This window comes from Lygodium microphyllum, chromosome 8 (genome assembly GCF_053477565.2).
Source record: "Lygodium microphyllum isolate KBCC chromosome 8, Lygodium_microphyllum_v1.1.10, whole genome shotgun sequence".
Taxonomy (NCBI): Eukaryota; Viridiplantae; Streptophyta; class Polypodiopsida; order Schizaeales; family Lygodiaceae; genus Lygodium; species Lygodium microphyllum.
The window spans coordinates 161856147-161928235 of record NC_141142.1 but is presented as its reverse complement, the minus strand read 5'-3'; the positions used below and the strand labels follow the sequence as shown (position 1 = coordinate 161928235).

At 42.8% G+C, this 72089-nt stretch overlaps 1 protein-coding gene and 2 long non-coding RNA genes across 3 annotated transcripts; all 3 read right to left on the bottom strand.

Annotated features, from left to right (window-relative positions):
• Positions 1 to 26603: 26603 nt before the first annotated feature.
• Positions 26604 to 27026, bottom strand: LOC148033084 (uncharacterized). The gene is made up of 3 exons (XR_015691775.1): positions 26883 to 27026; positions 26720 to 26799; positions 26604 to 26630 (listed from the first exon to the last, which is right to left on the bottom strand). It is a non-coding gene; the product is annotated as an uncharacterized LOC148033084 (long non-coding RNA).
• A 13389-nt stretch (positions 27027 to 40415) lies between these two features.
• On the bottom strand, positions 40416 to 40838 carry LOC148033083 (uncharacterized). Its single transcript, XR_015691774.1, has 3 exons — positions 40695 to 40838; positions 40532 to 40611; positions 40416 to 40442 (listed from the first exon to the last, which is right to left on the bottom strand). It is a non-coding gene; the product is annotated as an uncharacterized LOC148033083 (long non-coding RNA).
• A 1481-nt stretch (positions 40839 to 42319) lies between these two features.
• Positions 42320 to 42958, bottom strand: LOC148033082 (uncharacterized). Its single transcript, XM_087684233.1, has 2 exons — positions 42773 to 42958; positions 42320 to 42685 (listed from the first exon to the last, which is right to left on the bottom strand). Exons 1-2 carry the CDS (start codon positions 42956 to 42958, stop codon positions 42320 to 42322), a joined length of 552 nt encoding a protein of 183 aa, XP_087540359.1.
• Positions 42959 to 72089: the final 29131 nt, after the last annotated feature.

Genomic DNA, 72089 nt, shown 5'->3' with positions numbered 1-72089 from the left:
TTTATAAAAGATTCAAATTGAGCAAGTATTTAAAAAAGTAAGTTCTTGAATTGTATATTCATAAACATATAAATAGTTTGGAGGCATATCATACCTTTCTTATTGAAGAGTTTCCACAAAGCATATGGAAATAACATATACAAATACATGGCAACTTGCTATATTGAGCATGCCTTTAAAAATGCAAGGTGAATTGCCATATTAAGCCTACCTTACAAAGTGCATGGAAAGTTGTCATATAAATCTAACTCCCATATGGAATTGAAAAATCTCATATATATAATGACTTGGGATAGTTGTATCTTAAACATACCCAAATCAGTAATATCTACATCTATGGAATCTTGCAATACTTCAACCAATAATATTGTTGTAACTCCTTTGGTTGAACCCATCATTTTTATAAGTCCCTCTAGTCTCTCAACTTGCTCCTGTCACATTCTCCTAGAAATGTAAGCTTGCATATTGTATTGTGACCAACAAGTGATATGTTGATTTCATTACAAGCATACCCATGGGTGATAAATAATGAAACTTGATGTCAATAAACCATCGATTTTGTGTTTTTCCAATATACAAAAATAATGTCATAACATGATTTGCATAGAATTGACAAATTTTTAGTATGTAGACAATGATGCAAAACTAATCAAATATGCTTCAAGAAAATATCAATAAGATATCTATAGACTCCCAAAGCTCATAGCTATTGCAATTTTTGGAAAATATTTAATTAAGTGTAAATAAAATTTTACATAAAGCTCCAAAGGAAAATACTAAATAATAAACACACTAACAAGTGCATGAATTACTTGTAGTTTTTGGCAGATCTTGAAAAAAGGCTTCCATATCCACATTTTTCCAATCTTAATAAGCCTTTGACAAGGAAAACCACATTTTTTCAATCATAGTAAGTGTTAATAGGGTAGGAGACTTTTAATTAGCACATTTCATGGAAAAATAAATGAGGAGACTAGAAGAACATTTTGTTGGTTCTCCCTAGAAGTTTCTTCTTGAGAGCTACAACAAAAGGCCCTCTAGCTCTTCATTTATAGAGATTGGAAGTCTTCTCTAATCAACTTTCTGTTACAACTATATATATCATCTCTCACTTGACTTGGGTCTCACCTATATATACTAACTCTACATCAATATGAATCATTCTTTGGGAGCATGTCTTGTGTATCTCTCTCGTACTCTCTCTCTCTCTCTCAACATGGTATCAAAGCTATGGATGCGTAGCAACAACAAGGAAGATAAGTTGTTTCATTGTTTATACTTGATTGAATTCTTTGCACAAGTGATGATTTGATACATGAACTTGTTCAAATTAGAAGTATTAGTTAATTATGTCTTTAAAAACAAAACCAGGTCCAACTGCGTAGCTCTCGTCGTGCTCTCGAATCCTGTCAAAACTGCTTTTCAATCGGAGTTCTGGATCAAAAGTTATGACAGTTCAGGATTCAAGACAACAATTCTGCTCGAATCTGCGATTCTTTATTTAAAACTGTATTTCTAATTACAGTTCGTTAATCTCCAATTATAGTTTATTAATCTCTCGTCTTCGTTAATGATGTTGATTACGACAAGCAAACATCTTGCTATTTTTAGCGATGTTTTATTATTGTTCACGTTCTTTGCTCGACCGAAATAGCGCTTTTCTTATATGCGTCATCTCGTCTTGCACATTACGCCTCTCTATTTCGGGATTTCTTTTTAGTCACTCAATACTTTTCGTCGTTCTTACGCGCATATCCCGATTTTGATTGTCATGCGTCTCAACTACGCTCGTCTTGATCATGGTTTGCAGATTCTGCGATCTCATCTTATTTGTTTTCTCTCGACATACAGGCATGGCCAATTGCGTAATTGTTAACGGATATCCATCTGGCCAACATTCGGTTCCCTTCTTCCAAGGACAAGGCTTTCCTGGGTGGAAAGCAAAGATGATGCTAATTCTTGAAGGTGACGAATTATTTGATATTGTATTGGGCGACCTGTCTTGCCCAGTTCAACCTATTGATGTGATGAATAACAATTCTGTGATTACTGATGGTCCATTATTTGAACAATGGAAAATTGATCATACTGATTGGATTCGTCGTGACAAAGCGGCTCGTCGTTATATATTGTCTGCACTTCCTGACTCACTTATGTTGGATGTCTTTCATCTGGAAACCTCTCATGCAATTTGGGAGTATCTTATCTCAACGTTTGAGAAGAAATCGGTCACCGAAATTTTATATCTCCAAACTTGTTTGAAGAATCTTCAATTTAAGGCTGGTACCTCTATGCACTCTCATATCGAGGCTTTTAAAGACATTATCAATCAGCTTGGTGCTGCCGGTGCTCCTGTTGCTAAAAATCAGATTGTTACTCAACTTCTTCATACCATTAAAGATCCTTTATATGACAATATCATCACTATTTTGTCTAACAAGGATGATATCCACTTTGACAAAGCATGTATATCTCTTATTGAATATTCTCAACGTCATGAGCATCATTTGGAAAAATCTGATGCTGTTTTGGTCACTCGGGAACAAAGGGATTTTGATGCTGCTTTTGTTGCTCGCAAGCGTCATGCTTCACGTTTCGCAGTGGCTTCACAATTATCATTCTCTTCCTGTCAAGAAGTTTGTTTACCTTGCGGATGATACGACTTGTCAAGTCAAAGGAGTGGGCGATTTATATCTGGGGACTGTTTCATCCACTAGAATATTAAGAGGAGTTCTTCATGTTCCAGATTTGCAAAGAAGTCTTCTTTCTGTTGCTCGTCTAGTTGATCTTGGTTTGTTTGTTGGCTTTGATCATAATCAATGTCGTATAGAGAAAGACGGGCATACTATAGCAGTGGCTCCTCGACATGGTAATCTATTTGAGCTATCATTGAATGATACAGTTGTAAATGTTGTTACTGCCCCTGGAGATGCAGATTGCAAATTATGGCATCAACGATTTGCACACTCCGATTTTGCCAAAATTCTTGATCTTCATCGTCACGGTCTTGTGCAAGGTATGGATCTTAAATCTCATCCACGTATGGGAATATGTGAGTACTGTGCACTTGGAAAACACCATCTTTCTCCTTTCCACACTTCTACTTCATCACATTCCTGTGCTCTCTTGGATTTGGTTCATACCGATATTTGCGGTCCTTTTCCTGCCTCAAAGTCTCAATATCGATATTTTATAACTTTCATTGATGATTTCTCACGGTACACACATGTCTATCTTCTTCGACATAAGTCTGAGGCTTTATCTATATTTAAACAATACAAGATAAGTGTGGAGCTTCAAACAGGATTCTCTATAAAGACGCTTCGCAGTGACAATGGCGGTGAATATGTATCCAATCTATTTGATGACTTTTGTAAGGATCAAGGTATTCATCATGAGTTTATAGTTCCTTATTCTCCTCAGAAAAATGGTGTTGCTGAGCGCAAAAATCGCACGATTCTTAATGCTATACGTTGCATGCTTATACACTCTGGTTTGTCTCGAAAGTTTTGGACTGAAGCACTTCTAACAGCTGTTTTTATTCAAAATCATCTTCCAACTACTGCACCTGCTGGTAAAATTCCTATAACAATTTGGACAGGGAAGACACCTTCAGTCTCTCACTTTCGCACATTTGGCTGCATTGCTTATATTCATGTGCCCAAGGACACTCGACATAAGTTGGATTCTCCAGGTTTGAAGGTTATTTTTCTTGGTTATTCAGATCATTCCAAAGGTTACAAATTTTATGATCCTTCTTCTCAAAAGGTTATCATTAGTCGTGATGCTATATTTGATGAGAAGACTATGGGTGGCACATGGTCGTCAGATGTTTCAGATGATACACAATCTTTGCTTAGTGCATTTCCTTACTTGCTTTGTGATTCTACTAATTCTGATGATCATAAACCTCCTTCACCTCCAAAGAAGATTGATGAAAATTTGGAGATCTATGTTGATCTTCCTATTGAGATAGAGCATGGATTCTATTCTATTGAATATGATGTCTTTGATGATGCTATGTCTGTCCAAGAGGATCCAATATCATATATGGAAGCTATCAATTCGTCTCAAAGGGATCAATGGCAAGAAGCTATGCAAGCTGAGTACGATTCTTTAATCTCCAAAGGTACATGGATTCTTACTGAACTCCCCCCAAATCGTGTTCCTATCAAATGTAAATGGGTTTATAAAACCAAGACCAAAGCTGATGGCTCGTTTGATAAGTTCAAAGCATGACTTGTTGCAAAAGGTTACTCACAGATTGCAGGAGTAGATTATCAAGAAACATTTTCTCCCGTTGTGCGCTCCACAACTGTTCGTATGATTTTGGCTTTTGCAACACTATTTGATCTAGAAATTCACCAAATGGATGTTAAAACGGCTTTTCTCAATGGAGATCTTGAAGAAGAAATCTATATGGAGCAACCTGAAGGTTTTATGATTGCAGGAAAGGAGCATCTTGTATGTCAGCTTCATCGTGTATTATATGGATTGAAGCAAGCCTCTCGTGCTTGGTATATTAAGATTGATCAGTTCCTCACATCTAAAGGTTTTGTTGCATGTTTTGCTGACCCAAATCTTTACATCAAAAGGGAGGACAAATATTTTATTATTCTTGCTCTATATGTTGATGATACTATTCTTGTGTCAAATAATATTGCTTTCTTGGATGCTATGAAGAAGCTTTTATCGACTGCATTTGAAATGGTGGATCTTGGTGAGATACATTCTTGTTTGGGTATTCAAGTTCAACGACACCGACAACAAGGCATTCTTCTTCTTCGCCAGACAAAGTTTATTAATGATATTGTTAAGAAGTTTGGGTTGACAAATGCGCACTCTACTAACACTCCCATTCTTTCAAGCTCTACCAAGGGTACATCTACAACACGCAATGAAGAATCAGTCATTCATCAACCTTTTGCTAATATTGTTGGTTGTCTTCAATTTATTGGTTTAAACACAAGACCAGATATTTTATTTGCAGCTAACTTTTTGGGACAGTATCTTTCTTCCCCTTCCACTATTCATTGGAGTGCTGCAAAACGTATTCTTAAGTACCTCAAGGGTACTAAGGAATTTGGTCTTATTTATCGTCGTCGAGAGGATTCTTCTTTATCTTCTTCAACTTCTCTTGACCTTATTGGATATACAGACGCTGATTGGGAAAGTTCACACTTATCCATGGATCTACAAGTGGGAATTGTTTCTTTGTAAATGGATGTTTGGTTTCTTGGTCCAGCAAGAAACAACGATGTGTTGCGGTTTCTACAACTGAAGCCAAATATGTTGCTGCATCATTAGCAGCTCGCGAGCTAGTTTGGCTTTGACAACTACTTGCAGATTTGGGACATCCTTCATCATCTAGTACACCTCTTCGATGTGATAACCAAAGTGCTATTAGTCTTACGAAAGACTATATACAACATACTAAATCAAAGCATATTGCTATTCATTATCATTATGTTCGACATGAAGTCAAGAAAGGTTCCATTATGGTGGAGCATTGTCCCAGTGATCAAATGGTTGCAGACATCTTCACAAAAGCTCTTAGTGAAGCTCGCTTTAGCTCATTAAGACATGAACTTGGTATTGTTCCAAGTTCTTGTCTCACTGATTGAGGCATGTGTCATTGTATTCAAGAAAACTTTATAGTAAATCATTTTTGTATCGTAGGTATGTGTAGGGGCTCGGGTTTTTCCCTTGTTCTCCCCAAGGGTTTTTTCACTCGCAGCCAGAGACCTTTGTTTGAGTGGGGATGTTACAACTATATATATCATCTCTCACTTGACTTGGGTCTCACCTATATATACTAACTCTACATCAATATGAATCATTCTTTGGGAGCATGTCTTGTGTATCTCTCTCGTACTCTCTCTCTCTCTCTCAACACTTTCTATGTTGTTTCGAATTTATTCTACCCTTCTATCTTATCATTTTGTGCCCCTAGCTCAAAATCAATACATGTAACATTCTCTAACATGAATTATTTATCTATTGAGAAGAAAAATACAAAAATAGTTAAGTACACATGAATTATAATACAAGTCAAAAACATATATTCTCAACATACAAAATCCCTAGACATCACAATTGCACCTATAGCATCTTTAAAAAATGACATCATGTACACACTATTGACCCTTCATACAAAATAAAGGTTTGTTTGGTTACATTATCTAGATTTCAACATGCTCTATTTGTTTATTTGAGCATTTTAATAAAGCTTTAATCTCACTATTTACAAAATTGTTAAAACATGCATCCAAAAACTAAACATTCATAGCCTCAAACACCACTTCATCTTCTTGCTACCAATCATTAGGAACTCATTGAGTGTCACACGTTAGGGAATTGAAGCCATGCGAGCTGCAATTATAGTAGCAGAATTTGCAATGAGTTCAAGGCAATTTATCATAGTAGGATTTGGCCACATCTTCAATCATTTGAAGCTCAAATGCCTTGAAAATGGGTATGGCAAGTTTCTTTAGCAAGCATTGAAGTCTATTACATTGTCTAAGAGCCATAATCTTTAGGTTTCAAGTTGAAACAAATAGAACAACAACATTATTCATAGACCTACTCACCTTTTTCTTCAATTTGTGGATTAATATCTTGGCAATGATCAATGGAGGCTTTTATGTTTAACATTGTAGGATATTTGATGGCATTAGCTACCCTATGTAATCATCTTGGAATATTGAGGAATGTTGAAAAGGAAGTCTACATCAGTGTTGATCACTCATTTTACATGCGTTCCATTGAAATCAAAGCTTTAACTCATCAATGAATATCTGTTGCGATAACCTTCAAATTCTTGATTCGTCTACCCATCCAATTGTTGAGTCATATTTCATTTTCTTGGAGATTCAAGAATTCAAAATTTTCATTCTTGAAAGACAGCTTCTTCATTTGAATGCTTGATTCATACAAATTAGTTGTCAAAAGGGATTTTCTTAACCTCTTACACTACAACAAAAAGGCTCCATAGACGCGCTTGTAGACGCAATATTTGAATTGTGGAAAAAAATGTCGGGCACGTTTATTAACGCGTCTACAAAATCGCATCTAAAAGCGCGCTTATGATCAGAGTTACACGCACATATAGACGCGCCTATAGACGCGCGTATAAACGCGCTACGTAAATATATAATCATATTTATAAAAAAGTGGATATATTCATATTGTGCATCTATACACGCGTGTATCTACGTGTTTACTCTGAAAGTTTTTTACGAGAATAGACGCGCATTAATCTTGCAATTTAGACGCGCAAAACAGAGGTATGAAAAAAAAAACCCGAGAGCTCTCTTGTTTTTTTTCCCCCCATCAACATCAAATTGTATGCTTAGGGAAAATAGAGAAAGATTATTTCGAAGATTGGATACTGAAAACAAAACAATGTATGTAGCACACGAAATTTCATATATATAGATGAAACGTTTTTACATTATGAGTTCTAGTGCTTGTGACGTCATGGTCGCAAGCACTAGCTGAAAGTAATACATATCAAAAATGAAAATTACAAGCCAAGGGGAGGCATGCATGCATGGGGCTCCTCTATATCTCCTCAGAAGAGGCATCATCATCGCTACCACCACCGCTGCCTATGCCGCTGCCGTTGCCACCACCGCTAGTGCTAGTCCCCCCTTCGCTATCCTCAACTGCATCAGGGTTCGCCTACACAAAGGATTAAGGTATATAAATACCATTACAAACAATAAATTAGAGTTATCTATACTTTTCATGTAAAAAATAAAACATACCTCTTTTGGTGGTGGAATCCTCATGGCGCGATTATATTGCTCCTCCGTGATGAGTCCCTCCTCGTAGAAATGCTGCCAAGTGGACGCCCGGTTATGACCTCGATGGTAGCCTACCTCTCTAGGAGTAGGCATCCTACCAACGATATGATACTACAAAACAATTTGAACATACAACGTATTAAAACACACTACATAATGAAGTGAAACAAATTACAAAATTTAATTTTAAAAAAGAAATCAAATAATACTTACAAACTCAGCCTCCCATGACTCCCTGCCACTCGATCCATAATGTGACGATCCCATGGTTGCCATCTGGATACGTCGCGCCTCTGCATGCTGGCGACTTGTCATTTTCTCCGTTGCTCTCTTCTTGGCCTCTTTCCACTCCTTGCGGTGGCAATTGGGTGGTTAGCCATATCCCGGGCACCGCTGCTCTTGTCTCTGCAATGACTCCTTGGCGTGTGTCATAAGGTGAGACCTCTTGTTATAAAGCGTGTCTCTCACCTTTGACCGTCCCCAATCATCTGAGAATCGTGAATTCTCGGGATTAGGGTACCTTTTATGTACTGCCCGCAGCACCTCTTGCCACAAACCATTTTTTTGGTGCTTGAAGGGAATCATGCAATCTTTGTATGTGGCATGCACGATACTCCTCAAGTAGGCTATCACTTCCCTCCCGTCAAAGTCATGCAAGATACCACCAACATCAGTGATAGAGTAGTACATTTGTGGAGGCTCACCTCTCTCATTTTCTGGTGAGGGTGATCGAGAGCCACCACCTAGGCAACCCCCACAAAGCCCTCGACCTCCTCGTCCTCCCGCACCACTCTCCCTCCTCCCTCGACGTGCACTACCCTCTACCTCACTCGATACACGTGCTTCTGCAAATGTATGTGCTTCGGCCTATCCATGTACCTCAGCTGATCCCTGTGTAGGCAAAGATGTGATAAGTGTCCCAGACATCATACTGAAAACCTCATCTGCAGTGGGAGGGCAACCAAGATAATTGGTCATCACCCCCATGAATTGCTCCTTGTTGAATGGGGTGCTAGAGGATCCAGGATTCCACATCTACACAAGAAAAATCATATTACCCTGTGTAGATAAAACATATTACATATAGCGTCTATATATGCGTCTCTGTGCGCGTCTATACCTGCGTCTCTGTGGGCGTCTGTCAGCGCATGTATCATCGTGTGTACACTGCAGAGCACACGCGCCAGTACACGCACTCTAAGACGCGCCCTCAGAGAAACATTTTTTGCGTCTATATCTGTGTCTACACTGAGATGTAGATGCGCTATCAGACGCACTCGGTCGGCTAATTTTAGGCCGACAACCGCCATTGATGATTTACAAAATGCAATACATAATGGAATCAGAAATCCTAAATACACAGACAGAGCAGAGAGAGGAAGAGAGAAACAAAGACAGAGAGAGAGAAAGAGAGAGAGAGAGACTCACCTTGGGTGTTTGGTGTGGCGGGTGGTGGCGCTTCTTCCTCTCCTTGGTAAGTTACCCTCCCTTGATGCTTGCTTGCTTGCTTGATGCTTCTTCTTGTTCTCCTCTCTCTTGTTCTCTCTTTCTTCCTCTCCTTGGCTTTCCTTTTTCCCTTCTTGTGTGTGTGAAATGAAAGAAGAGGTGAGTCATGAGGAGGTGAGGCATGAAGAGACTACATGTCGGCTAAACTCAAGCTTCAGAACCGCAAAAAACACAGGAAAGGAAAGGCGTAGTTTGAAAAGAAATGATTTAAGTATGATTTGAATTTTGATGTGTGCGTCTATTTTTGCGTGTATATGCGCGTCTACTGTTCAGGTAGACGTGAGTATAGATGCAAAAATAGACACGGAATGAGAGAGGGAGAGGGAGAAGGAGAGGGGGAGAGAAGAAAACATAATAGGGAAATGAGAGAGAGAGAGGGAGGGAGAAGAAATGAGAGAAGGAGAGGAAGAGAGCCAAAGGAAATGAGAGAGGAAGAGGAGAGAGAAAAAAAGAGAAACGAGGAGAGAGAAAAAGAGATAAGATGTTAAACATAATAGGCAAATAGAGCAAGAGAGGGTATGGCCCCTTCACGACATCCACATCTGTGCACAACATCAACCACGACTGGCCCCTGTAGCATGAGGCCTCCTGTGTGCCCTACTGCAAAACACAAACCAGATCAAGACAATTGTTGCATGCACGCAATCGCTTCCTTGCGGAAGTACTTTCATGAGTGGTTTCAAGTTATATCTAGCAGAACAAGCTCTTTACAAAGGTCAATCCAAATCAAAGGCTCTTCCTCAAGGCCTTTCAATTGAGTCTCTCATCGTCGACTACCTCAAGAAAGTATCACAATTTATATTGCATTACTTGAGGGACATGTATGGTGGGCAATTGATGATGAAGGATATTCAATGGTGTCTTTCCGCGCCAGCAATATGGGCAGAAGCTGCCAAGTAAAAGATGAGGAAATGTGCTCAAGAAGCTGGTATGGTCAAGGGAGTGTTAAGCAGAACATGCTCAGAGGATGCTAGCCCTCATCTATTAAGAGTAGTTCTGGAGCCAGAGGCTGCATCTTTGCATTGTCTCCAAAATGCTAGATTCCTATCCATCAGAGAAGGAGAAAAGTTTGTTGTGGTTGACGTGGGCGGAGCCACTATTGATTTACTGGTGGGTGAGGATTTGCAAAAATCTGAGGCTGATGCTGCAGCGTTAGATGTGACCTTATTGTGGCTTCAAAACTAATGAATGATCTGCATTTTAATAATTATCCTTGGACCTAATGCCAGTCCAGTTGTCCAGATTTCTTTAGTATATTTAGGGTAAAGGAGCCAATAAAGTGATACTTAACATTAATAAGGCAATAGCTCACTTGTGAAATGGTCTTGGTCCAAGTTGCTTATATTGTTAGCCCATACCAGTACCCAAAAAGTGTCACCTGATTGATAGCTGTCTTTTTACAGACTCCTCTACCCTGTAGTGTTTTGACTTTCCATTGTAAGCCTTGTGTATTCCAACCTCCCTCCTTGTGTATTCCAACCTCCCATGCCAATGAGAGAGGGAGAGGAGAGAGAAAAAGGAATGAGAGAAAGGAGAGAGAAAAAGAAACGAGAGAGGGCAAGAAAGGGAGAGGAATGAGAGGGAGAGGAGAGAGAAAATGAAATGAGAAAGGGAGAGGAGAGAGAAAAAGGAATGAGAGAGAGGAGAGAGAAAAAGAGAGAGGGAGGGAGAGGAATGAGAGGGAGAGGAGAGAGAAAAGGAAATGAGAGAGAGAGAGGAGAGAGAAAAAGAGAGAGCGATGAGATAATTTTCTTATTGATTCAATGTGTATTCCTAATTCTATGGTTTTTATCATGCGCACACGTGCATACTCAAGAATCAATAGTCAATTTTAAAGCTAAATTGAATTTTCCATAATAAAAAGGAAGTATCTTTTATCATCTTCAAGTATGTAGAGAAATTACGAGATACATATTGCAATGCTTGCTACTAATTGTAAGGTTTCTGTCGCTTGCCGCTAGTCACTTATATCAGGCTTGTCAACTAGAAGAACTGCCATTCATTAGAGAGCAATGAAAAAGTAATTATTAACTCTCTTTTTTTAATTCAATGATTCAATGTGTATTCTTAATTCTATGGTTTTTATCATGCGCACATGTGCATGCTCAAGAATCAATTTCAGGTGGTTAAATAATTATTAACTTTGGTTTTTTAATTATGTGAATTGCTAATTTTAGGTGGTTAAATAATTGTGTGTTTGTTGGCGCATCTATATTAGCGTCTATTTGCGCGGATATGTAGACGCAAAATTCGTATCTATTTACATGCACGTTTACACGCACTTATAGACGCTGTGATAGACGTGCCCGACTTTGCGCGTCTAACATGCGCATCTATGCCTCGTTTCTGTTGTAGTGTTACTAGGTGCTTATTGATTTGAAAATTCTCATTACTAGTCCATTTTTCTTTGCTCCTATTTTTTTTTGTTGTAAGAAATTAAAGAGATATTATCCATTGTAAGAGAGATAAGAGATAAATCAATTAGTCATTGACTATCCCCATAAATCCCTCCTATACCTAAGCATTATTCCATTCAATTTTACACCTATTGGGTTTCGTGAAAGATTGAAAAGGCTATTTCTAGCACATGCATCTCATAATTGTTTGATTAGCCTAGTATGATCCTTGCCATGTACAATACCAACGAGGAAAAAAGATGCTTGGTAACACATCTAGACAAAAGAGAGGTGATCCTTCCTTCGTTGTTTATGACCCTAAATGGGTGGACAATTTGGGTCTAGGAGATACTTCTCCAACCTTGGGTGATCTTGAGCCCACAAACTTAATTGCATGTGCAGGGATACCATTTTGTTGGCTAATTTTGAGGTTGATATAGTTAGCACTACTACAATAGATCAACTACTCACAAGGAACACTAGCATAAATAGGGTACAAGAGCAAGTTATTATAGGTTGGGGTTAATTATAGGTGTTACAAAAGCCTTGCAATGATATTACAGTAATAATTTGGTATTTGTAGGTTATTGTCGCTTCCCACATGCACCTAAATTCTTCCCTGCATCTCGCTTAGTGACACGATATGTTATTGAAAATTACAAGGTGTTTATAAGTTGAAATATGACTAAAACAATGGTTTGTCCTGTTTTAGGATGGGTTTGAAAATTTGAATCTAGAGTAGGATACAATCGCTCTAATATAAATAAGAGGTTATGGATAGAGGGAAACATCATTGTAATTTGGAGCAAAAAATATCTTTGTTCAAGTATTAGAATCAAAAGTTATTGGCAAATTACTGACTATAGGACACTCTGATAGCACAAACAATTCACAATGGCCTAGAATAAAAAGAAAGATCCAATATTGGATACCATTCAAGAGGAGTTAAGGGCATATTGCAATGATTGTAAAATTTCTTAAGAGCCTATGAATCAAGAACATGATGAAGTAGTAGAGATGAGTGCAACTAATGGTCACAATGCTCATGATAGTAATCACGTTGAAGAGGCCATCATAGTACATGCATCTCACAATTCTAATAACTACCAAAAGTTATCCAACAGAATTAGAGGCATGAAGGATAGAATAAAATAAATAAACATGTGTTTAGACCTTAAACTTAACAATCTTATCACCTTACTTAGTGAGAACATGGTTCCCACAATAGCCCCTAGCATACAAAGTTCTCCTATTCTTGAAAATACCATCTCTAGGATTGGAAATCTAAAAAAATGGTGCAAATTTTGAGGTTGGAGAGCCCTTAAAATAAAGAGAATATAATCTATGTTTTCAATCCAAGTATTTAAAAAAAAAAGATTAATTCCAAGGTACATGATCAATTTGAAGAAATGCATGTGAGTCGAAGACAAGAAGAAGACTACCATGGGTGTGATCCCTTTTATAAATCTTTCTATAGACCACCCCCCCAAGAGAGTAGAGGTTAATCATCTGTCCCACATGAAGAATGACTTCAGGAAAGAAGATTTTCACATGGCCAATCAAGTGGTGTGCATCATTCATTTTGGTAGCAACATTCCTTTGGTGACCATCATACAAATGGAGGCCTGAATTCATATGGACATAAGCAATTCTATGTCAATAATCATTCTTTTGGTCAATCCCAAGTTCAAGGAAACCCAAATAATCATTTTGGATAGCCACCAATGCCACCTAATGATTTTTGATAGCCTCAAGTGTATAGTAATAGGAACAACTCTTTTGAGTAGCATCCCATTATTAAAGGATCTTGGAATCATGATGTGCATAGACCATCATCTTTTGGAATGCATAAAAATGGATGAGTAATCATGAATGTGTATTAACATCATTATGATAAAGAGTACCATGAAAAGATAACTACCCCTTTTTTAAGGGTCACTACAACAGAAACGAGGCATAAATGCGCATGTTAGACGCGCAAAGTCGAGCGCGTCTATCATTGCGTCTATGTGTGCATGTAAAAGAGTGTGTAAATAGACACGAATTTTGAGTCTATATATTCGCGCAAATAGACGCCAATATAGACGCACCACCAAACGCGTAATTATTTAACCAGCTAAAATTGGAATTAATATAATTAAAAAGTAAAAGTTAATAATTATTTAACCACTTGAAATTGATTCTTGACCATGCATGTGTGCGCATGATAAAAACCATAGAATTAAGAATACACATTGAATCATTGAATAAAAAAACCAGAGATAATAATTATTTTTTCATGGCAATTCCTCCAGTTGACAAGCTTGATATAAGTAATTAGCGGCAAGCGATAGAAACCTTATTATACAATTAGTAGCAAGCATTACAATATGTATGTCGTAATTTCTCTACTTGAAGATGATAAAAAATACTTCCTTTTTATTATGGAAATTTCAATTTAGCTTTAAACTTGACTATTGATTCTTGAGTATGCACGTGTGTGCATGATAAAAACCATAGAATTAAGAATACACATTGAATCATTAAGCAAATTAAGTATGTTACAATGAATGATCCATCTCATCTTCAATGAGATCAGCCCTTGCTAAACTATCTACTTCTAGGTCTATGTTACCAAGAGGTAACGAAACAAATAAGTCTATCCCACTATCAGATGTGTTGCTATATTGCTCAATAACTTCATCAATATCATCGACAATCACATTATTCTCTTCTTCTGCATTTCCTTGAACATCCTCGTGAGGTTCATCTTGTACTATATCACGCATATAATCCATTATGGTGTCATCATGCACATCATCATTAATTGTTGGATTATCATCTGCTATCTCCATGTCGATAATATTACCATATATTGGTTTTGAACGATTAGATATGGGAATGACATACCACCATCGGTTATTGTTTACCATTGGATGATACACAACCTGTATTTGAAAAACAAAAGTAAGAAACTTAAATACTTATGATATTGTGTATATGTATCATATGTATACATATTAAAAAATTAGCTTTTGCATATATACATGCTCGCATTGTTAAAGTAGTACTAATGTGTCATTCTTGTTTTGGTAAAATTTTGTAGAGTCAATGATTACAAAACCACTTGGATGACGTCTGATTGTGCAATGCTCACCATTTGTTACTACTTCTTTAAACCACTTCACATCTAGTACGTATATAAAGAATCGTCTGAAGTCAAGCTTCAGAATATCTTGGATCAAGCCACAATAACCTTCCATGGTACCATTGGCATCCTCGTAGTGAGCAAGGACACCACAATCTTGGGTATTTCTCTTTTCATCTGTGGGAGCTTTCACTCAACCGCCAAGACCCACGGACCGCTTATTGTTCAAGCGTTCCAAGCCAAGCACTAATGGCTACCTCACACATAGCCGACGCGCCATCCATATCTACGGGTGTAGTGAGCTTACCTCCGTGCCGTTCGAGTTACCTCCTCTCCCGCACACTCCGGTAGCTCCACGATCCAAGTGCAAGCTTCAAGCAAGCTCAATTCTCCCGCTCCAAGCTCCAAGCTGCATTGCCGCGAGCAAGACAAGAGAAGAGAAGAGAAGAGAAGAAGAGAGGAGAAGATGGAGAGCTTCTCCTCCTCAGTCCCTCACCCTCACACACTCACTCCCTCACACTCTCCCACTCCCTCTCTCAAACACAAGCTCAAGCAAGCAAGAACAAGAATAAGAAAAAGAAGATGAGAGCTACTTTTGGCCACACACAAGAATGAGCTTCTCATTCACTTTTCAACTTTATATACAAAACCCTAAATCCCTTTTGGGCGGTCATCCCCTTTTCCCCTTTTTACATGGCGGGCCATAGCCTAGGCCCTTTTTCCCATTGTCCTTCTATCTTCCTAGCTTCCTTTCCACCGCCTATCTACATTTACAAATTGCACGGGTGAGAGCCCGGCGCTCTTTTACAAGATTTCAGGGTGTGCCTTTTTATTTTAAAATGCGCCTTTCCCCTTTTGCCTTTGCCTTGGACTTTTAAGGTTGCCCTTGCACTTTTGGCCTTTTCTCCTTTTCTTTCTTTAGTCGGGCAACCTTTTTTCCACCTTTGCCCTGCGTCTTTTCCACTTCTTTTTGCTTTCTTCGTGTTGGGGTTAACATTACCCCCCTCCTAGACGAGTGCCAGTCCCATGGCACTCACTATCGTAGGTAGCAGGCTGTAGTATGCACCGAAGATGTGGGTGACAAGGACGCCTGTGGTTTCCATGGAGGAGTGTTGGTGGTGGTGTGGCAGAAGGTCCTGGGGGCCTGTTGGTGGCCAAGGTGGCTGGTGGAAGGTTGTTGGAGTTGGTGGTAGGGCTATGCTGTGTTGGGGATTGCATTGATGGCGAGCACAAGTGTTGGTTTGTTGGGGATTCTGCACATGACGATTCTTTGCGGGCTTGTTGGATGGTAAGGGACAAGTATCACAGTTAAGTGTTGATGAAGAGCAAACAACACCTTATACCTACAATTGGAAAACCTCACCTGTGATCTCTCCTTAAGGGGTAGTGCTAGGCTTCTCATCGTGCACAAGACATATTTTGATTAGTTTGGGAGACAGGTCGAACTCGAAGCAAGCTTAGGGTATTGTCCTGCACTTGAGGACCCAAACTGTGGATATACTTCGATGCAAATATAATGTGAGTGCTCGTGCATACTTAGATATTACATAGTTAGAAGGCCGTGGGCTAGTTTCTCATAACAATTCGTGGATGAAGCAAAGTTGTCCATGTGGAGAAGGAGTACGCGTGAAGGCATATGAGACATCCTTTGCATGGTGACTGCACGATGTAGCATAATGGAATACAAGGACACCGCACTTTCAGTAGCTGGAAACTATTGGACTTGCTTGATGAGTACGGTGTACTTTTCATGGCCAATCGTGCGGTGCTTATCACCACTAATTGCAATGGTACTAAGGCAAAGTGCAAAAGAAAATTGTGCAAGTGGGTCAGGGTGACAGGTCTAACCCTAGGCGAGACAAGCTCCTCAGGTATGTCCTGCCCTTGATGGGCCTTGAACAATTGTGAGTGATTGTAAGGGGCTAAGGGACTAGGAATGAAGTCGGTCGACTAAGGTTACCAGACGTACCTAATTTGAGGACCCCTAGGTGCTGTGCTGTGATCTGGGTGCTTCTTATTTTTCCATTCATTTCTTTTCCTTTTCTTTTCTTTTCTTTTCATTTCTTTTTCTTTTTTTTTTTCTTTTTCTTTCTTTCTTTCTTTCTTTCTTTCTTTCTTTCTCTTTTTTTTTTTTTTGCCTGAGTACAACCATTATAATATGTTGAGGCTATCAGCCTTTCAATGGGTTGGAAAATGTCAAGCTTCGAAGGCTCCGAAAATGAATAGTACAATGATGATGGTGCCCTAGCCTTGTTGTTAGAGAAGCAGTTGGCGAAAGGGGGAGATACACTTGAGCTATTACAACCCTCCTTGCGGCACATGCGATATGGGTACAATTGAGGTAACGGCTGTCGTGAGCCAACTATAGAGCTTGACCCAGAAAGGGGGCGTGGCCCAGGAATCTTTTGTGGGCCATGCAATGTGGGCGGTTGGCAAGGGTGCTTTCGGCAGCGTGGCTTTGCCGCGGCTCGTTGTGGGGTTGTGGGTGTTGCGGTGATTTGGGCATTGAACATTTTTGCACAAGGACCTATATTATCCTGCATCCACTTATCGCTTCATGAGAGCATATGCATTGTGTATGCCGCAACTATAATAAACCAGTGCAATGCAAGGAGACATCACTTATTTGAATTCTATGGTGTTGACTAGACATTTATCACCTGCGCTTGATTAGCTTTTTCTTTTGCTAAAGGCATAGCATATATTAAACGCAGATATGATAAGTTCATACAAGTCAGGAACATGTCAACACTTAACAAGTCGGGAACACTTAACCATTTAAAAACCAAAAGTCCTGGTCAGTTATCATTTGATAGGCCCCTTATGCATTATGGGCTACTCGATTTGTACGAGGCAGGGCGAGTCTGGGTGGCCGGGTGATTGGGGCTCTGCTGGTGTGGGACTCCCGTGGGGGTGAGCAGGGAACATGTCGGCCGGGACATGAATGGTGTAATCCCGGCCCGCTACTGTCTCCAGAATATCTTTAAATAGTTCATTAAATTATTCTCTTTCCCGAGCTGCCCTTTCTGCCTTTGAGCATCTGGGGCCCGAGCGGGAGCTGGGAGTGCGTACCACTAGTGCTGCGACCTGTTGCGGGTTTCGAGTCTCGACTTTCTTGACTCGAGGATTCTTCGGCCTTCGCCCTGGGCAATGTCGCTTAGGGCCTCGCTTCTTGGCATACCTCTTGATGGTGGGCACGTAGCGCTCCAATGGAGGGGCGCGTGCCACATGCTCCCTTCTCTTGCGAAGAGCATCTTTGCAAGCCAAATCTCCATGATTCTCCATGCGTTCTGCTAAAAAAGGAAACCTGCAAGGTGCGAACCAAGGGTTAGACCTTGATACAGGATACAATTGTTCGCATGGAAGGGATTTTAGTGTGGTTTATCAAGTGCATATGACAAGAAGGGGAGGGGTGAGGCATGCGGTGTTTGTTGTAGGGGAATGGTCCCCATGCTGATGTTCGCGTTGCCTCCAGTCATTAGCGGATATTAGTTTATGCTAAGTCACGTGGACTGGTTGTCGTGGAGTGGGACAGGGTACATCCTCTGGAGAATAGACCAAAAGGGGAAGAAGGTGTATAGGAAGGGACTACACCCTGTCTACACCATCAAAGTTGTTGGTCAAGGCCTCCTATGGCGGCAATATGGGTTGCAATCCCTTCACTTGGAGGTGGGGCTGGTCACACGACTTTTAAAAGTGTGATGTGAGGAGGACCTGAGAAGCTTAGCCTTTCCAACCCGACTCTTCTCCCTGCACTTGACTATCATTGCTTGTGTGTGTTGATATTGTTTATACATGGTGACACAAAAATCAGTGTTTATTTATATACATATCTATGAATCCATGTCACTTCACGAGGATAAGAACCAAGTGTAGAACTCGGGGTTGTACCCGAGCATGGCACACGCATCTAGTATTCGTGGCAGCTGACTTAATACTGATAGATACTTTGCCACGTTGAGTAGCAATATGGAACGTTTACCGAGTCTACTGGCAATATGTAACTCCTCCTCAGTGAGGACCTTATCAATCAAAGGACCCTGTAGCCTAGTCCCAGCTAAGCCCGTACCCCGAATGTCAATGAGCACTCGAAGGGAAGTTGGTGCCATGTGGGTTGGGTCCCTTTGGGATTGCCATTTGGCCAATCGCTCCTTAGAGACTGTCATGATCTAAGCCCCTAGTTCGGCCATTACAACGCGGCTTTTGCACCAACGCTGCTCAAATTGACTTTGGCCTGCTGAGAGTCGCTTTAGTAGCTCTATGTCTACGAGATTCGGTCGACAGAGCACTTCATTGAACGTGATGGTTAAGCGCAGTTCATCGGCCTCCTCGTCTGGGATGAGTCGCATGTGTTCATGCAGGAGCCTGTCGTAGTGCCCGTTAAGATGTTCTTGTTCTTCCCATGATAGAGGAAAGGACAAGTAATCTCCAAGTTGCTCCTTGGGGATTGTGCCCATGTCCGCAAGGACGTAGACACGCGCGACCACTTTGAGCTTAGCCTCCAACTCAATTAAGCATTCTCAGACACTTCTATGTTCAACGAGGGCTTACTCGGTTGCTATCTCATGTAAAGTTCTAAGAGTTTCCTTAGGCTTTAGCATGGCTGGGGGCTCAGGCCTAGATGAGCAAGATTGGTCAACGCTAAGATTTCTTATGCTCTTGGGGTTCTCACGTTTCTCCTGAGGTTTTGCTGCCATTTTGTCCTGGTTCTTCTCGGATGTGACTGGTATAGATTTGTCACCCTGTTGTGACAGCGTTGTATCCACTCTTGATTGATCAATGTGAGTTCTATTGTCAGTGGATAGAGTGTTGCAAGCAACTGTTGATGGCAACTGTTGCTTTGGTTTGTCAGAGCACACAGGTGTGTCTGAGGTTTCACCGCTATTAGGAGAGGCATCAGTGGGTTCATTGGTGGATGGACTCGATGCTTTATTCATCTGCTCTCCAGCGCCCTTCGTCTCAATGTTCTTGGGGTCCACAACCTCCTACATCTGTTGTTGTTCTCTCTGCTTTCTCCTCTTTTTCTTGGTCAATGAAGGTGCCTCTCTCAACGACTCAGGACCTTGGGCTATATCGACCGTTGATGTGCTTGGTCGGGCCTCAGCATTTCCCTTCTCTAGTGTGTCCTTATGGGCAATAGCCATGGTTTGCTGAATAGCCTTGCCCGGTTGTGAGGGCACAACTGCCGCTCTTTTCGAAGAGTCTAGCTTTTCAACCAACTCCCTTGCATTTAACTCCTCCGTCCTAGGCTTTAGGCACTCTGAAAGTGCTGGAGGTGTCAAGGGATTTGGTTGCGACACCTCCTCCACAGGTAAACTACTAAGGACATGTTCCACAAGGGGCATTGTCACGGCCAAGGGCTGTGACTACTGTGATCCCTGATTGGAAGTAGTAGCAACTAGTTGAGTGGGCTGGCTACCCTTGGTGGATTGCGGTGCCAAGTCCTTAGGGCGATCAGAAGTGGTTGTGTCTTTCGTTGGCCTTTGAGCACTCATTTGTGTAGATCGAACATGAGCTGATCTAGTCGCATTAGGTGGCTCAGGCATATCCTTGGGTCGAGAGGTACAGGTGGCGTCATGTCCCACCTCTTTGATTGTTGGAAGCTTAGATGGAGGTAGAGATTGGAATTGAGCAGCCGCCCTTGACAACTGCTGTGGTGCTTCCTGTGTCCGTTTGGAAAAAGAGGATGTAGGAGATCTAGGACTCTTAAGTGGACTTGGTACTGAATGAATGATTTGCTCGAGGCTATTAGATGATTGTGCCATTTGCTTTGTTGAGTGATCAGCCTTGCCTTGAGCAATGTTGTGCCTATGATGCTTGTTCTCCCCTTGGGAAATCAAAGGCTCCTTGGGCACTAACGATTTTTGTGCGTGCTCAATGGCTACGTATGACATCTGTCGATTTAGCCTGCTAGGCTGGGGCTCTTTCCTTCGAACAATCATGTCTAGTTCCTTGCCTTGAGACCTAGAGTTTCTCTTAGATTTCCTCCTGTGCCATGCTTTTGATGCACTCTGGCCTTCAGCTGATAGAGGCGGTTTAGCAGGGGGCATTGGTACCCAAATCCATTGGTTGCCTGCATAATACCCTTGAGCATGAAGCAACGCTTTGGATATCCATCACGGCATTGTGCTAGCTCTCCATCGATGCCTTGACCTATAAGGATTGGGCTTCTTTTGTGGTCTTCTACGATTTTTGTGAGTCCAAACCCTATCCTTGACCTTGTCTCTTGACCTTCTTGTTTCCGGCATGGCCTCACTCACTGGTTCTCATTGTTCGACGTGTGCTTGTATCAACTCTTCCAACAAGTCCTTGCCCTCGTTTGTAGGCTTGACTGTCATGTCGTCACCTTCCTTGCCTTTCCCTTGAGGTTCGATGAGGTCACCCTTGCTAAAGGTGGTGACTATCCTCACACCCGGTAGTGTCAGGTGTATCCTCTGTGCTACATAGTCAGCCTCACACTTGGTCGCCCTTTTGAAGAGTCTTCCTAGGAGGGTTTCTTTCCTGCAGCTATCACTTTTTGGTCAAACATGAAATAGGATAGGCAAGCTTTCCGTTTCAATTGTCGCAAGGATTTTGCACTTCCCCATGAGTGCTTGTGGGTGTCCCCCATAAGGGCTAAGAGTTGCACTAGTTGGTGTGAGCTCTGGTTGGCCTAGTAGGGTCCATGATTCATATGTCAAGATGTTAAAATCTACTCCTTCATCAATCAGAGTATCAATAGTATGCTCTCTTTTCGCGGTGAGTTTGACCCTAAGATAAGCAGGTGGTACTATGTCTTCATCTTCCCGGTCCTGGCTTGTAAATTTAAGCCTTCTGACAGATGCCCTTGAGTTCTCGACTACACGACCAAATGTGGATTCTCCACTGCTGTCTTGGATCGTTAGTGCAGTGCTATTCAAGGTACATCTCTCGTCAAGAATGTCATGTCTAGTCATCTTCGCATTTGTAGCTTGCTGAAGTTGCATTTTTCTCTGACTAGACACGGTTTGAACACAATGTCTTTGTGTTCTAGTGGTGTGGCCTTTTTGCCCTTGATAGCTAGATTGGCCCATTGATGTTCTAGGGTCTTTGTTGCTCTCTGTTCGGGTATGGGCTTTCAGCTGCTCTTTTGCAAGTGAGAATCCATGCTCGTGTAGAGTCATTGCTTCACTAGGGTCCAATTTGGAAGACTTGTCATGGTGCCCGTTTTCCCTCCAACCTACTCGGGGGAGGTGCGGAGGGGGCAGAGCCCCCTCTGCGGGGGTCTGGGGGGGGCAGTCCCCCCCGGCCCACAGGGCCATTACGGTAAACACCATATGTAATTTGGGGGGGGCGTTTATAGCCAAATTTTGAACTACGTGCTTTAAATTTTAGCCCAGTGATGGATCTGTGATGTGCCTTTAGCTCTATGCAGCCTTGGGGTCAATCTCGGGGTTTAGATGTGTTAAACTTTATGTTCTAGATACTTGTTCGATTTTGACAGTTTTCTGTCCGATTCTCAGATGTCCAATTTTCAAGAGTCCGATTATCAGAATCGGACGTCCAATTTTGGGTGGGTCCGATCAGACCAGTGTTTCGATTTTGGTCACGTCCGATTCTAGGAGTCGAATCAAAAAATGGTCCGATTTTCAAGTGGTCCGATTCTCAGAATCGGATCGGACAGGGTGGTCCGATTCTGGGAATCGGACCATACTAGTCCGATTGTCAGTGGTCCGATTATGGACTCGTCCGAGTATCCAAGTGTCCGAGTCAGACCGGTTGGTCCGAGCGTCCGATTCTCAAAATCGGACGGTTGGTTTGAGTGGTCTGAGTGCCACGTGGCACGTCCGATCGGGCTAGTCCGATTCTGGGAATCGGACGGTCCAACTCCAGAACTCGGGTGGTCAAATTCTGGGAATCGGACCACAGCGAGTTGGTCCGAGTGCGTCGGCGGCGGGTGCGATTCCCACGCGTTTGACCCCTCCTCACTGTCTGGTGCACACAATCACCATAGACTTTCTAGATTTGATCAGGGCACTTGTTGCAAAACACCAAACTCACCTGGAGCAGCATGAATCACCGATGCCTAGGAATCGGGGCAGCGCTTCCTCATCCTGTGAACCAGAAGTTCTCTCTCTCTCTCTCTCTCACAAAGCAACCCAAGGAAATGAGGTCTGTCCTGGCCTCCCAGGCCTCTTAAGGTCCTTTCCCAGCATTGCAGAACCTCACAGCTAGTTCCCTGTCCCTATCTTCCCAGAAACTTGAATCTGGTTCCTTGTTTCCCTGTTTTAGCCTGTTATACAACAACAGAAAACCCTACTGTTTGCTTGTTTTTTCTTCTTTTTCTTTGTTTTTCCCTACCATAAATGCATCCAAATCACAAAATAAATACCTATACTACTCCATTCCACCGCATAAATCTCAGAAAGAAAAAAATCTACTTGCCAAGGGGATTGAATACCCTCTTCAACCCCCTTGCTTCCTACCTATCTACCTCAAGCACCGTTTCGGGGCAAACCCTACTCCAATGCTCGATTCGAAGCGCGCAAGTGCTCAAGGCTTGAATCCGTAGGTCCCGGAAACGGAACCAGAATGTGGGAGCTTTCACTCAACCGCCAAGACTCACGGACCGCTTATTGTTCAAGCGTTCCAAGCCGAGCACTAATGGCTACCTCTCACATAGTCGACGCGCCATCCATATCTACGGGTGTAGTGAGCTTACCTCCGTGCCGTTCGAGTTACCTCCTCTTCCGCACACTCCGGTAGCTCCACGATCCAAGTGCAAGCTTCAAGTAAGCTCAATCCTCCCACTCCAAGCTCCAAGCTCCATTGCCGCGAGCAAGACAAGAGAAGAGAAGAGAAGAGAAGAAGAGAGGAGAAGATGGAGAGCTTCTCCTCCTCGGTCCCTCACCCTCACACACTCACTCCCTCACACTCTCCCACTCCCTCTCTCAAACACAAGCTCAAGCAAGCAAGAACAAGAAGAAGAAGAAGAAGAGGAGAGCTACTTTTGGCCACACACAAGAATGAGCTTCTCATTCACTTTTCAACTTTATATACAAAACCCTAGATCCCTTTTGGGCGGTCATCCCCTTTTCCCCTTTTTACATGGCCGGCCATAGCCTAGGCCCTTTTTCCCATTGTCCTTCTATCTTCCTAGCTTCCTTTCCACCGCCTGTCTACCTTTAAAAATTGCACGGGTGAGAGCCCGGCACTCTTTTACAAGATTTTAGGGTGCACCTTTTTATTTTAAAATGCGCCTTTCCCCTTTTGCCTTTGCCTTGGACTTTTAAGGTTGCCCTTGCGCTTTTGGCCTTTACTCATTTTCTTTCTTTAGTCGGGCTACCTTTTTTCTGCCTTTGCCCTGCGTCTTTTCCACTTCTTTTTGCTTTCTTCGTGTTGGGGTTAACATCATCTATACGTTGAGTTCGAAGATGTTTACCCTCACACCAAAGTGCATTGAATAATGTGCACTAGTAGTAAAAGATAAAAGATCTAACATGTCAATTATTTATATAAAATAAAACTTATAGAAACAAATTAATTGATAGTATGTCTCACCTTTGATAAGCCACCTCGTGCGTATTCTCACTCTTCTTGAGATATATTAATTTTCTTCTCTTTTTCCATTCTCTCCATTTCCTCATGTAACCAATCTATATCAATATGACGTGGGAGCGCATTTAGATGATCTGGAAATGAGACATTACATCCATATCTAGTGCGAAATGCTTGTCTTTCACTTTTTTTTCTTGCCCTTGCTTCATTATATAGTGTTGCCCATTTGCTCATTACATCACTATCACTACAACACAATGCCGCCATACACGCGTCCATTACACGCGAAAAGTTACGGGCGTGTGTATGGTCGTTTATACTCACAACAATATCGGGCGCGTGTATACATGCATGTAACAGCGCGTGTATAATTGCATGTGAGGGTGCGTGTATTTGCGCGTAAAAACTGTCATAATACACGCTCTGTTACACGCGACACAGAGCCTAACTACAGAAATCCATTTCTTTTCAAAAAAGAAAACCATTAAGTTTTAAAAATGTCATTGTGCATTGCAGTGTTTACAAACCATTACAAAATCCCACTACATGCACTTACAACAACGTAATATATTGAAAAATATATCTTCATATGGTTATTGAAAGACAAAGTATACAATAGAAATGTCATGAATTTGGAACAATACAATGATGGATTGGTTAGGGTTCGATCTCATCTTCAATAAGATCCATCCTTGCCAAACGATCAACATCAATATCCATTTGATCAATTTGTAAGGCTACGATTAAATTTATTCTACTATCGCTATTTTGCCCATTGATAATGGTACCGATGCCTTGATCATTCTCATCATCATCACCATCATCCTCAATGGAAGGGTCATCCTCATGATCGTGAGAAATGGCACGCTCATCCTCATTATCATGATCATCTACATTGGCATGTTCGACATCATCTTCTTTGCGGCTTGCCACATCCTCCATATGCTCCATATCAGTGAATGTATTATACATTACTTTGGAACGTGGTGCAATAGGGATGACATACCACCATTTACTGTCATGCACCATTGGCAGATAGATAACCTGCTCAAATACACATAATTCATTAATTAATTAGCATATCAAAAGTCAAGGGGTGCGCGAGCTTAGATATATATGTACATGAAACACATTTGTAAAAAAATGCATACCTGCTCACATTGTTGTGGCAATACGAGCCTATCTTTCTTTGTTTGCCAAAACTTTGTAGAGTCAATAGTTACATAGCCACTTGCATGGTGTTTTATCGTTGCGTTAGGCCCTTTTTCCACCACGTTCATTTGCCATTTGACATCCAAAACATACACAAAGAAGCGGCGAAAGTCAAGTCTGTATATGTCTTGGATTGTGCCACAATAATCATCAATTTTTCCATTGGCTCCCTCAAAGCTACTAATGACACCGCAATCTTGTGTATTCCTCTTTTCATCTATTCTTTGTGTTCGAAAATGCTTGCCTTCACACCATATAGCATTGAACATAGTGCACTGGACCAAAATATAAGCAATATCTATGTAAGCAATTAATGTGAATAAATATGAAAAGCCAATCACTTACAAAGAATGCAAATTTACATTTGTTCTATGTACCTTTAACATGCATCCTCGTGCATACTCCCATTCTTCCGCCGTGATATGCAGCCCCTCATCTCTCTCTGCTCTCTCCATTTCCTCATGCAACCAATCAACATGAATATCATTCGGAAGTGTTGCTAGATGCTTAGGGTACGCCTTACGAGAGCCATGTTGCCTCCGAAAGAGAGCTCTGTCTGCTTGCCTTTTTGTCTTTGCATCCTCGTATCTTGTAACCCATCTGCTCATCACATCACTATTAAGGATGCAAGTGAAATTAAGATCATCAATCAATGTTCTCTCAATTACTTTGCTCTGTCCTTTTCCTTGAGGCACAATAGACGTCATCCTCAAGTCCTCTTCATTGCTCCATAGTCGCGGCAAAGAGCTATCCACCTGATCAATAAATTCTGATATATATACAAGAGACTCTTGTATCAACCAACCCTCAGCCATGCTTCCTTCGGGCCTTGCACTTTGCCTCACAAAGTCTTTTAAGGTCTTCATGAAGCGCTCTAGGAAGAACATCCAACGGGCATGCATAGTGCCACATAAAGCAATTTCATCCACTAAATGCACAATGAGATGTAGTTGACTTGTGAGAATGGTTCGCGGAAAAGTCTCCTCTACCATACAAACCACCTCCACTGCCATAACACGCGCATCATCCAATGTGGCTTGATCAATTGCTTTGGAACTAACATATCTGAAAAATAAATGCACAGTACGTTATACCTCATGCACATTCATTTTGCAAGGTATAATGAAGGGTGATCTTACATGGGATTTACATACCTCACAAGCTCGCCCATCTTATAAATACATCTTTTCAAACTCCTGTCTGCACAATGGTCGATGCTAGTAGGTAGTATGAGCTGCGCACATAAGAGCACATGTATATTTGAATTAGGGCATTACAAAATTTAATTTCAACCTACAATAATTGGAAAACACTTACTTGGAGCATCTTGTGCCAATCGTGGGACTTCAACCCATGTAGTTGCTCAACCCCTCTTTTCTTAGTGGTTGTAAACGCTCCCTTCAACGATCTCATGCATCCAGTGGGAGTACGCAAAGTGGTGATGGCTTGCTTTACCTGCTTCTCCTCCTTCTTTGATATAATCCAGGGAGCAGGTGAAAGACGAACGTGCCCACCCTCCTCTCGTGGCCAAGCTTGACGCATACGTCCTGCGACCTGCAAGTCCTCCCGTACGCTAACATTGTCTCTTTTACCAATAACATGTTCCCAAATACTAGATCCCACATTCTTGAAGACGTGCATGGGATCAAGAAGATGGTTGATCTTGAGATGGGTCCAATATGGTAGCCGAAAAAAAATGGAGTACCTACACAAGGGATTGCAGACTGTCATCTTTATTCCAACTTTAGAGACTACACAAAACAAGATTGGAAACAATGGAGATGTACCTGTTCATGCCATCTGGAGGAAGAACATTTGAAGACTCCCAAATACGCTTCCAATCTTTTGCACGAAGTGTCTGTGGATGAATGTTCCTCTTACTAGGAGCATATTTAGGGTGATCTGATGGGAGAAATCGATGATGATTATCGAATATGGTCTTACACAAACCATCAGCATACTCATGTACCAATGAAGGGCCACATATAGGACATGCATGTTTACCCGATGTCCTCAAACCTGTTAAAATAAAAAAAAAGATAGAATAATAAAGTCAATAGTTATAATTGATATAGCTAGTAGTATTAGAGTATTAGTTGGCTCACAATGATCTCTTGAAATGTGAGGTGCCTAGGAAGTCCATCTAAGAAGGATGTGTGCGCATGATAAAAACCATAGAATTAAGAATACACATTGAATCATTGAATAAAAAAACCAGAGATAATAATTATTTTTTCATGGCAATTCCTCCAGTTGACAAGCTTGATATAAGTAATTAGCGGCAAGCGATAGAAACCTTATTATACAATTAGTAGCAAGCATTACAATATGTATGTCGTAATTTCTCTACTTGAAGATGATAAAAAATACTTCCTTTTTATTATGGAAATTTCAATTTAGCTTTAAACTTGACTATTGATTCTTGAGTATGCACGTGTGTGCATGATAAAAACCATAGAATTAAGAATACACATTGAATCATTAAGCAAATTAAGTATGTTACAATGAATGATCCATCTCATCTTCAATGAGATCAGCCCTTGCTAAACTATCTACTTCTAGGTCTATGTTACCAAGAGGTAACGAAACAAATAAGTCTATCCCACTATCAGATGTGTTGCTATATTGCTCAATAACTTCATCAATATCATCGACAATCACATTATTCTCTTCTTCTGCATTTCCTTGAACATCCTCGTGAGGTTCATCTTGTACTATATCACGCATATAATCCATTATGGTGTCATCATGCACATCATCATTAATTGTTGGATTATCATCTGCTATCTCCATGTCGATAATATTACCATATATTGGTTTTGAACGATTAGATATGGGAATGACATACCACCATCGGTTATTGTTTACCATTGGATGATACACAACCTGTATTTGAAAAACAAAAGTAAGAAACTTAAATACTTATGATATTGTGTATATGTATCATATGTATACATATTAAAAAATTAGCTTTTGCATATATACATGCTCGCATTGTTAAAGTAGTACTAATGTGTCATTCTTGTTTTGGTAAAATTTTGTAGAGTCAATGATTACAAAACCACTTGGATGACGTCTGATTGTGCAATGCTCACCATTTGTTACTACTTCTTTAAACCACTTCACATCTAGTACGTATATAAAGAATCGTCTGAAGTCAAGCTTCAGAATATCTTGGATCAAGCCACAATAACCTTCCATGGTACCATTGGCATCCTCGTAGTGAGCAAGGACACCACAATCTTGGGTATTTCTCTTTTCATCTGTGGGAGCTTTCACTCAACCGCCAAGACCCACGGACCGCTTATTGTTCAAGCGTTCCAAGCCAAGCACTAATGGCTACCTCACACATAGCCGACGCGCCATCCATATCTACGGGTGTAGTGAGCTTACCTCCGTGCCGTTCGAGTTACCTCCTCTCCCGCACACTCCGGTAGCTCCACGATCCAAGTGCAAGCTTCAAGCAAGCTCAATTCTCCCGCTCCAAGCTCCAAGCTGCATTGCCGCGAGCAAGACAAGAGAAGAGAAGAGAAGAGAAGAAGAGAGGAGAAGATGGAGAGCTTCTCCTCCTCAGTCCCTCACCCTCACACACTCACTCCCTCACACTCTCCCACTCCCTCTCTCAAACACAAGCTCAAGCAAGCAAGAACAAGAATAAGAAAAAGAAGATGAGAGCTACTTTTGGCCACACACAAGAATGAGCTTCTCATTCACTTTTCAACTTTATATACAAAACCCTAAATCCCTTTTGGGCGGTCATCCCCTTTTCCCCTTTTTACATGGCGGGCCATAGCCTAGGCCCTTTTTCCCATTGTCCTTCTATCTTCCTAGCTTCCTTTCCACCGCCTATCTACATTTACAAATTGCACGGGTGAGAGCCCGGCGCTCTTTTACAAGATTTCAGGGTGTGCCTTTTTATTTTAAAATGCGCCTTTCCCCTTTTGCCTTTGCCTTGGACTTTTAAGGTTGCCCTTGCACTTTTGGCCTTTTCTCCTTTTCTTTCTTTAGTCGGGCAACCTTTTTTCCACCTTTGCCCTGCGTCTTTTCCACTTCTTTTTGCTTTCTTCGTGTTGGGGTTAACATTACCCCCCTCCTAGACGAGTGCCAGTCCCATGGCACTCACTATCGTAGGTAGCAGGCTGTAGTATGCACCGAAGATGTGGGTGACAAGGACGCCTGTGGTTTCCATGGAGGAGTGTTGGTGGTGGTGTGGCAGAAGGTCCTGGGGGCCTGTTGGTGGCCAAGGTGGCTGGTGGAAGGTTGTTGGAGTTGGTGGTAGGGCTATGCTGTGTTGGGGATTGCATTGATGGCGAGCACAAGTGTTGGTTTGTTGGGGATTCTGCACATGACGATTCTTTGCGGGCTTGTTGGATGGTAAGGGACAAGTATCACAGTTAAGTGTTGATGAAGAGCAAACAACACCTTATACCTACAATTGGAAAACCTCACCTGTGATCTCTCCTTAAGGGGTAGTGCTAGGCTTCTCATCGTGCACAAGACATATTTTGATTAGTTTGGGAGACAGGTCGAACTCGAAGCAAGCTTAGGGTATTGTCCTGCACTTGAGGACCCAAACTGTGGATATACTTCGATGCAAATATAATGTGAGTGCTCGTGCATACTTAGATATTACATAGTTAGAAGGCCGTGGGCTAGTTTCTCATAACAATTCGTGGATGAAGCAAAGTTGTCCATGTGGAGAAGGAGTACGCGTGAAGGCATATGAGACATCCTTTGCATGGTGACTGCACGATGTAGCATAATGGAATACAAGGACACCGCACTTTCAGTAGCTGGAAACTATTGGACTTGCTTGATGAGTACGGTGTACTTTTCATGGCCAATCGTGCGGTGCTTATCACCACTAATTGCAATGGTACTAAGGCAAAGTGCAAAAGAAAATTGTGCAAGTGGGTCAGGGTGACAGGTCTAACCCTAGGCGAGACAAGCTCCTCAGGTATGTCCTGCCCTTGATGGGCCTTGAACAATTGTGAGTGATTGTAAGGGGCTAAGGGACTAGGAATGAAGTCGGTCGACTAAGGTTACCAGACGTACCTAATTTGAGGACCCCTAGGTGCTGTGCTGTGATCTGGGTGCTTCTTATTTTTCCATTCATTTCTTTTCCTTTTCTTTTCTTTTCTTTTCATTTCTTTTTCTTTTTTTTTTTCTTTTTCTTTCTTTCTTTCTTTCTTTCTTTCTTTCTTTCTCTTTTTTTTTTTTGCCTGAGTACAACCATTATAATATGTTGAGGCTATCAGCCTTTCAATGGGTTGGAAAATGTCAAGCTTCGAAGGCTCCGAAAATGAATAGTACAATGATGATGGTGCCCTAGCCTTGTTGTTAGAGAAGCAGTTGGCGAAAGGGGGAGATACACTTGAGCTATTACAACCCTCCTTGCGGCACATGCGATATGGGTACAATTGAGGTAACGGCTGTCGTGAGCCAACTATAGAGCTTGACCCAGAAAGGGGGCGTGGCCCAGGAATCTTTTGTGGGCCATGCAATGTGGGCGGTTGGCAAGGGTGCTTTCGGCAGCGTGGCTTTGCCGCGGCTCGTTGTGGGGTTGTGGGTGTTGCGGTGATTTGGGCATTGAACATTTTTGCACAAGGACCTATATTATCCTGCATCCACTTATCGCTTCATGAGAGCATATGCATTGTGTATGCCGCAACTATAATAAACCAGTGCAATGCAAGGAGACATCACTTATTTGAATTCTATGGTGTTGACTAGACATTTATCACCTGCGCTTGATTAGCTTTTTCTTTTGCTAAAGGCATAGCATATATTAAACGCAGATATGATAAGTTCATACAAGTCAGGAACATGTCAACACTTAACAAGTCGGGAACACTTAACCATTTAAAAACCAAAAGTCCTGGTCAGTTATCATTTGATAGGCCCCTTATGCATTATGGGCTACTCGATTTGTACGAGGCAGGGCGAGTCTGGGTGGCCGGGTGATTGGGGCTCTGCTGGTGTGGGACTCCCGTGGGGGTGAGCAGGGAACATGTCGGCCGGGACATGAATGGTGTAATCCCGGCCCGCTACTGTCTCCAGAATATCTTTAAATAGTTCATTAAATTATTCTCTTTCCCGAGCTGCCCTTTCTGCCTTTGAGCATCTGGGGCCCGAGCGGGAGCTGGGAGTGCGTACCACTAGTGCTGCGACCTGTTGCGGGTTTCGAGTCTCGACTTTCTTGACTCGAGGATTCTTCGGCCTTCGCCCTGGGCAATGTCGCTTAGGGCCTCGCTTCTTGGCATACCTCTTGATGGTGGGCACGTAGCGCTCCAATGGAGGGGCGCGTGCCACATGCTCCCTTCTCTTGCGAAGAGCATCTTTGCAAGCCAAATCTCCATGATTCTCCATGCGTTCTGCTAAAAAAGGAAACCTGCAAGGTGCGAACCAAGGGTTAGACCTTGATACAGGATACAATTGTTCGCATGGAAGGGATTTTAGTGTGGTTTATCAAGTGCATATGACAAGAAGGGGAGGGGTGAGGCATGCGGTGTTTGTTGTAGGGGAATGGTCCCCATGCTGATGTTCGCGTTGCCTCCAGTCATTAGCGGATATTAGTTTATGCTAAGTCACGTGGACTGGTTGTCGTGGAGTGGGACAGGGTACATCCTCTGGAGAATAGACCAAAAGGGGAAGAAGGTGTATAGGAAGGGACTACACCCTGTCTACACCATCAAAGTTGTTGGTCAAGGCCTCCTATGGTGGCAATATGGGTTGCAATCCCTTCACTTGGAGGTGGGGCTGGTCACACGACTTTTAAAAGTGTGATGTGAGGAGGACCTGAGAAGCTTAGCCTTTCCAACCCGACTCTTCTCCCTGCACTTGACTATCATTGCTTGTGTGTGTTGATATTGTTTATACATGGTGACACAAAAATCAGTGTTTATTTATATACATATCTATGAATCCATGTCACTTCACGAGGATAAGAACCAAGTGTAGAACTCGGGGTTGTACCCGAGCATGGCACACGCATCTAGTATTCGTGGCAGCTGACTTAATACTGATAGATACTTTGCCACGTTGAGTAGCAATATGGAACGTTTACCGAGTCTACTGGCAATATGTAACTCCTCCTCAGTGAGGACCTTATCAATCAAAGGACCCTGTAGCCTAGTCCCAGCTAAGCCCGTACCCCGAATGTCAATGAGCACTCGAAGGGAAGTTGGTGCCATGTGGGTTGGGTCCCTTTGGGATTGCCATTTGGCCAATCGCTCCTTAGAGACTGTCATGATCTAAGCCCCTAGTTCGGCCATTACAACGCGGCTTTTGCACCAACGCTGCTCAAATTGACTTTGGCCTGCTGAGAGTCGCTTTAGTAGCTCTATGTCTACGAGATTCGGTCGACAGAGCACTTCATTGAACGTGATGGTTAAGCGCAGTTCATCGGCCTCCTCGTCTGGGATGAGTCGCATGTGTTCATGCAGGAGCCTGTCGTAGTGCCCGTTAAGATGTTCTTGTTCTTCCCATGATAGAGGAAAGGACAAGTAATCTCCAAGTTGCTCCTTGGGGATTGTGCCCATGTCCGCAAGGACGTAGACACGCGCGACCACTTTGAGCTTAGCCTCCAACTCAATTAAGCATTCTCAGACACTTCTATGTTCAACGAGGGCTTACTCGGTTGCTATCTCATGTAAAGTTCTAAGAGTTTCCTTAGGCTTTAGCATGGCTGGGGGCTCAGGCCTAGATGAGCAAGATTGGTCAACGCTAAGATTTCTTATGCTCTTGGGGTTCTCACGTTTCTCCTGAGGTTTTGCTGCCATTTTGTCCTGGTTCTTCTCGGATGTGACTGGTATAGATTTGTCACCCTGTTGTGACAGCGTTGTATCCACTCTTGATTGATCAATGTGAGTTCTATTGTCAGTGGATAGAGTGTTGCAAGCAACTGTTGATGGCAACTGTTGCTTTGGTTTGTCAGAGCACACAGGTGTGTCTGAGGTTTCACCGCTATTAGGAGAGGCATCAGTGGGTTCATTGGTGGATGGACTCGATGCTTTATTCATCTGCTCTCCAGCGCCCTTCGTCTCAATGTTCTTGGGGTCCACAACCTCCTACATCTGTTGTTGTTCTCTCTGCTTTCTCCTCTTTTTCTTGGTCAATGAAGGTGCCTCTCTCAACGACTCAGGACCTTGGGCTATATCGACCGTTGATGTGCTTGGTCGGGCCTCAGCATTTCCCTTCTCTAGTGTGTCCTTATGGGCAATAGCCATGGTTTGCTGAATAGCCTTGCCCGGTTGTGAGGGCACAACTGCCGCTCTTTTCGAAGAGTCTAGCTTTTCAACCAACTCCCTTGCATTTAACTCCTCCGTCCTAGGCTTTAGGCACTCTGAAAGTGCTGGAGGTGTCAAGGGATTTGGTTGCGACACCTCCTCCACAGGTAAACTACTAAGGACATGTTCCACAAGGGGCATTGTCACGGCCAAGGGCTGTGACTACTGTGATCCCTGATTGGAAGTAGTAGCAACTAGTTGAGTGGGCTGGCTACCCTTGGTGGATTGCGGTGCCAAGTCCTTAGGGCGATCAGAAGTGGTTGTGTCTTTCGTTGGCCTTTGAGCACTCATTTGTGTAGATCGAACATGAGCTGATCTAGTCGCATTAGGTGGCTCAGGCATATCCTTGGGTCGAGAGGTACAGGTGGCGTCATGTCCCACCTCTTTGATTGTTGGAAGCTTAGATGGAGGTAGAGATTGGAATTGAGCAGCCGCCCTTGACAACTGCTGTGGTGCTTCCTGTGTCCGTTTGGAAAAAGAGGATGTAGGAGATCTAGGACTCTTAAGTGGACTTGGTACTGAATGAATGATTTGCTCGAGGCTATTAGATGATTGTGCCATTTGCTTTGTTGAGTGATCAGCCTTGCCTTGAGCAATGTTGTGCCTATGATGCTTGTTCTCCCCTTGGGAAATCAAAGGCTCCTTGGGCACTAACGATTTTTGTGCGTGCTCAATGGCTACGTATGACATCTGTCGATTTAGCCTGCTAGGCTGGGGCTCTTTCCTTCGAACAATCATGTCTAGTTCCTTGCCTTGAGACCTAGAGTTTCTCTTAGATTTCCTCCTGTGCCATGCTTTTGATGCACTCTGGCCTTCAGCTGATAGAGGCGGTTTAGCAGGGGGCATTGGTACCCAAATCCATTGGTTGCCTGCATAATACCCTTGAGCATGAAGCAACGCTTTGGATATCCATCACGGCATTGTGCTAGCTCTCCATCGATGCCTTGACCTATAAGGATTGGGCTTCTTTTGTGGTCTTCTACGATTTTTGTGAGTCCAAACCCTATCCTTGACCTTGTCTCTTGACCTTCTTGTTTCCGGCATGGCCTCACTCACTGGTTCTCATTGTTCGACGTGTGCTTGTATCAACTCTTCCAACAAGTCCTTGCCCTCGTTTGTAGGCTTGACTGTCATGTCGTCACCTTCCTTGCCTTTCCCTTGAGGTTCGATGAGGTCACCCTTGCTAAAGGTGGTGACTATCCTCACACCCGGTAGTGTCAGGTGTATCCTCTGTGCTACATAGTCAGCCTCACACTTGGTCGCCCTTTTGAAGAGTCTTCCTAGGAGGGTTTCTTTCCTGCAGCTATCACTTTTTGGTCAAACATGAAATAGGATAGGCAAGCTTTCCGTTTCAATTGTCGCAAGGATTTTGCACTTCCCCATGAGTGCTTGTGGGTGTCCCCCATAAGGGCTAAGAGTTGCACTAGTTGGTGTGAGCTCTGGTTGGCCTAGTAGGGTCCATGATTCATATGTCAAGATGTTAAAATCTACTCCTTCATCAATCAGAGTATCAATAGTATGCTCTCTTTTCGCGGTGAGTTTGACCCTAAGATAAGCAGGTGGTACTATGTCTTCATCTTCCCGGTCCTGGCTTGTAAATTTAAGCCTTCTGACAGATGCCCTTGAGTTCTCGACTACACGACCAAATGTGGATTCTCCACTGCTGTCTTGGATCGTTAGTGCAGTGCTATTCAAGGTACATCTCTCGTCAAGAATGTCATGTCTAGTCATCTTCGCATTTGTAGCTTGCTGAAGTTGCATTTTTCTCTGACTAGACACGGTTTGAACACAATGTCTTTGTGTTCTAGTGGTGTGGCCTTTTTGCCCTTGATAGCTAGATTGGCCCATTGATGTTCTAGGGTCTTTGTTGCTCTCTGTTCGGGTATGGGCTTTCAGCTGCTCTTTTGCAAGTGAGAATCCATGCTCGTGTAGAGTCATTGCTTCACTAGGGTCCAATTTGGAAGACTTGTCATGGTGCCCGTTTTCCCTCCAACCTACTCGGGGGAGGTGCGGAGGGGGCAGAGCCCCCTCTGCGGGGGTCTGGGGGGGGCAGTCCCCCCCGGCCCACAGGGCCATTACGGTAAACACCATATGTAATTTGGGGGGGGCGTTTATAGCCAAATTTTGAACTACGTGCTTTAAATTTTAGCCCAGTGATGGATCTGTGATGTGCCTTTAGCTCTATGCAGCCTTGGGGTCAATCTCGGGGTTTAGATGTGTTAAACTTTATGTTCTAGATACTTGTTCGATTTTGACAGTTTTCTGTCCGATTCTCAGATGTCCAATTTTCAAGAGTCCGATTATCAGAATCGGACGTCCAATTTTGGGTGGGTCCGATCAGACCAGTGTTTCGATTTTGGTCACGTCCGATTCTAGGAGTCGAATCAAAAAATGGTCCGATTTTCAAGTGGTCCGATTCTCAGAATCGGATCGGACAGGGTGGTCCGATTCTGGGAATCGGACCATACTAGTCCGATTGTCAGTGGTCCGATTATGGACTCGTCCGAGTATCCAAGTGTCCGAGTCAGACCGGTTGGTCCGAGCGTCCGATTCTCAAAATCGGACGGTTGGTTTGAGTGGTCTGAGTGCCACGTGGCACGTCCGATCGGGCTAGTCCGATTCTGGGAATCGGACGGTCCAACTCCAGAACTCGGGTGGTCAAATTCTGGGAATCGGACCACAGCGAGTTGGTCCGAGTGCGTCGGCGGCGGGTGCGATTCCCACGCGTTTGACCCCTCCTCACTGTCTGGTGCACACAATCACCATAGACTTTCTAGATTTGATCAGGGCACTTGTTGCAAAACACCAAACTCACCTGGAGCAGCATGAATCACCGATGCCTAGGAATCGGGGCAGCGCTTCCTCATCCTGTGAACCAGAAGTTCTCTCTCTCTCTCTCTCTCACAAAGCAACCCAAGGAAATGAGGTCTGTCCTGGCCTCCCAGGCCTCTTAAGGTCCTTTCCCAGCATTGCAGAACCTCACAGCTAGTTCCCTGTCCCTATCTTCCCAGAAACTTGAATCTGGTTCCTTGTTTCCCTGTTTTAGCCTGTTATACAACAACAGAAAACCCTACTGTTTGCTTGTTTTTTCTTCTTTTTCTTTGTTTTTCCCTACCATAAATGCATCCAAATCACAAAATAAATACCTATACTACTCCATTCCACCGCATAAATCTCAGAAAGAAAAAAATCTACTTGCCAAGGGGATTGAATACCCTCTTCAACCCCCTTGCTTCCTACCTATCTACCTCAAGCACCGTTTCGGGGCAAACCCTACTCCAATGCTCGATTCGAAGCGCGCAAGTGCTCAAGGCTTGAATCCGTAGGTCCCGGAAACGGAACCAGAATGTGGGAGCTTTCACTCAACCGCCAAGACTCACGGACCGCTTATTGTTCAAGCGTTCCAAGCCGAGCACTAATGGCTACCTCTCACATAGTCGACGCGCCATCCATATCTACGGGTGTAGTGAGCTTACCTCCGTGCCGTTCGAGTTACCTCCTCTTCCGCACACTCCGGTAGCTCCATGATCCAAGTGCAAGCTTCAAGTAAGCTCAATCCTCCCACTCCAAGCTCCAAGCTCCATTGCCGCGAGCAAGACAAGAGAAGAGAAGAGAAGAGAAGAAGAGAGGAGAAGATGGAGAGCTTCTCCTCCTCGGTCCCTCACCCTCACACACTCACTCCCTCACACTCTCCCACTCCCTCTCTCAAACACAAGCTCAAGCAAGCAAGAACAAGAAGAAGAAGAAGAAGAGGAGAGCTACTTTTGGCCACACACAAGAATGAGCTTCTCATTCACTTTTCAACTTTATATACAAAACCCTAGATCCCTTTTGGGCGGTCATCCCCTTTTCCCCTTTTTACATGGCCGGCCATAGCCTAGGCCCTTTTTCCCATTGTCCTTCTATCTTCCTAGCTTCCTTTCCACCGCCTGTCTACCTTTAAAAATTGCACGGGTGAGAGCCCGGCACTCTTTTACAAGATTTTAGGGTGCACCTTTTTATTTTAAAATGCGCCTTTCCCCTTTTGCCTTTGCCTTGGACTTTTAAGGTTGCCCTTGCGCTTTTGGCCTTTACTCATTTTCTTTCTTTAGTCGGGCTACCTTTTTTCTGCCTTTGCCCTGCGTCTTTTCCACTTCTTTTTGCTTTCTTCGTGTTGGGGTTAACATCATCTATACGTTGAGTTCGAAGATGTTTACCCTCACACCAAAGTGCATTGAATAATGTGCACTAGTAGTAAAAGATAAAAGATCTAACATGTCAATTATTTATATAAAATAAAACTTATAGAAACAAATTAATTGATAGTATGTCTCACCTTTGATAAGCCACCTCGTGCGTATTCTCACTCTTCTTGAGATATATTAATTTTCTTCTCTTTTTCCATTCTCTCCATTTCCTCATGTAACCAATCTATATCAATATGACGTGGGAGCGCATTTAGATGATCTGGAAATGAGACATTACATCCATATCTAGTGCGAAATGCTTGTCTTTCACTTTTTTTTCTTGCCCTTGCTTCATTATATAGTGTTGCCCATTTGCTCATTACATCACTATCACTACAACACAATGCCGCCATACACGCGTCCATTACACGCGAAAAGTTACGGGCGTGTGTATGGTCGTTTATACTCACAACAATATCGGGCGCGTGTATACATGCATGTAACAGCGCGTGTATAATTGCATGTGAGGGTGCGTGTATTTGCGCGTAAAAACTGTCATAATACACGCTCTGTTACACGCGACACAGAGCCTAACTACAGAAATCCATTTCTTTTCAAAAAAGAAAACCATTAAGTTTTAAAAATGTCATTGTGCATTGCAGTGTTTACAAACCATTACAAAATCCCACTACATGCACTTACAACAACGTAATATATTGAAAAATATATCTTCATATGGTTATTGAAAGACAAAGTATACAATAGAAATGTCATGAATTTGGAACAATACAATGATGGATTGGTTAGGGTTCGATCTCATCTTCAATAAGATCCATCCTTGCCAAACGATCAACATCAATATCCATTTGATCAATTTGTAAGGCTACGATTAAATTTATTCTACTATCGCTATTTTGCCCATTGATAATGGTACCGATGCCTTGATCATTCTCATCATCATCACCATCATCCTCAATGGAAGGGTCATCCTCATGATCGTGAGAAATGGCACGCTCATCCTCATTATCATGATCATCTACATTGGCATGTTCGACATCATCTTCTTTGCGGCTTGCCACATCCTCCATATGCTCCATATCAGTGAATGTATTATACATTACTTTGGAACGTGGTGCAATAGGGATGACATACCACCATTTACTGTCATGCACCATTGGCAGATAGATAACCTGCTCAAATACACATAATTCATTAATTAATTAGCATATCAAAAGTCAAGGGGTGCGCGAGCTTAGATATATATGTACATGAAACACATTTGTAAAAAAATGCATACCTGCTCACATTGTTGTGGCAATACGAGCCTATCTTTCTTTGTTTGCCAAAACTTTGTAGAGTCAATAGTTACATAGCCACTTGCATGGTGTTTTATCGTTGCGTTAGGCCCTTTTTCCACCACGTTCATTTGCCATTTGACATCCAAAACATACACAAAGAAGCGGCGAAAGTCAAGTCTGTATATGTCTTGGATTGTGCCACAATAATCATCAATTTTTCCATTGGCTCCCTCAAAGCTACTAATGACACCGCAATCTTGTGTATTCCTCTTTTCATCTATTCTTTGTGTTCGAAAATGCTTGCCTTCACACCATATAGCATTGAACATAGTGCACTGGACCAAAATATAAGCAATATCTATGTAAGCAATTAATGTGAATAAATATGAAAAGCCAATCACTTACAAAGAATGCAAATTTACATTTGTTCTATGTACCTTTAACATGCATCCTCGTGCATACTCCCATTCTTCCGCCGTGATATGCAGCCCCTCATCTCTCTCTGCTCTCTCCATTTCCTCATGCAACCAATCAACATGAATATCATTCGGAAGTGTTGCTAGATGCTTAGGGTACGCCTTACGAGAGCCATGTTGCCTCCGAAAGAGAGCTCTGTCTGCTTGCCTTTTTGTCTTTGCATCCTCGTATCTTGTAACCCATCTGCTCATCACATCACTATTAAGGATGCAAGTGAAATTAAGATCATCAATCAATGTTCTCTCAATTACTTTGCTCTGTCCTTTTCCTTGAGGCACAATAGACGTCATCCTCAAGTCCTCTTCATTGCTCCATAGTCGCGGCAAAGAGCTATCCACCTGATCAATAAATTCTGATATATATACAAGAGACTCTTGTATCAACCAACCCTCAGCCATGCTTCCTTCGGGCCTTGCACTTTGCCTCACAAAGTCTTTTAAGGTCTTCATGAAGCGCTCTAGGAAGAACATCCAACGGGCATGCATAGTGCCACATAAAGCAATTTCATCCACTAAATGCACAATGAGATGTAGTTGACTTGTGAGAATGGTTCGCGGAAAAGTCTCCTCTACCATACAAACCACCTCCACTGCCATAACACGCGCATCATCCAATGTGGCTTGATCAATTGCTTTGGAACTAACATATCTGAAAAATAAATGCACAGTACGTTATACCTCATGCACATTCATTTTGCAAGGTATAATGAAGGGTGATCTTACATGGGATTTACATACCTCACAAGCTCGCCCATCTTATAAATACATCTTTTCAAACTCCTGTCTGCACAATGGTCGATGCTAGTAGGTAGTATGAGCTGCGCACATAAGAGCACATGTATATTTGAATTAGGGCATTACAAAATTTAATTTCAACCTACAATAATTGGAAAACACTTACTTGGAGCATCTTGTGCCAATCGTGGGACTTCAACCCATGTAGTTGCTCAACCCCTCTTTTCTTAGTGGTTGTAAACGCTCCCTTCAACGATCTCATGCATCCAGTGGGAGTACGCAAAGTGGTGATGGCTTGCTTTACCTGCTTCTCCTCCTTCTTTGATATAATCCAGGGAGCAGGTGGAAGACGAACGTGCCCACCCTCCTCTCGTGGCCAAGCTTGACGCATACGTCCTGCGACCTGCAAGTCCTCCCGTACGCTAACATTGTCTCTTTTACCAATAACATGTTCCCAAATACTAGATCCCACATTCTTGAAGACGTGCATGGGATCAAGAAGATGGTTGATCTTGAGATGGGTCCAATATGGTAGCCGAAAAAAAATGGAGTACCTACACAAGGGATTGCAGACTGTCATCTTTATTCCAACTTTAGAGACTACACAAAACAAGATTGGAAACAATGGAGATGTACCTGTTCATGCCATCTGGAGGAAGAACATTTGAAGACTCCCAAATACGCTTCCAATCTTTTGCACGAAGTGTCTGTGGATGAATGTTCCTCTTACTAGGAGCATATTTAGGGTGATCTGATGGGAGAAATCGATGATGATTATCGAATATGGTCTTACACAAACCATCAGCATACTCATGTACCAATGAAGGGCCACATATAGGACATGCATGTTTACCCGATGTCCTCAAACCTGTTAAAATAAAAAAAAAGATAGAATAATAAAGTCAATAGTTATAATTGATATAGCTAGTAGTATTAGAGTCGGGAGGTAGTTAGAATTCTTACCAGAACAATCGCTGTATCCTGGAAAGTCATGCATTGTCCACATCAACACTGCTTTTAAGTCGAAGTGTCGAGAGGAGGGAGGCCTACTAATGTCCACTACCACAACACCTCTCCATAGTTCCTCCAACTCATCAATCAACGGTTCAAGATAAACATCCATATGCTTGACTTTATGTTTCCCTGGAATCAGAAGGGATAACATAAGATGTCCCTTCTTGATTGCCATTGATGGTGGAAGGTTGTAATTCACCAACACAACCGGCCACACGCTGTATGCGGTGCTCTTGAAACCAAACGGATTCACTCCATCCATACCTAGGCCAAGTCTCAAGTTTCTGGGCTCTGTTTTAAAGCTGGGCCACTCATCTTCAATATGCTTCCAAGCAGGAGTGTCTGCAGGAATTCTCCACATGCCATCATCCGATCGATGCGAGGAATGCCATGACATGAGCTCTGCTATGGATTTGCACTTGAACATGTGTTTGATGCGAGGAATTATAGGAAAGTGTCGTAAGACTTTACGAGGTACATCAAAACTCTTCACATCTGTTCTATACCTTGCTTCACCACAAGTGGGACACTGTCGAGCCTCCTTATGCGTCCCACGAAAGAGAATGCAATCATTGATGCATGCATGTATGCGATCATAATCCAATCCTCCAAGAGATGTCACATAGCGCCTCGCTTTGTCTCTTGAGGTGGGTAGTATATTCCCCTTTGGAAGCATGTTTGATAATAGCCTGCATCCAATATCATCAATTAGCCCATAACCCTAAACCCTATACTGTAAACCAAAAACCACTAACTCAAATTTGCAAGTTACAATGCTTACTTCAATAATGCGTCAAGACTTGCATTGCTCCATCCATAAACTGTTTGTATATTGAGCAGTTCAAGTGAAGCACGTAAAATAGAGAATGTGCACCCTTCAAAAACCGGTGTCGATGAAGCGTTGTAGAGATGCTCTTGTTCCATATCATTGTCGTCCACACCTTTGTGATCATCCCTAAAAAGATTCCGTACCATGTCATCAAACACTTCCTCTTCCACAACTTCGTGGGGTGCAGGGCTATTGTCATCCCTTTCCCACTCATCTCCGACAAGAGATCCTGAAGCTCCAGCATCATCTCGTCGACGCTTTGCATGCTCTCGCCGTGCGTATGGCACCATGTTAGGGTGTGGTACTGCATCCTGCTTCAATCACAGTATATATATTACAACGCGCTCCATTAATTTGCACACCATGAGTTATTTTAATACTTTCAATTCACATCTTCTCACATCTAAACCTGTTTGAATCCATTCTCCATACATCGAGATGTGATTCAATGTAATTCGACGCGCTCGTACAATGCACCCTTGACATCGATTACACGTACACTTGATCCTTTGTGCCAGCCACACGTCGCGATCACGATGACGCATTGTCTCATCCTCACCAGAACTGCTTGAAGAGGATGATGACATGCTATGTCCAAAATAACCAATACAGAAGTAGAATCAGTTTTTAGTGAAATCATGCACATCCTATGCACAAAACAATGGATACACAAGAATAATCAGTTTTTAAAAAAAGTATAAACAGTCTCTGTGTCGCGTGTACAGGCGCGTCTACAATGTGTTCTGCTGCGCTTTTACACGCGTGCTTTTCGCATTTACCTGCCGCGCGCGTCGCTTTCTTTCTTTTAAAAGCGCGCCCTCTTTCAAAACACTTCTTCTTTCTGCGCCCGCTTTCTTTCTTTCAAAAGCCCTTCTTTTAAAACCGAACCTGCCTCTTCCAACCAGCCTTCTCCGTCTTGGACTACCCAAAAGAAGCAAAGGGTGCAGACAACATAGAAAGGGAGAGAGAAGCAAGAATCAACGAACTCACTTTTCAAAGACTTTTCAAAGAGGTTGGTTGTCGTTTGTTTGTTTTGGCAAATCTGTCGCTTTCTTTCTTTCCACCCGTGCTATGTGTACTTGAAAGCGACAGAGGATAGAATTGTAAGAGATATTGTAAGAGATATGTTTATTTTCTAGAATGGTAGATATATGTTGTAGGTTATATATTGTAGGAGATATATTGAGGAGATATATTGTAGGAGATATGTTTATTTTTTATATGCATGTTTTGCTTGGTTCATTGAGGCGGAATTTCGACGCTTCGTAGATTCTTCATGGATCCAGGCTCTTCCTCCGATCCGTTGGCATACGCCACTTGGATGATGGAGATGATAAACCATTTTGGGCGCCATCCTAATCCAGTGGAGCTGACAGAGTATATGTATGCCCATCCTCCTCCTAGACTCCCAGGTCACACCGCGCCCCCAAGTACACAAGCCTCTCCACTGCCGTCTACGCCTGCGAGTCCGGCGAGACGTACCCCTGCGCATACACGCTCACCGAGGAGACACACCCCTGCACGGACACACTCACGCACACCCTCCTCTGTACCGTCACGTGAGGGCTCACGGCCACCATCACGTGCTCCCTCACAGTCACAGTCACGTGCAGCCACCCCTAGTCATGGCTACTCCCGCAGTACAGATGAGAGCCGACGCCGCAGTAGGGAGAGCGGGAGTGGAGGATTATGCGGCGGGTGCTTTGGTGGGGGGGGTAGTAGGGCACGCGGTGAGAGAGGGCATGGAGGGAGGCATGTACGAGGAGACAGTGAGGAGTCGGAGGAGGCGAGAGAGGTGGAGGGAGAGATTTTCTACGATGTTACGGATAGGGGCGGGGTAGTCATGGATGCGAGAGGGAAAGAGGTGATGGAGTATATGCGGGGGGTAGTTTCAAACATGTATAGAAACTGTTTTGTAAAATTTAAAGATCAGGAGAGCCGGTTAGTTAGGGAGGTCCTAGATAGTGTACATAGTCGGTACCCCAATCCCCCACGAGCGACATTCTCGGATGTATGGGGAAGGACGCGAATAAGGGAGATCTTAAGTAATAAAAGATCTCACCTTAAGAAACTCGCGTACGATGATGGGGTGAATGTAGCTGCGGGTGGCTATCCTTGTGAGAAACCTGCCACTGCCCACAAACGCGAGTGGAAGGAGGCAAAGAAGCGCGCAGAGGGAGGCGTGAAGAGCAGGCAGCATGTGGAGGCACGACGGATCCAGATGGAGACCATTGGATCGTCGCATTTCGGATCTGGCGGCGTCGAGTCGTGGGAGGCAGAGTTCGTAAGTAACTTGCCTCTTTATTTGATTGTTTGCCAAATTCATTGATTCTATGATTGTTTTGATCTTACAAACTATCTTGATTATGTTACAGCGACGGGTTATGGGGAGGAGGCCCACAGCCCACGAGACTGGGTATGCTCGCCGCAATAGCAGACGTGACATGTGGGCCATCTTCAGAAACGAGGGACGTATTACGGGCACCCAAAGCGCGTGTCATCTGTCAAAATCGCGTATATTTACGCGGATAGTGTGTTAGATTCGCGTGTAAATTCGCAGCAAAACTGTCCAGAACGCGTGTATGGGGTCGTGTATTTGCGCGACTGGCTATCACTGTACACGCGCTTTTACACGCATGTCTCTGGCCGTGATGATACACGTGCTATTACACGGGCCCGACACTTTTTTTCCCAAGTCATTTTGTGCGGCTAGGAGCGCGGGTATGAGCCCAATCCCTTGTAGTGTATGGAGCACACAAAAACTATTTAACTTACGAAGTTCTTCTTTTGTTAGCACTTTACTCATTCCTTTTTCTTGATGTATTACATAGGTTATCCTCAAGTCTTCATCATCTTTCCATAGTCATGGTTGAGAGGGATCCACTTCAGCAAGATATTCAGACATATAAACAAGGGATGATTGCACTAACCAACCCTCAGCCATGCTTCCCTCAGGCCGTGCTTTTTGCCTCACAAAATCTTTCAAGGTTTTCATGAAGCGCTCAAGAGAAAACATCCACCTTGCCTAAACTCCCCCACAAATTGCGATCTCATCAATCAAATGTATGAGTAAATGTAATTGAGTAGTCAAAATGGATTGAGGAAAAATTTCCTCCACCAAACAAACCACCTCAATAGATAATACTCGAGCATCTTGCAATGTGTTTGGATCAATTTCCTTCGAGCTCATGTATCTGTTAAGATGTATTTGAGAATTGTTTATTTTTGTGTAGAAATTCAAAGATATATAATGAAAAATTACAATGTATACACACCTCACAAGCTCTCCCATCTTGTAAATGATATCATGTACATCTTTGGATACACAATGGGACATGCTAGTAGGAAGTACAAACTGAATGTAAACAATATTCATAGATCAAATGATTAGTTGAGGAAAAAGTCATCATACCCCAAAGTTTACACATAGTTACTCCACTAATTACTATATTCATGGTTAGAGATACCCTTACTTGAATCATTTTGTGCCAATCGTAGGACTTCAAACCAGATAGTTGCTCCACACCTCTTTTCTTTTTCTTTATGAAGGCTCCCTTGAGACATCTCATACATCCTGTGGGTGTTTGAAAGCTACATATTTATTCATTTACTATTTTTTCCTCGTTCTTTGACAACATCGAAGGTGCATGGGGTAGCTCGATCTTTCCTCTGGGTCCAATGCGTGGCCAGGCTCGTCTCATACGACCAATGTTACGTAAATCGTCCCTTACATTGACTGAATCACGAGCCCCCTATCAAGAGATCCCATAATGTAGATACAACATTTTTGAATATGTGCATGGGGTCCAACAGGTGATTGATCTTGAGTTCAGTCCAATACGGAAGACGAAAAAATATAGAGAACCTAACAAACAAACAATATATTATGTAAACAATTCATTATGCTAAATACTTTAAAGTCCATTGAGAGAAATGCACTCCTGCCGAGTGGAGGGTGGCTGTCGGCATTAATCCATCTCTCCTTCCAATCTCGAATGGTTAGAGATTGTGGAGTCATTCCATTAGTAGGGAGAACATATTTGGGATGGTCAATATGAATAAATCAATGATGATTGTCGTACATAACCTTCTTTAAACGTGCTGGCCTAGAGGAAACTAGAGAGGGATCGCAAATAGGACATGCATGATATCCTGATGTGGTTAAACCTGAACAAACAAGTGAATTAATAAAATGCAATTGATTCAAGTCTTGAATTTCAAATATAGAGTTATATACATGTACCTGAATACTCTCCGTATCCTAGAAAGTCATGCATGGTCCACAACAACATGGCCTTCAATGTGAAATCTCTAGAGGATGCAGATGCACTTGTATCTTGCACCTCAATACCTTCCCATAACATTTCTAACTCTTCAATCAAAGGCTCTAAGTAAATGTCCATGTTTTTTACCTTGTGCTTTCCAAGAATCAGAAGGGACAATATCACATGTCTCTTTTTAATTGCCATGGATGGAGGAATATTAAAGTTCACCAATACCACTGGCCATACACTGTATGATGTGCTTTTGATGCCAAATGGATTGATTTCATCCATACCTAAACAAATCTCAAATTTATTGGCTCTTCTTTGAAAACCAGCCACAAATGATCTATATGTTGCCATGCCGGTGTGTCTACAGGGATCCTCCATTTTCCATCACTTGAACGATGACTAGCATGCCATGACATGAGCTTTCCAATAGACTTACACTTGAACATAAGTTTTATACGTGGAACAATCGGAAAATGTTCAAAACCTTACGAGGCACATCCATTGACTTCATCTCCAGTTTGTATCTTGATTCGCCACAAACAGGACACTCTCATGTGAAATCATGAATCCCACGAAATAAGACACAATTATTGACACATGCATGGATCTTGACATAATCGAGGCCTGCCAGCGATGTCAAGTAATGTCTTGCTTGCTCTCTCTTAGTTGGCAATTTGTTTTCTTTTGGAAGCATTTATGATAATAACCTACATATATTTTTAAAAGTGAGTTAAAAAACCACCAACATATATTTATGTCTGATTTCAAAATAGGACAATTAATATTATGATTCATAAGCCAAACTGAATTGATAGCTACTTCAATAACGCATCCAAACTGACATTAGTCCATCTATAAATTGTTTGCAAGTTAAGTATCTCGAGGGACGCACGAAGAACGGAGTACGTACAACCTTCATACAACGGAGTAGATGATGCTACGTATAGTGGATCATCTGGCTTTGTCGAGTGACATTCTCCCTGAACCGGTTGCGAAAATAGATGGTGTACCATGTTGTCCAAAATCTTATCCTCTACGACTTGATGGGGCATTTCATGACGGCTACTATCATGGTCGTGAGTCTCTACTCTTCTTAAAGACTCTGCCTCCTCGTGTCGATGTTTTGCAGCCTCTCGAAGCTCGGGAGGGAGCATCTGAGGATGTGGCACCGCATCCTGCTCAACCACAAAAAGGAGTTTCATGTAAGTTGATATATATTGAGTAATATAGAGTAGCAATCTTAGTGGTAAAAAAAAACAATAAATACCGGTGATTTTTCTCAGTCCCATTCTCCATACAAGCTGCGGTGTGACATTTCAATTCGACGTGCTCGAAAATTACACCCTCGACAACGATCACACATGCATTTAATTTTTCCTCGTAGCCATGCATCTCGATTATGAAGACGTAATGTTTTATCCTCACTTGAGGATGTGTTCCTTGACTCATCAGCATGCACCGCACTAGGTAATGACGACGACATAATTAAATCTAACTCATGACAACATCAAAATATTTGTCATTCATATGTTTACATAAAAACTTCAAACTAGTGTATTAATTATTCTAAGATCTCAATTTTAAATATACAAAACTCATCATAAATACATTAAAACTTATGATAAGAATTCACTATCAAAACTTATCTTAAAAACAAAAAATTATGATAAAGCCTAAATGCGCGTCTATATCCGCGTTTACATACGCGTCTATATTAGCGTCTATTTGTGCGTCTATGTTCGCGTCTATACTTGTGTTTACATGAACAATAGACGCGTATATACACGCCAAAATAGACGCACACGTCAAAATTCAAACCATACTTAAATCATTTCTTTTCAAACTGCGCCTTTTCTTTCCTGCGTTTTTTGCGATTCTAAAGCTTGAGTTTAGCCGACATGCAGTCTCTTCATGCCTCACCTAGTCTCTTCATGCCTCACGTCCTCATGACTCACCTCTTCTTTCATTTCAAACACACAAGAAGGGAAAAAGGAAAGCCAAGGAGAGGAAGAAAGAGAGAACAAGAGAGAGGAGAACAAGAAGAAGTAGCAAGAAAGCAAGCAAGCATCAAGCACTACAAGATATAGACCTTATAGCGACGTTTAAAGCGACGAAAATACAAACAACAAAATTTGCCCCCGTCGTCGGAAAAAGCGTCGTTATTGACGACGCCATGGAATCGTCGCTATTTGCGTCGCTATATGCGTCGCAAATGCGACGCATATAGCGACGCAAATAGCGACGCATATAGCGACGGTTGCAGAGAATTTGCGACGCTGATAGCGACGACAATAGCGACGTCTGCAGTAAATTTGCGACGCAAATAGCGACGGTAACAGAGGAAAAAAAAATTTTGTGGCAGGGCAGCAAGCTGCCCTGCCACATATAGCACTGTGTGCTGTATGAGAGCCATACAAAATAGTTTCTGCACTGCTGCATACAAAGCGTTTGCAAACAAAAAGAATCTATACTGAAATCATAAAACTGATAGATGAAATAAATACATGATATCGCATAAAATGCGATTGGTACAATCATAAAACAATATCACTAATACATAGAAAATGTCTACATAGATCGGGCGACTAAAAACTAAAGGTATGTGAGCGCTAAGGATCCGAGGGCGAGCTACAAATCGTCGTCCCCCGAAAGCTCGTCCCTCTGCAAAGGAGCATCAAACGGATTCTGCAGAAAAAGAAACAACATATCAATCCACCATACAATAATGCATTCAAATATCTCATGGTAACTACGGACATGAAAGATGAGAGACTTACTGGGCCGCCGCGTCTGTACAATCGGTCGATCAATGATCTGAGACCGTGCCTCTCTGCATATTGAGTCTCAAGGCCTTGCGGATCACGATTTGTAATGGAGTGCTGCAAAGAAAACAAAATGCTAACTGTTAGAAATATGATTGTCAGTACAAATAATATCTCAAAAAAACAAATAAGCAAAACAAAAGAGAAACTTACAAAGTCCTCCAAATATGTCCTGTGGCCGCCACTCCCAAGATGATGTACCGATCCGGCCTCGATTCGTGCCCTCGCCGCCTCCCGCTGCTGACTCCAACGTCCTGGCGAATTTGTAGCCTCCTCCCTCAGTCGGCGCCAGTCCTCTGCATCTAACCACTCGGGCTTTGGAGCCCCACTCTTGATTGCCTTGCGTGCGTCGGATCGTCTATGTGACATGTATGCACGCATGCAATCCATCATCCAGCCCGTAGAGAATCTATCCACTGCGGCTGGCACCGGGAACTCCTCATGCAAGGATGCTACTATGTACTCCTTGCTCCCCTCCGGTATGTTCCTCCAATGATCCAGGACGTTGTGCCGAAAAACTTGTTGGCACAACTCCCTCATGCGAGCTATCACCCTCCTCCCCTCATCATTCATGATGATAGCTCCTGACCTGCCATCCACTAGGTATCCATAATCCCTAGGAGTGTGCCTCGTATGGGCCCTCTCCCATCTCCGTCCACGCTCCTGGGCATATCCAGGAGACCCCTGAACATCCGGTGTACCGACGGGGGTACCCTCTCCCGGAGTGCCACTGAAAGGGGTGCCACCAGAGGGGGTGCCACCAAAAGGAGTGCCACCAGAGAGGGTGCCACCAAAAGGAGTGCCACCAAAAGGCGTGACATCTGCCGACGGCTACGCAAAAGCCGGAGTAACTGGAGTGGACGTCCCCACAGGTGTGACAAATCCTGGAGGTGACCGAGCTCTAGCTGAACGACGAGACGGAGACACCGCGTCCGTGTCTCCACAGCAGCACCCCCCTGATCCTCCTGCAGTCGCAGTCCCTCCCTCTGGCCCAAGTCGCGAGCGTCGAGATCGTCTGCTCGAAGCTGAAGCATCTGATCGCACTGAAGCTGATCTAGCAGAGCGCCCTGACGAAGAACGAGACAGCTCCTGATCTGCTATCTCTCTGAATCTCGCGAGCTGATCTGGAGACATACGTGCCATCATCTCCTGAAACTCCTCATCGCTCATCCCTCGACTCATCCTGAAAATAAAGATACCTGCAGAGATAAAAAATAATGTTAGAATAATCAATTGAAACTATACAAAGCGCATTAATATAAATCATTTTTGAAAAATCCATCTTAAAATGCATATCTTATCTACCTTTATGGAAGATCTAAACAACGAATTGAGTAATACAATTCTCCAAGAATGAAGTATTCTATGGTCCCATGTTAATCTCCTGACATAACTCTGCATACACTGGAAGGTCGATAGACATGTCACCACAAAAGAACGAGTCTGCCTCGTTCTCAAAAAATTCTACGACTTCTGTATTTCCATCATTGTTAGCCGATGCGGGCTCCAAGCTTGCGGTGGCCTCCACCCCTTGTAATTTCGATCCCTCTATTTGCATATATTCTTCATCTATGCCTGGAACATCGCTTTGATCGTATACTCTCGCACCTCTAGGAGTTGAAGGTATAACATACCACCATCGAGGTTGTCGGGGATTTGGATAGAAGATTACCTGTTCACAAACACTTACAAACCATCTTCAAACCATTGTGACATAAAGCATGTCGTATTACAATTAGCAAGCAAATGACTAGAAGATTACCTGTTCACAATGTGCCGGCAACACAAAGGTGTCGCGCAAATCCATCCATTTTTTTTCGGAATCTATTTCGAGAAATCCAGATGGACCTCGTCGAACCGTTGCGCCAGCTCCTCCAAGTACCACTTTGAACCACTGCACATCGAATATTATCATGGAGAAGCTACGGTAATCCACCGAAATAATACTTTGCAAATTCCCAAAATACTCCATCTCATCCACAACCGTGTTCGGATCCGTTGCTCGTCGCCGGCTCTCTTGCTCAAACCTTGCCATGACACCACAGTCCATTGTGGAGCGCATTTTGTCAATACGCTCCACCCGAAAATGCCGTCCGCGCGACCACGCTGCACTATATATTTTGTACTGCACATTGAAACACTCAAATTAGATGTAGCAAACAAATTCAGATACGACACATTCTAAACCCCTCATTACCTTTGGACTACATCCCCTCGAGAACTCCCACTCCTCCATTGAGACCTCTGCCCCTTCGCTGGATGCTGCGATCAAGGCTCCATGCAACCATCGTGTTGACATAAACCGCGGCATCTCCTCCATGCCTTCGGGATATCGAATCGGTCGGTGACGCGTACTGCGTCGGAATTCAGCTCGCGCTTCCTCTCGATCTTGCCTTGCAATCTGGTACTTGGCGAGCCACGTCTCCATGGAGGCATGGTGCAACATACAAAAGCGATTCACTTTCTCTTCCATTGAGGCATCCATTCTTTTTTCTACCCCATTTCCAACCACCACATCTCCAGTCAGCCTGTCATCGTCCTTGAGCATCCATAGCATTTCATTGTCTGGTTCCACCGTTGGTAGCCATTGTGAGATATGCACTAATGCCTCTGACACCAACCAACCCTCCGCCATGCTACCTTCCGGACGAGCTCGTTGTCGCACAAAGCCTTTCAGGGTTTTCATGAAGCGCTCCAGGAAGAACATCCATCACGTATGGACAGGTCCGGCAATCTCCACTTCGTCCACAAGATGCACAAGAAGGTGAACTTGTATCGTGAGCATGCTAGTGGGCAGGTATTTCTCAAAGAGACAGACCGTCTCAACTGCTCCCCGCCTTGCGGATTCAATAGAGGACGTCTTAATCTCTTTCTGTGAGATCCATTGCACCAAAGTCGACAGCTTGTAAATGGCCCCACGAATTTCTGGAGTTAGGCATCCCGCGATCGCGATCGGTAGAACAAACTGCCACAAATGAGAAAGCATTAAGAATAATGGTCACTTTTCAAATTTCAAAATGTCCACGCTTATTAAAATCCATTCTGTTCACAAACCTGACATATCTTATGCCAATCATGGGATTTTAGCCCAGACATTTGGTCATCTTTAGAAAATGCGGACCTGAGAGAACGCATCATACCCGTCGGAGTGCGGATAGACTTGATTACTTGCTTCACAATGCGCTCTTCTTTGGTAGACAAAACCCAGGGAGCGCGAGGAAGCTGCACTCCCCCTTCAGCACTCGACTGCGGCCAAAGCGCCTCCATCTTACCTACCTCCTTTAAATCCATTCGTGACCCTATAGTGTCTCTCTTTCCTGTGATGTGGTCCCATAGCAAGCTGCCCACATTTTTGAAAATATGCATGGGATCCAACAAGTGGTTGACCTGTAAGTGGGTCCAATATGGCAACTCGTAGAAAACTGAGAACCGTCGCATTCCATTTGGATGTGATTCCGGGTTTACCATTTTCAGCTCGTACCAGCTTGCAACGTTCATACGTGCTGGAGGTCGTCCAAGAAAACCTTCCCTGAGTTCATGATCCTCCGGCAAGAAAGTGGCGTGTCCTTGATATACCATCTTCTTCATGGTTCGTGACCTTCGGGAGTCTAACTGTGGCCCACACAATGGACATGCATGATAACCTGAGGTAACGAGACCTGCAAGGCGATCCACGACCTAGTGAATACTTGATTGAATGAAATAAAATATAGATATTACCGGCGTGAACAAATGTCTGCTCACCTGAGCACTCTCCCAATCCCGGAAAGTCATGCATCGTCCACATGAGAATGGCTCGAATGTTGGCTGACCGCCGACCATCGCGCCTGCTCATATCTTGCACCGTGACCCCCTCCTCCCACAAAATCTTAAGCTCATCGACTAATGGACGAAGATACACGTCCATATTTTTTACTTTGTAGCGGCCCGGGACGAGCAAGCTAAGGATGAGATGTCCTTTCTTCGTAGAAAGCCATGGAGGAATGTTGTAGTTGACAAGCACTATAGGCCACACACTGTAAGAAGTCGAGCGCAGACCGAATGGGTTCACACCATCCATGGCGAGACCGAGCCGAAGATTCCTTGGCTCTCGCGCAAAGCCTGGGAAGGTAGAGTCAATGTGGCTCCATGCGCACGAATCTGCTGATATTCGTTGCACTCCATCCGTAGACCTATTCTGCACATGCCACGTTGTCAAGCTTGCCATGGCAGACGTGCGAAACATGTGGTTTATGCGGGGGATGAGCGGAAAGTGTCTGAGGACTTTTTGAGGGATGGTCTGCCCTTGCAAGTCCTGTCGATACCTGTGAGCACCACACTTTGGACATGTCTCCATAGTCTCGTATTCATCTCGAAACAATATGCAGTCGTTGATACATGCATGGATGTTATTGTAGTCCATGCCAAGCTTCCGTAAAACATGTCGTGCATCATCACGAGACTCAGGCATGGTGTTTGCAGGTGGCAATATATGATATTTCAATAACCTGAAAACATCATAAAACACCTTGAAAAATCCATCCATATTTACAATAATACTGTTTAAAAAAAAAACAATGAAGTCTGTATGCAAGGTACCTGAATAACTCAGTCACACTCGTATCGCTCCAACCGTATTTCGCTTGCACACTTAAGAGTGCAAGCAATGTCTTCAACCGAGATACTCGGCACCCATCATATAATGGTATGGATGCTTCCTCTCTAAGCGGGTCAGATGTCTCAACATCCATGGGAATCAATGCATCGATCATTGCCTCCATCTCAGGCTCCAAGATTGTAGGCAAGTCGGGAAGGTTGTCTGTCTCCTCTGGCATTGACGATATAGATGGGCCTTGCGAGTGGTCTATTGGCTCCTGCCATCCATCCATCTCACGTCCACGAACTCTTCTAATTGGCCGCAAAGGGTGCTCTCCCCCTTGGGTCGAGACATCACCCCCCTGGACACAAAATTTGCCAACAAGACCCAATCTTATTGTGTATGGTTTTCAATTAGCTTGAGAGTACAATGCATGAAAAATGCTAACTTGAAAATACCGTTTGCTGAAAATCTGCAATCGCCTGATCAATAATCTCAGGTTGAAACTCGCCAAATCGTCGTACGTGTTCTATAGACAATCGACGTTTTCGTCTAATTGCCAACTTGCATTGAGAGCAAGGACATGGGACACGCTGATTAAGATACGACTCGCGGTCTTGAACAATAGGACCTTCTTCGTTTGCCATCTTATCTACATTACAGCAAACGAGGCTTAAATGGATAGCTTTTTGGAGATGTACGTCAACTTGCAAGTTGACCATAAACCTTGCATTGTATATAGTAGTCGAGAGATTTTCCGATGTTATATCTCGGCCTTGTATCATGCTCAACGATTTGTTTGTCCCGGTAGATAATTTTTTGTTATATCTCGGCTTTGAGTATAAGTAATCCATTTTAAAATTAATGCGCGCCATCTATGAAATTTTACAACTATAGTAATAAAATTTATTTCAATCAATTCTACTCATAGTCATAAGACCTGAGAGAAATTATCCTATACTCAATTTAAGGGATCTCCACTTCTATAACAATAATTTTGGGTTAATTTTGATGAAGTACGTGGCCGTATGCAAAGCACATTGCATACCATTATCGATACGTATATTATCTTAAATTTCATTCCCTTCCCTCTCCCTCTCCCTCTCCCTCACCCTCTCCCTCTCTTTCTCTCACCCTCTCCCTCACCCTCTCGTTCTCTTTCTCTCCCTCTCTCATTTCCTCCCTCCTCCTCCCTCTCCCTCTCCCTCCCTCTTTCTCCCTCTTTCTCCCTCTCCCTCTCCCTCGCTCCCTCGCTCCCTCTCCCTCCCCCTCCCTCTTTCTCTCCCTCTCTCATTTCCTTCCCCTCCCCCTCCCTCTCCCTCTCCCTCTCCCTCTCTTTTTCTCCCTCTCCCTCTCTATCTCTCTTTCTCTCTCATTTCCTAAACAAGCAAAAAATAAAGTGATTTAAACATCCTCCAAGCAAAAGGGAGAGGGAGAGATACAATGCACTCTCCCTCTCTTTCTCTTTCTATCCCTCTCTCATTTCCTTCCCCTTCCTATCCCTCTCACTCTCTTTCTCTCTCATTTCCTCTCCTAAACAAGAAAAAAATAAAGTGATTCAAACATTAAACAAGCAAAAGGGAGAGGGAGGGAGAGAGAGAATGCACTCTCCCTCCTTCTCCCTCTCTTTTTCTTTCTCTCCCTCTCCTATTTCCTCCCCCTCCCTCTCCCTCTCCCTCTATTTCTCTTTCTCTTTCTTTCCCTTTCCCTCTCCCTCTCCCACTCTTTCTCTCTTACTCTCTCGTTTCCTCTCCTAAACAAGCAAAGAAGAAAGTAATTTAAACATTAAACAAGCAAAAGGGAGAGAGAGAGAGAGAGAATGCACTCTCACTCTCTTTCTCTCCCTCTCCCTCTCTTTCTCTCCCTCTCTCTCCCTCTCCCTCTCCTTCTCTTTCTTTTCCTCTCCTAAATAAACAAAAGAGAACGATTTAAACCTTCAACAAGTAAAAGAAAGAGAGAGGGAGACTCACCAATGAGATATGGCGAGCGTGGGCGGCTTCTCTTTGCAACGAGGGCTCCTCCTCTCCTTCGCGAACAACGACGGTGGCGGTGGCGGCGGCGGCGGCAACAAGTCTCTTCCTCCTCTTCTTTCACAAAGCCTTGGCTCTCTCCCTCGCTCTCGCTCTCAAAAGGCGAAGAAAACAAAATGAAAACGACGCTCTGGTTTCGGCCGCGCTTTTTTTTCCCTGCGGCGTCGCTATATGCGTCGCTATTTGCGTCGCTATTTGCGTCGCAAATAGCGACGCGTATAGCGACGCAAATAGCGACGCATATAGCGACGCCGATAAACGCCGTCGCTAATCGGCGTCGCTATTGCCCCAGTCCCTTGTAGTGAAGGGAGGGTAACTTATCAAGGAGAGGAAGAAGGAGAAGGAAGAAGCGCCACCATCCGCCACACCAAACACCCAAGGTGAGTCTCTCTCTCTCTCTCTCTCTGTGTCTCTCTCTTTCTCTCTCTACTCTGTCTGGGTATTAGGATTTCTGATTCCATTATGTATTGCATTTTGTAAATCATCAATGGCGGTCGTCGAACTAGAATCAAGCATTTGAGTGTAGACACAGGTATGGACGCGAAGAAATGTTTTCTCTCATTGCATCTGAGGATGCGTCTCAGAGCGCGTGTGCTGGCATGTGTGCTCTATAGCCTACACGCGATGACACACGCGCGCACCAGAGCATTGACCTGGAATATACGTCTGACAGCGCGTCTATACTGCATCTCAGATGCGAATATAGACGCGTTGGATAGAGGGTTGACTTTAGGAACTCATCTGAGAGTGCGTCTAACCTACAATTTAGACACGGTCATACACGCACCAGCTCTCCCAGCTCTAATAAAAAATAATATATTTTTGCAATGATGAATGTGACCAATTCCATGTTTGTGTTTATCAGTTTTCTTGTTTCTGAGAAGCATTAGCACTTAAGTTTTATGCTCAATGTCTAAAGAAAGCTCTTTGAAAATGTTTAGGTATGGATGAATGTAATATATGATTTTCTATATGCAAACAAATTTGTCTTTTTCCTGTGTTTTTTTTACAGATGTCGTATCCTAGTTCATCTAGCAATGACCCAGATTTGGATCGCATAAATGATACATTGGCCTCGTTCGGCAGGGGGTCAATGCATTTTTTGGAGGTTTTCCTAGTAGGGAAGACTTCATGGGAGAGATGACCAGACACCTTGGCCGCTCTCCCACAGCAGACGAGGTGTTCAGCGTCATGTCTGGAATGCATCTGACGTCTTTTCCTGGAACTACTTCCCAAACTCTAATTGTAGGTACTCCACATGCACGTACTCCACATGCAACACTTGTACGTGCGTTGACTAAAGCACAAGCGTCAACCGACGCACGTGCATCTGCAGAAGCATGTGCATCCAGCGAGGCAGAGGGTAGTCAACAGAGAGGGAGGAGGGAGAGTCGAGGGGGAGGATGAGGCTTGTGTGGGGGTTGCCTAGGAGGTGGCGAGCAATCACCCTCACCAATAGATCACGTAGAGGAGCATGTATGCCAGTACTATAGAGTTACAGATACTGGTGGCATCTTCCATGATGATGAAGGGATGTAATGGCGTACATGAGGAGCGTCGTGCATGCGACGTATAAAGATTGTTTCATCTACTTTAAAAATCAGAAAAGCGACTTGTGGCAGGAGGTATTGAGGGCATTCCATAGGAGGTACCCAAATCCTGAGGGTCAGTGATTCCCGGATGATTGGGGACGCACAAAAGTGAGGGATTTGCTTCACAACAAAAGATCCCACCTCATGACACGTGCCAGGGACTCACTATGGAGGTAGGAGGAGGGGCATGGAGCCTATAGCCAACCACCTATGTGCCACCGCATAGAGTGGAAGAAAGAAAGCAACAGAGAAAGTGAAGAGTCGCCAGCACGTAGAGGCGCGACGGATCCAAATGGAAACCATGGGATCGTCGCATTACGGATTGGGTGGTAGAGAGTTGTGGGAGGCAAAGTTTGTAAGTATATTTTGATTTCTAGTTTTTTAAAATTTATATTTCTTTCAATTCTTTATATAATTTATTCTAATATATTATGTCTCATAATTATTTGTATATATCATAATTGTGTTGCAGACTACTATCGTTGGTAGAATACCCACTCCTAGAGAGGTAGGTTACCATCGAGGCCATAACCGTGCAGCCACATGGCTTCACTTTTATGAGGAGGGTCTCATCACTGAGGACCAATACAATCGGGCTATGAAGATTCGACAGCCAGAGGATGTATGTTTTTCTTACTTTCCTATTAAAAGTATAGCTAATTATAACTTTTTCTCCACCATGTCTACGTAAGCAACCTTGATCTTTTGTGTGTGTAGGCGAACTCGGATGTGGAGCATAGCGAGGAGGGGGAAAGCGACGCTAGTAGCCATGGTGGTACTAGCGAAGATGTTTCTTCTTCAGATTCGTAGAGGAGCACCATACCTCTTCTATGGCCTTGTTTTCTTGTATATGTATTATCCATCTTTGAGTCTACTGCTTGCGGCCACGCTTTAGGTTGCAAGCACTTAAACTTCCCATGTAAATGCTTTTGATCTATAATGAATACATGGACTTTTATTTTCAATTCTCGTGCTCTTAGATCCATTGTCTTTTTCCCAAATGCACAATCTGATGTATAGGAGGGGGAAAATGCTCTGTGGTTTTTTTTTCCAATTTTGTTTTGCGCATCTATCTGCACGTCTAAATTGCAAAAAATGCGCGTAGACAACGAGTCATGTGTTTATGAAATGTTAACGTAACTATCTCCAAGAGTCAAACAAATTGGCACAAATCTAAACACCTAAACCTCGGAGTACTCGTTTAGAATGAGTTAAATTCCAAGAAATTCACTAGGAATTAATACGTAACCTAATCGTTACGTATTGCTAAAACTGAGACTCCTATACCCTAAATACTTACCCACTTTCACCGAAATGTAGGGACAGTGAAACATATTTGGAAAGTGAACTAGGGTTTGTCCCTAAGAATCTTACAAGATGGAACTTGGAACCCTAGGACTAACAATGTCAGTCTAATATAATCAGGAACAGATTGTTTCGTGACTCCGTTCAATGAGTAGAATAAGTCTCATAGTTCGACGCGACACTAGCGCAGCAAGTGCGGAGTCATATGATATTGTGATTGGATCACAAGGGAATGGCCAAATTATTGCAATGAGGTTGGTAGGTCCTTACGCAAGTTATCTTGCAAGAGAATGAGTAATCATCCTAATTTAGTATCTTTCTTGAGTAAAGATAATTTCTTGGAGCAAAGGACAAACCAATAAATTGGTATAACATATGAACTTAAGGTATTGACCAAGTCGGGTTAGTAGGGTACGCCCTAACCCAGGATATAGGGATCTTGACAAGTCGCGAGATCCTAGATCGAGTGCTGGACGTATTCGAAAGGAAATATTCATTCCTTAGCAGTTTGCCAACAAAAACAATCAATGGAAATGTTTATGCTGCTATATATTTTAGAGCACTGTTTGGCTTTGTTTGATCAATGAATTCAAAGATAAATGGATATCTATACTTCAGGTTGAAGGCCTGAAGGGAGAGGCAGATTCAGTTACCCCCGACTGCCTACCTAACCCTAACCAAGGGGGTTGTTAACCGCGCTGGGCAAGTGGATCGAACCTACCGCGAGAGGTCTCTCCGTTGAGTGCTACTTGGAGCAGGAGGACGCTTGGGTGCCAGGGGGGATCTGGCCGTAAATCCCTCGCCTTCCGGGCCCTACACAAGAGGCTAACGTGACTCGAGATTGGATCTCGAGGTCTGCGTACTAGTCTATGGGCAAAATCTTGGATTAGTGATCCATGTGGATTGCTGGATAGCCTTCGGGCGGATTGTGTATAGGCCTACGGGCTGGACTTTTTGTATTTCAAAGATAAATATGATAACCTGTTAATAAGAAACTTGTTTGACATTGTCTTTCTATGTCAAGTGATATGATTACGTGAAAGAACCAGTGCCTAACGGGCTAATTAAAGAAGCTGATCGATACATGTTCAACTAAATGTGTTAGGTAATTAAATAATTAAAACAACCTGAGGAAAGTGCGGTGGATGTGGCGATAGGTCCGTCCTACGGATGGGTGGTCCCAGTTGGCCGGGAGTTATGATTGATCCCGATTTACGTTGTTTTAGGGGAACGGAATGGGACTATGCCTTATGGCAGAGAGGTTGAGCTTTGCATCCCTCTCGTTTTCCATTCTTCTTAAACCAAATGCAGCGTGAATTCGCTTCGGACGTGGTGTTTCTGTGTAAAGTAGTTCGCTTGGGTCCGAAGCTAGTTGCCGTTAGGAAATGACCAATAAAGAAAATCCTAATTCAGATCGATCCTAAGTGAAAACGGCCGGAATACTTCCACTACATGGCAGACGCGGAAAGCCCTAGATCGCAAACCCCGTAACATTCCATGGGAGTGCCGGGCGGAGCTTTCTAGACATCCTTTTCGATGGACTGCCAAGACATGTCCCGAAGATACAAAGTGGACACGTTACATCACATTTCCCTGCATGGAGAACAATCAGTCGATTAGCAATATCCTGACAGCAATAAGACATGTACAATTTATTGATCTGACCTATGCTTAAAAGGCATAGACCCAGATGGAAATAACATGAAGTATAGCAAGGGCAGCATTATATGATTCTGCTAACCTACTTGGGAGAGGCCAATTGTATTGTACCCACCCTGAAGCTCTAGAAGGGCCTTGACCTACACAGCAACAAAAGTTGTCAGCTGTGTTTCAATCTTTCACCCAACCTTCATGATTAGCACAAGCTGCACCTTGCCCCCTCACAAGCAATTGCAACTTGCACAAAAAAAAAAAAAAATCAATCGTCTTCAAGCAGACTACAGATGGAGGATTGGAATACCTTAGAACAAAAGCTTACTTATGTCATATCTCTAGTGCCATCTCTAATTTCCCTGTAGTCAACAAGCATGGGTCAAAGCCATTAAAAGTAGAACTATGAATGCAAAAAAAAACCATGCAAGTTACCATTAAATTACCAGATAATTGAAGTAACGCAGAGAATAGATCAAAATCATATTCAAAGGGTAGCTCCTTCATTAGAAGAACTACTTCAATCAAGAACTTACTTGTCACTATAGGAATTCATAATATTCTAGTAGGTACCCTTGCTGGACTATGTCTAATTAGATAGGGAAGTTACGCCACTAGTGGAGGATATTGAGCTGTTTATGCTTTGATCAGGACTAATTAGAGCAGCTTGCTGAAACTAACGATTAAAATAAATCTTGGCAACTGGCCCTCGATTAGCGATATGATATTTGTGATTAATGACCTGCACCTATGCTGAGATGATGAAGAATTTTGCGACAGGCTTGGTTCTGTGCTAGTAGGAGTAGGTATTATATAGGTCATCCTCAAGTCTTCATCATCTTTCCATAGTCGTGGTTGAGAGGGATCCACTTCAGCAAGATATTCAGATATATAAACAAGGGATGATTGCACTAACCAACCCTCAGTCATGCTTCCCTCAGGCCGTGCTTTTTGCCTAACAAAATCTTTCAAGGTTTTCATGAAGCACTCAAGAAAAAACATCCACCTTGCATGAACTCCCCCACAAAGTGCAATCTCATCAATCAAATGTACAAGTAAATGTAATTGAGTAGTCAAAAATTTTCCTCCACCAAACAAACCACCTCAACAGATAATACTCGAGCATCTTGCAATGTGTTTGGATCAATTTCCTTCGAGCTCACGTATCTGTCAGGATGTATTTGAGAATTGTTTATTTTTGTGTAGAAATTCAAAGATATATAATGAAAAAATACAATGTATACATACCTCACAAGCTCTCCCATCTTGTAAATGATATCATGTACATCTTTGGATACACAATGGGATATGCTAGTAGGAAGTACGAACTGAATGTAAACAATATTCATAGATCAAATGATTAGTTGAGAAAAAAGTCATTATACCCCAAAGTTTACACATAGTTACTCCACTAATTACTATATTCATGGTTAGAGATACTCTTACTTGAATCATATTGTGCCAATTGTGGGACTTCAAACCAGATAGTTGCTCCACACCTCTTTTCTTTTTCTTTATGAAGGCTCCCTTGAGACATCTCATACATCCTGTGGTGGGTGTTCGAAAGCTACATATTTGTTCCTTCACTATTTTTTCCTTGTTCTTTGACAACATCCAAGGTGCATGGGATAGCTCAATCTTTTCTCTGGGTCCAATGCTAGGCTAGGCTCATCTCATGCGACCAATGTTATGTAAATCCTCCCTTACATTGACTGAATCATGAGCCCCTATCAAGTAATCCCATAATGTAGATAAAACATTTTTGAATATGTGCATCGGGTCCAACAGGTGATTGATCTTGAGTTCAGTCTAGTACGAAAGACGAAAAAATATAGAGAACCTAACAAACAAACAATATATTATGTAAACAATTCATCATGGTAAATACTTTAAAGTCAATCGAGAGAAATGCACTCCTGCCAAGTGGAGGGTGGTTGTCGGCATTAATCCATCTCTCCTTCCAATCTCGAATGGTTAGAGATTGTGGAGTCATTCCATTAGTAGAGAGAACATATTTGGGATGGTCAATATGAATAAATCGATGATGATTGTCGTACATAACCTTCTTTAAATGTGCTGGCCTAGAGGAAACTAGAGAGGGACCGCAAATAGGACATGCATGATATCCTGATGTGGTTAAACCTGAACAAACAAGTGAATTAATAAAATGCAATTGATTCAAGTCTTGAATTTCAAATATAGAGTTATATACATGCACCTGAACACTCTCCGTATCCAGAAAAGTCATACATGGTCCACAATAACATGGCCTTCAATGTGAAATCTCTAAAGGATGCAGATGCGCTTGTATCTTGCACCTCAATACCTTCCCATAACATTTCTAACTCTTCAATCAAAGGCTCTAAGTAAATGTCCATATTTTTTACCTTGTGCTTTCCAGGAATCAGAAGGGACAACATTACATGTCCCTTTTTAATTGCCATGGATGGAGGAATATTATAGTTCACCAATACCACTGGCCATACACTGTATGATGTGCTTTTGATGCCAAATGGATTAATTCCATCCATACCTAAACCAAATCTCAAATTTCTTGGCTATTCTTTGAAAACATGCCACAGATTATCTATATGTTGCCATGCCGGTGTGTCTGCAGGGATCCTCCATTTTCGATCACTTGAACGATGACTAGCATGCCATGACATGAGCTTTCCAATAGACTTACACTTGAACATAAGTTTTATGTGTGGAGCAATAGGAAAATGTCACAAAACCTTACGAGGCACATCCATTGACTTCATCTCCACTTCGTATCTTGCTTCGCCACAAACAGGACACTCTCGTGCGAACTCATGAATCCTACGAAATAAGACACAATCATTGACACATGCATGGATCTTAACATAATCGAGGCCTCCCAAAGATGTCAAGTAATGTCTTGCTTGCTCGCTCTTAGTTGGCAATTTGTTTCCTTTTGGAAGCATTTGTGATAATAACCTACATATATTTTTTAAAGTGAGTTAAAAAACCACCAACATATATTTCTGTTTGATTTCAAAATAGAACAATTAATATTATGATTCATAAGCCAAAATGAATTGATACCTACTTCAATAACACATCCAAACTGACATTACTCTATCCATAACTTGTTTGCAAGTTAAGTATCTAAAGGGATGCACAAAGAATAGAGTACGTACAACCTTAATACAACGGAGTAGATGACGGTACGTATAGTGGATCATCTGGCTTCGTAGAGTGACCTTCTCCTTGAATCGATTGCGATAATAGATGGTGTATCATGTTGTCCAAAATCTCATCCTCTATGACTTGATGGGGCATTTCATGAGGGCTACTATCATGGTCATCAGTCTCCACTCTTCTTGAAGACTCTGCCTCCTCGCATCAACGTTTTGTAGCTTCTCGATGCCCGGGAGGGAGCATCTGAGGATGTGGCACCGCATCCTACTCAACCATAAAAGGGATTTTCATGTATGTTGATATATATTGAGTAACATAGACTAGCAATGTTAGTGTTAAAACAAAACAATGAATACCGGTGATTTTTCTAGGTCCTATTCTCCATGCATGCTGAGGTGTGACATTGCAACTCGACGTGCTCGAAAAATACACCCTCGACAACGATCACACATGCATTTAATTTTTCGTCGTAGCCATGTATCTCGATTATGAAGACGTAATGTTTCATCCTCACTTGAGAATGTGCTCGTTGACTCATCAGCATGCACCGCACTAGGTGATGACGATGACATGATTAAACCTAATTCATGACAACATCAAAATATTAGTCATTCAATTTCAGCTAGTGCTTGTGACCATGACCATACTTGAGGTCACAAGCACTAGAACTCATAATGTAAAAATATTTCATCTATATATATGAAATTTCGTGTTCTATATATATTGTTTTGTTTTCAGTATCCAATCTTCGAAATAATCTCTCTGTTTTCCCTAAGCATACAATTTGATGTTGATGGGGGAAAAAAACGCAGAGAGCATGTGGCTTGCAAAGCCACATGCACTCTGTTTTTTTTTTCATACCTCTGTTTTGCGCGTCTATCAACGCGTCTAAATTGCAGGTCGATAAATACGCGTCTATTCTCGTCAAAAACTTGCAGAGTAAATGCTTTTTTAGATGCGTAGATACACGCGTCTATAGACACACAATATGAATATATCCACTTTTTTATAAATATGATTATATATTTACGTAGCGCGTCAATATGCACGTCTATATGCGCGTCTACATGGGCGTGTAGCTATGACTATAAGCGCACTTTTAGACGTGATACTGTAGACGCAGAAGTAGATGCGGTAATAAATGTGCCTTGCATTTTTTATCACAGTTCAAATATTGCGTCTACAAGTGCGTCTATGGAGCCTTTTTGTTGTAGTGTATGGACGCCCCGGCCCTGTAAGTCGCTCATCTTTCCTATCCGTAGTTACTAAGTTTAACTAAAATGCATTATTCTATGGTGGACAGATGTGTACAGATTCTCCAAGACGTTGGAGACAGTAGTGCGAGGCGGCGAGGGCACGACTAGAGACCGGAGTGGTCCATCATCTTGGGAGTGGTGGCCATAGGACATATCTAGAGGACTTTGTAAGTTTTCTTTTGTTCTACTTGCTTTTTTTTTTGCAATATCCTTTGTTTTGACAATAGCGTTTCTAAAAGTTGTATTTTATTTTCTTTGCAGCACTCCATTAGAAACCGTGATCCCACCGGCCTTGAGACTTGATATGGAGAGAGGCACAGTCTCACTGCATTGATCGACCGATTGTATGGATGCGGCAACCCTGTAAGTCGCTCATCTTTCCTATCCCTAGTTACTAAGTTTAATTAAAATGCATTATTATATGGTGGACTGATGTGTAGTTGCTTCTTTTTTTGCAAAGTCCGTTCGATGCTCCTTTGTGGTGGGACAAAGTTTCGGATGGCTAGGATCTATAGCTCACCCTTGGATCCCTAAAGCTCACATACTCTTATTTTTTGGTCATGTGATCTATGTAAAAATTTTCTATGTAGTAGTAATATCTTGCCATTATTGTACCAGTCGCTTTCATTACACGATTATGTATTTATTTCATCTATCAATGTTATGATTTTAGTACACTTTGCCTTTATTTACATTAGCATTGCACACATTACTAAAACTATTTTGTATGGCCCAAATAAAACACATAGTGCTATATATAGCACGGTAGCAAGCCTTGCCATAATTTTTTTTTTTCTATTACCATTGCTATTAGTGGCGCAAATTTACTATGCGTGTTGCTATTAGCGTCGCAAAGCTTCATTATCAGCTTCGTTATTTGCGTTGGTATCAGCGTCACATTTGATACCGATGCTGATAAAGATTGTTCTATGACGTCACCCATAACGATGCTTTTTGCGACGACGGGGGTAAATTTCTTTATGAACATTTTCATTGCTTTTAACGTCGGTATAAGGCCTATATCTTGTAGTGCTAGTTCTACGTTGGATTAGCCATTGAATTGTTGGTTTGTTTCCAAGCATCCTTTAACTATAGGTTGAATCCTTTCCTTTCCAAAAAGGAGGTGTTGAAAGAGAGGGGCTTTCATTTCTTTCTCCTACTAAACACATCCTTCTTAGGTGGACTTCCTAGGCACCTCACATTCCAAGAGATCATTGTGAGCCAACTAATTAACATAATATCTTTGTTCGAACCTCCATAATCCAAAATAGCAAAATAGCCTTGTCAATAAAACATTTGCAATAAAATTTTAAAGGGAAAGTTTTTATTTTTTATCTCCATTAGACTTCAAAGAATTTGGTGGTTGAATTTATTTGTTTCCATCTTGCTTTAACTTTGGCATCTCTAGGATCACAACTAATAATTAGGTTGTTCCTTAGGTTCCTCCTTCTGAGGCTTGTTTGTTTCCTTGAATTAACCCTTCTCAATCTATAAGATTTTTTCTTTTTGCTTCTTTTGAAGTTCTTCCTTATCTCTATTTTCTCATTGGGTTCTTCTTAGCTCAATTCCTTCTTGGTCATTCCTTTGCAGAGCACCCATCTCCTTTGCATATGAAGCATGTATCTAAGAAGAGGGAGAAATTGACATTGACCAACAACTCAATCCCATTAGGGTAAAAAAGCTCAATTATTTTTTGGGCATTCCTTTGCAGAGCACCCATCTTCTTTGCATATGAAGCATGTATCTAAGCCCATCTTCTTTGCATATGAAACATGTATCTAAGAAGAGGGAGAAATTGACATTGACCAACAACTCAATCCCATTAGGGTAAAAAAGCTCAATTATTTTTTGGGCATTCCTTTGCAGAGCACCCATCTTCTTTGCATATGAAGCATGTATCTAAGCCCATCTTCTTTGCATATGAAACATGTATCTAAGAAGAGGGAGAAATTGACATTGACCAACAACTCAATCCCATTAGGGTAAAAAAGCTAGAGTATCTCAAGGATCTTCTTCCTCTTATTAGCATAGTAGGAAGTCCATGAAAACTAGCCCATATTGGGTGTTCAATTTGCAAGACTCCTCAAGAATAAAATCAATATGCCATGGAAGCATCTAAACAAGGCTTAGTTTAAGCCAAACAACTGAGCCCAAAACCCAATCTCTTTTTTCTTTAGATGAAATCAAGACCCAAAAGAAACCTCATGATAAGCAAAACAATGTGAGCACCGCTTTGATCCAGAGGTGATCCAAAAAAATCTAGCAAACTCATCCTCAAGGGGGACCTTCCCTTAAAATACATATACATGTTGCATAGAGAATACTTAGCATTGCTTTGCTAAATGCATGGCAACAAGGATACCAATCATACACATAGCACTTGCTTCCCAAATTCTATTGCGACTCTCTTCTAATTCTCATTGAGATATTTTTTGTCACCCCAAATTTTATTCTCTAGCTCTTCCATGTTCATGCTAGCATAATCCATCTCCATCCAATTGTCTTGCTTCTATTGCTTTATGTTTGTGCTATGTGTTCCATCATCTCTTACTCCTTATTCACCGCCCTAAATATCCTACATGCATTAAAGGGGGAGCATATGCCACATATTGGTAGGAAATGTTGCTTTTAATGAACTTAATAAAGCTACCCTAGTGAATAGACCATGTGCCATGACTATCTATTGAGAACTCCCCTCTTCAAGTTTCCACATACTCAAGAGGTTCTATGTCAATCATTTAAGAACAAGGCTATTACAACTTGAACTTTTCTTATTTTGCTAATGGATGGATATGCTCCTAGTTTGTAAGGGGATCAAATAACTTTTAATAACTATTTGCGCTTGTACGGATGCTAGGTATATCCCGCACTTCATAGGGAATTCGATGGGAATTTCAAGATTTAGAGCCCCATCATTGAGTTGAAATGAACAAGATTCTTCTTTGTTTTAATGTTTATTTGTGGATGTATAAACTATTTGTGCTATGTGAGTAGGAATTAAAATTTATCAAAATTCACAAGTGTATCTTACATCACATGTACATTTTGGATGCATCCAAACATATCCATTACAAGTGTGTATTGACATTGTCTAATTTGAGATTGACTACATGGCTGATGATGGTTAAGCCTATCAATCTATCCATAGCTTCATAATTTTATCCAATAAACATGGCTACATTAGGTGATATATAAAAATTTACCTTGATTTACCATATAGACACTTATTTTACTAGTTATAGTTTCACATCTATCTAGTAAAATTAAAAACCTAGTTCCAATTTAAAAAACCCTAGTTACTAACGAAAAAAATTTATGCAATTGGTAGATATAAGTCTATTTACCATCTAGTTTAGTGTCTAAAGTTCCTTGTGCTCCCAGACAAGCATGATGAGCCTTCCCACCCAGGAAGTAGAAAGAAGAAGGAAGAAAAAAGAAGAAGAGACGGTTGCTGCTCGGTTGGTGGCTTCATAGGCGCCGAGGCTATTGACTAGCACAATACTTTACACATATCCCGAATTCGAGCCTGTGTGATCGGAACATCTCATTTTAGTGGCAGTAGAAGCAGTGCGGCGTCTGAGGTTGATCAACCCACTTGCGGTGGAGGATTCCTTCCTTTTTTATTAACATCGGCTCTAGCTAGCCCATACTATATGGCTAGCAGTTGTAGGTGTTACCACAAATCTTGCGCTAGTAATGAAATATATAGTTACCCTCCTTCAGATCTGAAAATGCTGATTAGATGGTGCAGCTCCATTAAACGATGGACATCTTCGAATGAATTGGAAGGTAGCCATGTTACTTACAAGACTAGCAAGTAGTGGAAAGAAAGGGGGATTGTAGCAGGAGAAGATGGGTGACCTGAAGTATTCAAGGGATTGCAGAGAGGAACTCAGTCACAATGTCAAATTCTCTGCACTTAAAATACCTATCCACAATAGGAAGGGGGACTACTAGGCAAAATCAAAAGGGGGTCCATGATCCACAATAGGAAGGGGGGATTGCAGCAATTGCAGAAGGGAAAGGTTGAAGAGACCAAGAGGGATAGGTAACTGTAAGCTGTTTGAGTCCAATCTGGAGATATGGGGAACCGTTTTCTTTGTGAATGCAGTTACAGGGCCTATTGCCAAAAAATTTGAAAGCAAAATCAGAGAGCAGTCCACTTAATCTAACACCATGGACTAAATTAGAGTTTTTGATACTTGCCTTGTCTGAGCCCATGCCTTCGATTTTAGTAGGAGAAAACACAAGAAAAATCCCAAATTGCTGACATAGTTTCTTCCAACATTAACAGGTTAGCTCAGCCCACAAACAACTAGCTCTAATAGGACATATTCTTTCCCTGGATGTGATCACCATTCTGCAGTTTGTCAATCCTCACATGTAAGACATACCAAGATGCCCTTCACTGCTGCAGTTTGTCAATCCTCACATGTAAGACATACCAAGATGCCCTTCACTGCTGGAGTTGTAAGGAACTGTGCCAATTTTTTCTATTGTACGCATTATTAAATTAATGAAATACAGGCCGTCTGTTTGAAGCTTTGTTGCATACAGACTACATATCATACTGTTTCTTTGAAGCTTTTTTGCATACATACTACATACCATTTTCAACTCTGAAATGTGCCAACAATGTACAATTGCATGGGCAAGCTCTAATCATCTTGAAAGCGAATTCTACACTGTTTCGAATGCCTCAACAAATTAGCTGGTCCCAAATAACAGAGAATTAGGGATAAGATGGCCGTCATCCGCCTGCTGCTCTTCTGAGGTTGTATTAGGCTTTGACCGATAATAATTGGTAGCTTGAGAATCTTGTATTTGAGCTCCTAGCACACACTTGATAATGTGCAGCTCCATTGAGTTCAATCTGCAATCACTGAAAGAGAGCTGCTCTCTTTATCCTTTTTTGTAAAGGCAGTACAGGTGAAGGGACTGCAAAGTTTGGCCCCTTAAGGTTAGAGGCATTAATATGCTAGAACGCTTGAACCCAGGTTAGATTCGATATAGCCACTGGCATCCAATTGTTGGGGGAGGATGCTGCAGCTAACAGTGTGGTCTCGCATCAAGGGTAGGCGTAAGTCAAAGATACCAATGTCGTCATGGAAATGATTATCATCACAGTTCATGTGATGATCATCATGAGACATTGTAACAGTTGGGATCCGGCTGCAGCCGCTGCTTGCTGAGGCCATTGCAACATTCATTGGGGCAGTGCTATAGTACGTAGCAGTCGGTGAGAGTAAATCGGGCAGATCATTGAGCTGGAAGCAGCTGGGAATACCCCACAGATCATCATCCTGACCGATCCCTAATAACCAGCATGTCGATATAGATTCATAGCGAGTACCACAGTTGTGATCAAGATCAAGATCATCTGCAACAGGCAGGTCATAAATGTGATGGTCGAGCTGGACGGTGGGGATGTGACTGGCAGCCAGAGCATCATCTCCACCATCTAGTAGCAGAAAGCAGGATGATTCAGACGGCTGAATGTCAGAGTTGTTATGATGATCATTTTCTGCGACATTAACAGGCATGAGATCACCATTATAAGTGACTGCATCAAGGAGGTTGGGATCAATGTCAGGCAGTTGATCAGCAGCAGTATCTAGCAGCCATCTTTTGGAGCACTGATCATCGTGAATGCCAGTTGACGTCTCCTGATCATTGGTTATATCTGCAGGAGCACACGGATCATCATTTGCAAGAGTAGCAGGTATGAGATCACTATCGATGGCTGCATCCAGGAGGTTGGGATCCATGTTAGGCAGCTGAGCAGCAGCAGTGTCTTGTAGGGTGCATAGTTCGGAGTACTGATCATCATGATGAATGCCAGCTGCTGTGTTGTGATCAGGGATTGCATCTGCAGCAGCGCGTGGATACTCGTCATCTGCAAAATTAACAGGCATGAGATCACCATCGATAACTGCATCAAAGAGGTTTGGATTGATGCCAGGCAGATTGTCAGCAGCAATCCCTAGCTGTGGCCATTGTTCAGAGGATTGATAGTCATGGTCAATGCCAGCTAACGTCATGTGATCAGGAGGTACATCTGCCACACTGCCCGGGAGAGTAATGTTCTCAAGGTCATCAATGAAGAGTGCATCTGCATTGGTGTCCTGATGCAGGACTAGGTGCTGATGGTCAGAATGAGTATTCTCCAAAGGTGGTGGCTGTGCTGCAGCAGGAGAGTCCTGTATGAGCTGATGATCATGGCATAGTGGCGGCGGTTGTCGCTGCTGCTGAATTATACCGGCCTGCTGCAGCTCGTAAAAATACAAGGGACGTTGAGGCCGTGGGGCGTGGCCTGCAGATAGGAGGGCTGCTGGCCAGGCCGTTGATGATGATTGTTGCAGGTGTGCCTGATCGAGCTGATTGTGCCGAGCGGTACCACTATAATGACGATCAGGCACAATTGCATTACTCTGCTGCTGCTGGTCAACATCATGCCTGGACATGTGCTGCTGTATCCGAGGTCGCTTGCAAGAGCTGGTGGGCGGCGCTGGCTGCTGCACATGCTCCTGTTTTGTTATCCAAACAGGATGATATCCATTGTCAGGATGATCAGATGATGAAGATGGTGGGATGTTGTCAGTTTGCTGCAGGGCGTTACGGCGGCGCTTCACTGACGAGGACGAGGTGCTAGTAGTAGTGGTACTACTAGCTGCTGTGATCTTCTTCTGGCCATGGAGGGTGGTCGCGGTGGTGGTGCAGCTGCTGGTGCGCGGTCGGTACTTGCCACGAAGAGAGCCAGAGCCGGAGAGGATGAAGGTGTTGGAGCAGACTTCGCAGCGGAAGAGGGGCTGAAGGCGGAGCGACTTGCCTGAGGGGTTGTTCAGATAACGGAACCTTGTTGTGCTGCTGCTGCTGCTTCCGGCCGCAGCAGGCCCATGATGATGATGATGAGTGGTAGGAGGAGTACATCGCGGGCAGGGCGGGCTCGGCTCCAGGCTGCGGAAATGCTGGCGGGCCATGTCGGCCACCCAGCGTGGCAGCGACGCCAGGGGTGCCGGGAGCCCCATCGACACCAGCACACGCTGGATGT

Excerpts from the sequence above, each read along its gene's own strand:
- LOC148033082 (XM_087684233.1), bottom strand. The coding sequence starts at position 42,958 with ATGTCATCATCCTCTTCAAGCAGTTCTGGTGAGGATGAGACAATGCGT. Across the intron at positions 42,686-42,772 it reads GGATTCAAACAGGTTTAGAT|CAGGATGCAGTACCACACCC; the intron begins GTGAGAAGATGT and ends CTGTGATTGAAG.